The sequence below is a fragment of the Juglans microcarpa x Juglans regia genome, chromosome 5D (assembly GCF_004785595.1).
Source record: "Juglans microcarpa x Juglans regia isolate MS1-56 chromosome 5D, Jm3101_v1.0, whole genome shotgun sequence".
Classification (NCBI taxonomy): domain Eukaryota; kingdom Viridiplantae; phylum Streptophyta; class Magnoliopsida; order Fagales; family Juglandaceae; genus Juglans; species Juglans microcarpa x Juglans regia.
In genome coordinates this window covers 8,533,311-8,603,522 of record NC_054602.1, presented here as the reverse complement: position 1 = coordinate 8,603,522, position 70,212 = coordinate 8,533,311, and the positions used below count along the sequence as shown (strand labels likewise).

Genomic DNA, 70,212 nt, shown 5'->3' with positions numbered 1-70,212 from the left:
AGCTGATCAATCCAACTTAACTATATAACAACTTAATCAGCAGGTTATTTCAATAAAAGGTAAATCTTAACATGAATGCTACTTTACATCTCTAAACGAGACGCCGACTAGATCGGATTCGGCAAATTCCAACAATGTGATGAGCTTCTCGAGACCGAGAACGAAAATAACAAAGGAAAACCCAAAAGAAAATCAACAGGGAAAAAAACGAAGTAGAAAAGGTAAATTCAACAACTAATTTGAGTGCATTGTCTTCAAGTCTCAGGAACCCTAGAGCCCAAAACATAAAGAACAACGTGCCGAACCAAAAAACATCGGGAAACCATTCTGATAATAATATGGTGGTAACTCTATGGATGGCATCGAAGCCAAAAAACAAAAATATAAGTTGTTGATGGACGATTACGTACCAGCGGAACGGTTGTGAGAAGACGGAATTGGGCGCTCCGGGACCGTCAACTCTGTCGTACTAGGAAGGGAATGAGAATGGAAGTTATGAAACAGAACCAGGCGACGTCGTTTCTATCTGTTTTGAATGCAACACGCACCGTTTTGAGTGCAGGGCTTCTTCCCACCGGTTTCTTTGCGGGGCTGATTGAAACGGAGGGCAGGCCGATGGACTTATGAAAGACTATAAATTAAGAGTTACAATATGTTACACGATTTGTTAATTTAATATGAATATAACATAATAATAATGAGTTTGGGTTTAGTTTTAACGAGTTTGAGTCAAAACGGATTAACCCGTTAAGACACAATTGCTTAACAGGTTAATAACGAGTCAATTCGTTAAGAAAGTTAAAGTTATAATTACATCCTTATACTTAAAAATAAAATTGTTAAGATTTTAATTTCGATATTTTTATTGTTTAAATTGTAATTTTGGACTTGTAGTTAGTTTTATATTTTTTTTATAAATATTATAATTTTAACATTTATATAAAATTATGTTAAACTTAATTAAGTCAAACGGGTTACTTTCGGGTCTGTTCAGCCCTTTACGTAAACAGGTTGAAATGAGTCGTGTTATATCAACTTATTATGTTAACGTGTCGTGTTAGAGTTTGAAATTTTTACACGATAAGCTTAACGGGTCGTGTTCGAGTTGACCCATATAATATAATATACATGCCTTGACATGACACAAATACCATCCGTTAACACGACTTGACACCCCTACTATAAACGGTTTCTACTTGGACCAATCATAATAATTCCTTTTTTGACCAATTTATTTGTTGAGAAAATATCAATCTCTATTTTGTCGAGATAAAAAAAAATGAAAAATTATATTCAGTAGTTCTACACCACACAACTGTTTTTATTTATTTTTTCCTTTTTGTCTCAATAGGTATGTGGTGTAAGGCTGCTGAGTAGAATAACTCAAAAAAGAAATATGTTTTGTCGCCATATTTTGACAATAAATAAAAAACATTGGTTTTATAAATTATCAAGTGTATCTATTAGAGCACTCTCATTAGATTAGCTAAAAACTAAATCTATTGAGTATTTAACTATTAGAGAGCAAAATATGCTCATAATGGATTAGCTAAATAGTGATTTTCAAAATTTTTTTCAAATTTGAAGGTTATTGTACATACATCAAATATATATTTTATTAATTATTTCTCTCTCCCTTTCTTTCTATCACATATTTTTATCACAATTAGTATATTAATTTGAGTTAATGATATATTAATTTAATAAGAATATGATTATTAATTAATATATAATAGGTAGAATAGTAAAATATGATAAAATAAAATAAATTAATAATTAAAAAATTAAATATTTTTAAAATTATTAGTTATTCATTATTATATAATGATTAAATGTATAATCTAATGTGGAGATTTGATGTGAATAACTAAAATCAAATTTATCTTATATTATTTTATTGTTATATAATGTAAAAATAGCTATTCCAATGTGAAAATTTATGTAAATGGAATAGCCAAAAGTCAAATTTTTCTTACATTTATAAAAAATATCTTTTAACTTTGGTTAATCTAATGAGAGTACTTTTAGCTGGTTGTTAAATGAATCTTTATTCCATTTATTTTTCAAACAGGATATCTCCAATTAAATCTTAATAGGATGTAAGCTAAATTCTAGATGAGTAATTCTACTTATAAGCTAGTGTAGAAAATACATTACTTACACTATTGAGATGATGGGATTTAATTTGTAAGAGATTTGAATTCTAAATGTTTCTGTTGAGATATGTACATATGAATTAGCAAGTTGGTTAGGAACTTATTTATTATGTAACACGTGTAATTAGTTTTGTATATATAGGACAGAAGTTAGTCTTGTAATTTCCTAATTCATTTTTAATCGAAGCTCAGAGAACTTTCTTGTCAGTAGAACGTGAAAAAACACTCAGGGTTGGCAATGGTTCCCTTCTTCTTTTCTTCTAATGGAGCCATATGAGGATTTGGAAGCTGCTATGGACAAAGAAACTTCCAATTGATCTGATCTGTTTGTTTTTTGTTATTGTTTGTTTTTTAATAATTACACGTGACTGCCAAGTTGCATGCCGTCAGTCGGCAGAAGCAGTCGGGAGAAACCATCGGTGACTGTAGCAATTTTCATGTCTTTCAAATTAGTTTAACAAAATCCCCATTTTCCAGCCTATTTCCCACTAAAATTAATATACGTAAATTTTTTAAGCACCATGCAACATCATAAAGCACAAGTCTCAACTTCTTCCATCTATCTGAGAATTAACCCCCAATATTTGATACAAAGCGTTCCACATGCAGAACAATCCATATAGAGAACTACTACAGACATAAAAAGATTATATAAAATAAATTTACAAACTGATATAGTTTCATAAAATCTGTTAGATCTACTTTATAATAAAAGTAAATTTATAAACTAACGTATCACATCAACCCACATCAGTTTGTGAGTTTACTTTTATGTAATCATTTTTGTGGCTAGCTAAAGTATTTTCCATACATAAATCAAAATTTATATGGGGCTTTTGGATTAGCTGAAAATGAACATTCTGTTAAATTAATATCATCGGGTCTCTCTGCATGAAACGTCTGCAACAAGATGGCGGATGTGCGGGGCATACCACTTTACTCTTTCCACATGTTCTATTGAAACTTGCCAGCAGTAACCTGCAAACAACAAAAGAGTGCAATTTTAGACTTCCTCAATGCTTCTTCCTTGGCGTTATCTGCTATCATTACCCAAGAAAAGAATACCTTCCGATCTAGCAATTTCCAATATTGACTTTGAAACATGTTCCTTCCACAATTCCTCCTCTGAGTCCTTCACATTCCCATGTACGTGTAACATCCCGCCCTCAATCCTGCATATCATCAGTACTACCATTAAGGAGAGAAGGCAGTAAAAAGAAAGATCAATTGAATGCACGAAAAAAGTTTTTTTAAGTGCTAAAAGATTTGTAAAATTAATACTGAACTAATAACCATCTCATCGCTTCACACTCTCATGAAGGGAACCATATATCTACCTTAATGCCCTAACAGCAGTGACCCAGCTACCCTCACTTGTTGGAAGGAGACCAAGACAGACACGATCAGCAACATCCTGTCAGCAAACAAAAAAAAGAATCAATTGCAGCAGCGCATCCTGCCTACATGGATGCATTTCATGGTAAAATTTTCATTTTCCAGACCAATGTAAAATATCAATACAAATTAAATCATTTCACCAGTATTCTATAAAGAGATATCAACAAAGGACAGTTTCACAAAATGTAGCCAACCAGGCATAAAAGGTTGCGATGGGGATTGGGAGGTTAAGAGGAAGGAGAAGCAGCAGCTAAGTACAATCATTTATCTCCCAAACTAAGTTCAATTTCAAGCATTGAAAAAGGCATGGCCACTACATCCAGCTCTCATCAGACACCGATGGGAAAGCTGGCAGGACATCATCTATCACTCATTCATGACCCTACACATATAAATTATGCATAAATAATCTGCTTTGTGCTAATGTGCTGTCAGTTAAAAATTTCCAAGAAAAAAATTGTTTATATTTAAATAACCTAATACGAATTCAGTTGTGAAGATTCAGGTTCCGATAATTTGGAAAAACAAATACAACATGACTTATTATTAACGAACATAAAAAACCAGCATCTGATCTCAGAACATACTTTAGGTGCTGTGATCCGGTTATCTCCTTCAAGTATGATACAGCGATCACTCACAGAATTTGCTTGTAGATTATGTTGGAGTGCTCCGATGGCATTGGGATTCCACTCACAAGCATAAACTAATTTTGCATTGGCCCTGTCAAGTGACATGACAATAAGTAAACCGTTAGTGTACAAAAGCAGTTGAATTGCTTGTCAGAGTAGACAACTAGAAAGCCCCACTCAAAATCATTCTATCAATTCAACGCTGGAGATCTTCCGAGCCAGATTTCCAGCTACTAATGTGCATTCCAGTAAGCCTAAATTGATTTATTCTGTTTGCATAAGACTAATCTATACATTAATTATTTTTTAGGACATACTTTAAGTTGGACATAGAAGTTGAAATTTGACACGGGTAGATACTAGTTGTCCTAACTTCAGTTGCATGCTGCCTAATCTTTGTTTTGGTTGGATAAACTCATTTCATGGATAGATAAGAGGATTCTTGACTAATAAACTACGCCTACGGAGAAACCTTGAGATGATAAAAAAACATACCTGACAAGAAATGGCAGCACAAAATATCCAATTCCAGCAAATAAATCTACAATTACTTCATCTCTACAATCCAGACGGGCCATACGAAGTTTCTCAGAAAGATTGCCCCAGGAGAACATACACTTTGTAGCATCAAAAGAATAGAGAATTCCATTTTCCCGATGATCAACCCAACCATTATCCCCAACTAGAATCTCCAAAGAACTGTCCCTTGTACCAGTTTGTGCAACTTGACCCTTGAAAACACCAGCAAATTCATGTAATCATTGTATAGGCAATGACAAGCATAGCTAAGCTTCTGGCAAGTGCAATTTAGAGGAGACTTTCTGGGACTCTGACTGAACATTGTACAAAGTTTTACAGCTCACAGTTGAACTATTCTTTATGCTATAAGACATCATCTACCCAGATGTATCCACTTTTCTAGAAGAGGGAATTAGGGGAGGTTGAAAAGTATTGGCCCATGGATTGGGATCTATAACATAACTACTTGTATCCTATATGTAATGAGCTAGGATTCCCCCGGACAGAAACCAAAAAAAGAAACAAGAAACGAGAATAAAATTGTCTTGGCTGTCTAGCAGGTACATAGTCCATGTTTCTTGGAAGTTGTTGCCTTTGTCATAGATAATTTTGTCTTTGAAAGATGATGGTTCCTTCTAATTCAGCATACAAGTTTAACACAACATCAGATACTAAAATACAATTTGGAGAATAATCTAGAACTTAAACAATCTGGATGGATAATAATTATAATATGAAGAAAAAAAAGATCCAAGTCGTGACAATGTCCATGTTGAAAGGATCTTTACAAACAATCAGGATGCATGATGGCATGTCTGACCTCTGGGACAGAATATTTCTATTCTGAGAATCTTTTTTCTGCTATTTGCTTTAAGCCTTTAAAAAATCTTTTGACATACTAATTACATGTAAACCGATATAATTGATGCACAGATCCTGAACATTAAATTTGAACTTGAACTATTTATGTATGTCCATGGAGATTCAAGGAACCAAAATATCTGTTACACTGAATTCACACAAAATGATAGATTTTGAAACAGAATGAAGAAAAGCAGGCATCAACAAGAAATATACAACTTCATATGTAATTCAAGCACATAGCTTACCTGACGGGCAAGGCGATGAGTATTAAGTGATTTGGCAACAATAGGCCAAAGCTCAGGCCCAATTGAGTCCCATACTGGATCCTTGAAGGATATGATAGGAAGCACAACAATATCACCAAGTCGCTCCCATCTGAAAATGCCAAAGAATTAGATATGAGTCACATATACCAAGTACATTGCATTTACTTACAAGCAACAAAAGCATCAGAATGTGCAAGCACAGCTTTCATCTAGAAAGGATTCTAACTGAAGAAAAAATGGCATGTAATGAACTCCCAGTTCATATTACCAAAGCTCACGTACAACATAAAGGAAACAGAGCAATGAAGCACAAACCTTGTGGGTAGCTCCTCTAAAAGTTGTTCTGAAAGGCCTTTGTGCTTTATCAAAGAGGCCACAGCTTCACTCATTACTTTTAATGGAGATTTTGCAGTTCTTTTGACTTCAACTACCTCATCTACCGACTTTCTGGCACCGAACTCCTCCAAAAGATTCAAGGCTTCCAAACATGAGATCTCATCTAACACGACCACTTTTCTGGTATATGGCTTTAATACATGAAGGTCATTATGTCCATCAGATTCATCTAACGAATGATTCAGCCTTTCATGATATGCACCATTAAATGTTTTAGTCACAGGAAAATATATATGCATTCCATCTTCCCTAGAATAAACCTTCCTCCCAAGATCTAACCATCCAAATTTTTTCAATATATCCTTTCCTAATTTTGCATATTTTCTTTCAAGTTGTAAAACCCAATGCGAAGCAATCATATGACTTCCATTCATTCCAGCTGATTCAACCCCCAAATTCAAGCTAGAAGCTTTCGATAAAGTTCGTCCATTCTCACATCGTGGATGTTGAAAACTGGCATTCTTTTCTCCCATCACTACATCATTTCGATGGGTACCGTGCACTTCTCTAATTTTAGAAGGCATAGGATTGTCATTTAAAGATATCAAGGGAAGCAGGTTGATTTTCATTGGCTCGCTAAACTTCGTTCCAAATGCATAACAAGAGGCCCCACCACCAATCATAACAAGATAGTCACCAAAAATGTTGGCAGTACTTCGTACAAACAAATCATTTCCAACAGAATCTAGTGTCACATGCTTCCATACGAGGATCCTCAAATCAAGTAATGCCAACTCTTGACAATGTTGTCGAACCGGGCAACCACCAATAAGCCCAAGATAATTATTGTACACAAACATAGAGTGGGAAAACCTAGCTTGTGGACTTCTTCCTGAAGTCTTTTCCTTCTTCCATTGACATGTTTTAACATCAAAACTATACAAGTCACCAAGTGCTTTCTCACCATTGTACCCTCCAAACATAAATATCTGAGACCTATATGCCACCATCGAGTGAGAGTGACGGGCACACGGCCATTCCCCGGCAACTGGTAACTCTTTCCACTGCAGTTTCACTGTGTCAAGGACATGAAATGATGAAGAAATTGAATCATTATTAAGTCCGCCAAATACATATATCTTTGAGCTTACGACGGCTGCTGCATGCCTATGCCTGTGAAGCAAACATATGCATTTAGAAGAGAGAGATCAACCCTTGAAAAAAAAGGTTATGTAAAGACACAGTTACGACAGAATGAACAAGTGAACAACACAAAGATAGGAAGATAAATTCACCTGGGAGGAAAAACACTTCCAGTACATTCTGCTAATCTCCATTCATTCTTTGCTGCATTAAGGACCCATACATCACATAGAATGTTCACAGGATCAGCCCTGCCCCCAATAACAAAGACGAAATCTCCAACCAAAGAACAAGTGTGACCTAAACGTGGAGTTGGACTGCCCTCTACATTCATCGTTTCTAATGTGCCCACAAATGGATTAAGCAGTAAAGACTCGTTCCTTCTTGCATGCCTTCCCATGCCTCCGAAACCACCAAATATCATAGCTTTGTTCTCGTTCAATATACAAGCCGAGTGACCCCAGAGAAAAAGCTTCTCCACGGGTTCACCAACTATCACCATTGGAACAACAGACAGACAACAACTGGAAATTCCCACCGTCCCTGCCAATGATTCAAAGTCTCAGACTGTTCTTTCACATTAAAAGGAAAGGTTTCCTGCATTCAAACATATATTAGTATGTAATAGCACCACTGAACTCCATGCATATTCACTGCGATGCACTTATATAAAGAAAACCAATATGTAGTCCTCATCGAATCTAACTTTGAAATACACAAAGCATAGCGAATCCGCTTTGCCTTATTGGTTCCAAATGCATTCTGTTTCTTTGTCTCAATCTAACTCCTAGAATTAATCACTGTGATCCATAAATTAACACTAAACTACTTCGAAAATCCAGGAAGCATTTCATCACCTTTTTCATTGCCTCTAATTCATTTCCATTGCCATCATAAACAAACCACCAAATATCACTTTGAAAAATTTACACAATAAGAAGTTCACAAGCAGAAATATGTCATCAACCAATTACAACAAACCTCCGTTGTCAATCAAATTTCCCGAATGCGCATCACCATCTCTTTCTTCCAAGTCAGCGTCCTCATTACACACGGAGTCGATACTACCAACGAATGCTGCACTCACGTCAGGCCCCGCAAAGCCATCACTCTGCCGCAAAGCACGAAAAAACCCTTCGGTTCTCTTCCTATTAGCTTCCATTTTCTCGTTAGCCACGTCGACGAGGTACCGGACGAACTCGGGCGAAACCAGAAGCTTCTCGGTGGTCCCCAACGGCACCTCCATCCGAATCGAGCACCGGATTGCTACGATTACGCGCTTGCCCGCGCTGGTGATGCCGGATTCTCTGAACCCGGACGATATGGCCGTGGAGACCAAAGACTGAGCAGAAGCGAGGTCTTTGCACTCGACTGCGACGATGAGTGGCTCGAACCTGAGGACAAGTTCGGAGTGGGGTTGGTGGTGAGTCGACTCTGGGGGGAAGAGGAGGGAGATGACCGAGTCGGTATCGGCTGGGTCGTGGGAGACGAAGAGCCACGTGCCGCCTCTGGCTTTTTTCTTCGTATTATTATCATTATTTGTGTGCTTTGGTTGGGATAGGATAGAGATACGGCCGGAGCAGGAGCTGGTGGTGAAGTAGGAGGGATGGTGGTTGAGGGTGTTGAGGAGAGGGATGATGGGCGCGTCTAACGTGCCCTTGGGTGATTTGTCGGTCTCGGTTGAGCCCAGCGACGCTAGCGTCGCCGCTTTTCTCTTCTCGAACTCCATTTCGTGATTTGTGCGTTTTCGCCTCGACCAAAAAAACCCTCCAAAACCCTATTCGTGAGAGTCTTCACGACGAATAACGGAAGAAGGGGACGAACCGAAAAACGAGTGGCCGCAGAGTGGGCTGGGCCTAATAGGTTTTAGAAAATTTCTATTTATAAGTTGTCATGATACCACACTTAACAGTGTGTAATAAAACTCCTCCGGTCACTCATTTGTTATTTGCAGATGCTGGTCTGATTTCTTGCCAAGCAACACATCTTGCAAATGAATGTCTTATGCGCCTACTTCAGATTTATGAGCGAGCCTCACCCAAAGCTGTCTCTTCTAACCGGTCGACTTTCTCTTCCGTGATTGCTTTCCAAAATTGATAAAGTTTTAAAAATTACATGATTAAGTTGTTAAAATGAATGATTTGTTTAACCAAAAAAATGAATTAAGCACTTAATTATATAGTAAAGTTTAATGCTTGACTCAATGTTAAATTCTGATATTTTTGTTAATGTTGCAGGGCATTGTGGGAAAGATATTAAAATTATATGGGTAATATTGGAAGTACCCAACTAGCATGGCAGCAACAAAAGATATGCACAGCAGCTAGAGATTGGAAACAAAATAAAGAAAAGAAATGAAAGAGGGCAGGGGAGGCACGATCATGGCTTCACAGTGTGGCCTCACAGCAAATCCACTCACGCGGACAGAAACGCACGAAGTGGATCGAGCAACTCACAGCAGGCTGGCTCAAAACGCACGAACGGCAAACGTGAAACGCAGAGAAGACGCGAAGCTGGGCTGAGGATGAAAGGCGGATCTGTGCTTGGCTGAGACGTGCGCACTGCAGAGACGAAATGCACAGCAGCAGGGACGCACTCACGCGGACAGAAACGCACGAAGAGGAGCTCAAAACGCAAATGCAAACCTGTGCTGAGCTGAGGTGAAACGGGCAGCTGGAAGACACGAAACGCAGGTGGCTGAGGCAAAACGCAGAGAGTATAAAAAGAAATGAATTTTTCGTGCGCCGTCTCTCGTTCATTTTATTTTATTAGTTTTCATCTGTGTTTTTCTTCCGCACAATTTTTTATTTCGGATCTTTTCTTTCGGTTTCATTTCATTCAGTTCTTCTTCTTCATTTTATTTTTCAGTTCTTTTCATTGTTTCATTATTTTTATTTCCGTCTGTTTTTGTTCTTCTTTAGTTTCGGATTTCAGCATCTTTAAGGGATACAGTATATTTTCATTCAGTCATTTTCCTTAAAAACAGTAATTAGTGATGTTGGATTTTAATCTTCTTGAACATTTTGTTAATCTAGAGATGATAGGCTAGATTTTTAGCTTGGGGATTCAATGAGTAACCCATGACTATTTGAGATTGGATTCTCTTCAACATTTAGTGCTTTTGATGATTAACTTGATGGATTATATTTCAATGTGCATCTAGAAAAGATTAGAGTTCTTTGTTCTTGGTTTAGATCAATTGTAGACGTAAGGCACAATTGATACTTGAACAAGTAACATGACTTTGATGTTTTTCTTTCATTTTTCTATGATTGTCATATAATTTGTCAAGTAGTTTTATTAAAATAAAAATTGTGGTTTATTGCTATATTATCCGACCATGATCTCTAGGAATGAGAGAAAGGTTGAGAGAAAATGAAAAGAGAAGTAAATCCATCACCAAATTAGTGGGTGAAAATTGCATCCCAATTGTTTGTTTAATTGCTTCTTACAAGTTTAAGTCAACTTCCGCACATTTTCTTTAAATCTCGATTCTTAGCAATTTTAGAAAAAGAAAAATAGATTCACTTTTATTTTCAGCTTTACTTATGTTTGATCATCCCGACAATTTCACTCATAATCCATTCCACACTCTCTTAGTAAATAGCCCCATTTAGATGTTAATATTGTTAGCGGTTAATTTCTAAAATTTATTTTTCTTTTCTTATTATTATTTTTTGTTCATTGCTAGCTCATTTAGTTTAATCTTTTCTTATCATTTTAAACTTTCGTGTCGCTCCAAACGGTAATATGTTGTCTTGCGAAAATGAAATATTTGCTAAATTTTTATTATCCTTGTAAATTCGATCTTGAAATTTACTCTTGTATTATTTTGACAGCTTCTACGCTTGGAAGTCAAAATTAAAAGCTGATCAAAAATCAGTCAGTCGACTTTCTCTTCCAAACCCTCGCCCAGATTTATTTCCAAATTTATCTCTAAGCAGTTTCTTCTAACCGATTGATTGTTTTCTCTTGTATTCGGTCGACTTTCTCTTCCGTGACCCCCGAAGCCGACGATGGGATTTGGGTAACGTGAACCCCTTCCATGGGATCCCACAGAGCCATTGTCGTGACCCTCGAATAAAGAACGTAGAGCCGTCGCCTTTGCCGTGACCCATTGCTTGCAAATTGCAATGACGAAGCCATGACTCTGGAAACCGACGAGATCTTTATCGATCTTCTTCGTTCTTAAATTACAACATTTTCTATCTTTTTTTTCTATTCTTTGCTTTGAATCTTTGTGATGTTGAAAATAAGATCTGGGTGTTTGAGTATTTGGGTGTTGGATCACTTGGGTGTTGTTTCTCCATTCCAGAATTTGGGTGATGACTGTATGATACCCCAATTGATTTACTGAGAAAATTTTCAATGTTACCCCAAAGTGAGCACTCTGAGTGTTGACGCCCAAACAATTCCGACCAATTCTTAGTAGCCCCAAACAATTCTCAGTGCTTATGGTACCCTCAAACAATTATATAGTTTCTACCCAACTGATCAAGAATATCAGCACAACTGCAATAATTAGTGTACTCTACCGAGAATGTCCAGTTGTCAAAAAAATTGGTGGGTGGCAACGGAACTTGTTTATAATGTCGTTGTCCAGTTGTGGCGGCGACAGAATTCGGTGTCCGGCGACGGTCTGGATTCTTGCTCCGAGACCCACGGGTTCACAGTCATAGATACAAAACATATCATATGAGTTTTTTAGCTATATTTTCCCTTGTGGGCTTCTTACGTTCACTGGGTGAGTTGGCAAAAATTACGTACTTTGAAGCTTCATGGTGGAATGAGTTTCAAGGACTTAGAATTGTTTAATCTGTCTTTACTTGCTTGCTAAACAGGGTTGTAGGCTTTACATGACTCACATTCTTTATTATCTAGAGTTTTTAAGGCCAAGTATTTTCTCAATTTTGATTTTTTGAGATCAACACTTGGAAATCACCCTTCTTATGTGTGGCGAAATATATTTGCAGCTAAACATGTTTTGGTTAATGGGTGTAGATGGTGCATAGGTCGGGGTGATAAAATATGCATTTGGCAAGACAATTGGATGCCATCTTCTCCGCTGAAACATACTCTACCTTGTCACCGGCTTTTACTTCCAGTTAGTTTGTTGATACATCAGCAATCAAAAACCTAGAATCAAGCCTTAGTGTATGAAATTTTTCCACCATGCGAAACTGATTAGATTCTTCATATTCCTTTATTTCCACAGGTTAATGAGGATCACTTGATTTGGGGATATAATAAAAATGGCAACTATTATGTTAGATCTGCATATCACTTATTATTAAACTTGGAAGCTGTAGTTGATGGTGCTGTAAGTTCATATCATTTTGGGGAGGCCCTTTTTTGGAGAAATTTTGGAATTTGAATTTACCTAATAACTGTAATAAGGTAAAGAACTTTACTTAGAGGGCTTCTTATGATAATCTGCCTACCAAGGTGAATTTAATGAAAACAGGCATTCTCCATTAAAATGTATGTGACTAGTGTAAAATGGCTCTTGAGGATAATATTCATGCTTTATATAGATGTCGAGCATTACGTTTAGTTTGGGTTGATACCTCTCCTAAGGTTCTGGTTTTGTTGGATGTACGTAAGTTTTGCTAATCTGGTTTGGGATTTAATGGTAACTGGTTTGGCTTGTGTCTCATTCTTTCTCACAATTTCATGGGGGGATATGAAAGTATAGAAATCACTGTTTATTTCAACAAAATGATTGTGTGGTTAAGGAATTTGTTGATAATTGTATTGCATATGTTGGTAGTTATTTAACTGTTAAGTCCCATCACTTGATTGTAAGTAATGAGCATTTACTCTCATGGACTCCACCATCCTAGGGTAAGGTTAAACTTAACTTTGATGGTGCTTTGTTCAAATATTCTGATACTGCAGGCCTTGGGGTTATTGTACGTGATGACAGAGGAGATGTATTATTGGCTTTTTGTCGAAAGTAAGTTGGTGTATTTGAAGTAGATGAAGTTGAGGCACTGGCAACATTACGAGGGTTACAGATGGTCTTCAATTTGGGTATTTTTTATCCGATTTTGGAAGGGGATTCATTGTGCTTATTGAAGCCATTGATTGCAGAAATCTAGCTTCTTCTTATTCGACGGTTTACAGATTTTGAAGTGATTCATGTTGGATGACAAGGAAATGAGGCAGCCCATTTGCTTGCAAGATAGGCTAGAATGATAGATGATAGTGTACAGTTGTAAGTGAGTCTTGTGACACCAATGTCCAAATTTTCTTCTTTCTAAAATCTTGTCAGATGTTGTTATGTAATTGGATCTATTTATATGCATACTCTTTATTATGAATGAAGTATTTGCTGTTATTAAAAAAATACACAAACACATGAACACACAATAAAATATTTATATGGCATAATTTGATTTGGAATAGAAATTTTAAAATTTGAATCTTACAAATCAAATTTTATCATTTAAGTAATGTGAAATATTTACAACATTGGCTTGAGAATATAACTTTTCTTTTCCAAGATATTAAGATGTTGGAGCTTAAATTTTTTGGTAAAATAGAGTGACATTTTCAACCCATGGAATATGAGTTATTTTATTTTCAAGCTAGTGTGTAGAACACATCTAATAAAATACTTACATGATATAATTTGATTTGAAAAATAAATCTTTAATCTTTAATTTTATAAATTAAATCTTACAATTTAAGTGATATGGATAATGTACTCTACACACTGGCTTAATAATAGAATAATTATTTTAATAATGGGTTTAATTTTGTTTAAGGAGAGTATGTGAGGTTTGTACACCTCAAAATTGTATTTAGCATTATTCAAACATCTTTATCATGCTTAGTGTTAGGTAATCTCGATATTTAAGGAGATGTTATTGTTGCCTAGATGACTAACGCAAGAGGGGGTGAATTGGATTGTATTTAAAAATTGATAATTATAAACTAAATACACAATATAAAATATGAATAAAATATGAAACAACAGTAAATATAAAGAGTAAGGGTAAGAGAAAAGTAAATTCAGTATTTTAATGACGTTTAGCCTCATGGCCTATGTCCTCGCCTCAAGCTACCTCTTGAGGATTCTCAAATTCATTATTCAACCTTCTTCGAGTGGAGATAGAAACCTATTGCACCTTTAAGCAATGCTGCTACAAAGAGTCCGTGTAGAGCACCATCTACACTTACAATCACTTTATATGTGGTGATTCAACTATTCTCTGTGTAGAACACTTTCTACACACACAAGAGTTATACACATTTTTACTGATACAAGAGCTGATAGTGGGTACTCTATTAGAGAATACTCTTCAATAAGTGAAATGAAAACAATACAACGCAAAACTATATATCTCTCAAAATGAATAAGTTTTAAGACTCAGTGCTTAGAGAAGAGAGATTGAAGGTTTTGAATGAATACTGTAAAACCTGCAATTGATGTGTGTATGCTCTCCATGTAAATTTGAATATCTCAATTAAGTTATTTATAGACATATGAATTTCATTTTCAAATTTAAAATATTCATATGTCAAAAAGGAGCATTATTCACTTTTCAAAATTATCAAATAAAAGTTTATCCTTTTTGTAATTGTCAAAAACAACATCATTCACTTTTCAAATTTTTCAAATCAAATCTTCTACTTTTCTCATATGACAAAATGAGCATTATTTACTTTTCAAAATTTTCAAGCAAAATCATTTACCTTTTGCATATGTTAAAAAGAGCTAGCATCAATCACTTTTCAATATTTTCAAACCTAATTGTTTACTCTTCACATATGATAAAATTAAGGAGTATTATTTACTTTTCAGATTTTTCAAACAAAATTATCTACCTTTTTGTATATGTCAAAAAGAGCATCGATCCCTTTTCAAAATTTTCAAACAAAATATGTACATGTGAAATATGACAATCAATCATCTTTTAAATTTTTAAATTCAAACTTTTAATCATGTTATGCACATGTAAAAGATGACAATCAATCGTCTTTAAAAAATTCAAAATTCAAAATTTTAATTTTCAAACATGTCATGCACATGTGGAAAATGTAATCTAATACTTTATGAGAAAATATTTTTTTTAGCCTTAATCCCATTTCGAATTTTTTAAGAGATATACAAAAATGCTCTAAGAGCTTTATTTGTGAGCTTGTTTCTTTTTTTGCTCATACTTGCTTCGTTGATGTGCTTGACTCCATTGTGTAGACAATTTGAATTTGAGACTCCTTTATACTTGTATTTATTTATTATCATCAAAATCTATATGTATATATATAATTATATGAAACTTGAAACTTTAAGTTTAACATTTATTCAGTTTCTAAAATAAAATCTATAGAAATCAAATTCCTTGTATAAACACTATTTTTCAACAAAAAATATATAAAAAATGCTTTGGAACGGTCCATCCGTTACTAAGGCTTTAACAACCACCAATAAAAGCTCGCCACATCAATAATTCTACAGAAAAATCATAAGAGTCATCTCACCAGAAAAAATCATGAGTCATGCAGTCTATCTTTGTTCCTTGCCTGATCAGTATCTGTGAAATTTGGAGCCCCTCGCAAATTCCAAACCCGTAAATTCCATTGCCACCACAAGGATTTTTCGTCTTTTTTAAGGTAATTTACCATTTGGTCCCGGTCGAAGGACCAGGATTTTCCGGTGAGGGGTATTGTAACTTTGTTGTCCTCAAGGTCATCTTCAGAACTGATTGTTATCCTGTGTTGGTTGGTGGTGGACCTGACACTTTTTACAGTGAAAACCAAAGTTCAAACGTAAAACCTTGTCTGACTAGTCCCAAGACTTTGGTGTCATAATCTTTCATTCATCAAAGTACTTTATTTATTTTTTTAGGTGGTAGGCAAGGTAATTTTGGTTTGGTCCATTTTGATATTTTTGGAGATTGGCTGGTCCAGTGCTTCATTTTCATGGGGCTTTCCATTTATAGAATGTTTTTGCTGAGTTGATTGGAGGAATTAGGAAGGTTCATGATCTAGGCTAAATTCAGTGAACTGGATTTCTTTTTGTTTTTGTGTTTTTCATATGAATCTAGGTTAAATTCAGTGGGCTGGGTTTTAACGGGAGAGGGGGAGGCTCAACAGGAGAGGGGCTTCGAGGTACTGGAAGAGGGGAAGGAGAAGGGGAAAGGTTACGTGAGAGGGGGGTGCAGAGATCAAGGAGTGGAAGTTTTTTTTTTTTGTCCGTGCATTATGATCAGATGTTGTGCAGTTATATAAGATTTAAAATGGGAGAGTACCTATGTGACAAACATATATTGGAGGACTATTATTTGAGGGAGAACACAGACCGATCGGTTTGAAGATTTTCTCAAAATATATAGATATATAAAAACATCCATTTTGAGAATGATATATTTTCATATTTTAAAAATTCTTAATAATTACTCATTTATCACAATAAAATATAAATTTCAATATCAATTAAGGAAATATAATCATTTTTACATTAATATATATGCACAAGGCATCGTGTAATTAAAAATTAGCTTTGATATATATACCCATTGTTAGAACTAATAGAACAATAAAAAATAATAATTTGTGCTATCTTTTGATGGATGATGTATGCAGTATTCGTTTGGGAAAATAAAAGTTCCACTCCTTATTAATTAACAGGAAATCATAAAATAACAAAACTGCACGCATACATCCCGTGAATATTAAAAACTAAATAAATAATACCCTTGTCTAAATCAGATTACTGAAAATGGATAGCAAAAATTATTATAAATAAATAATGTGTCACAATATATATTTGATCACTAATATCCAATATTAACAGTAGGAGATCAATAAATTAGTGACGTTCATTAATTAACGAGAGGAAAGTGTTAATTATTTTTCTTATTAATCGATTGACTTTAAGAGATTATTAATCGAATAGCAAGTACTCCAACTTGCAGAAATGGGTCACAATATTGAACGAGCTTATAATTTCTAGAACAAAAAATAAAATTTGCACAAGAATTTTTAACACCACCATGCATGCATGCATGCATGCTTCATCACTCGTTGCGTTACAGCATTTTATTTAGTCTCGGTACGTACGCAATTCACGTCTAATTAAATATATTCTAGCGGCCAGCTCATGCATGCATGCAAGTTACAACAACTAATTGGCAAGATCTACATGAGCAAACCATATAAACTAATTGTAGGTCTTGGCGTACGTTTGGATCCGAGTCATTGGATCTTCTGCGCGCTCGAGCTAGGTTGAAGATCATCATCATGACGTGTGTCTTGATGTGCTCCAGTACTTCTCAATCTCTTCCGCAGTTCTTCCAGGAATCCTCCCAGCAATTACAGACCACCTATATATATACTGTAAGTGTTTGAAAACCACCACTCATTTCAGTAGTGAGTCCATTTCATATATAGATGTAATTACATATTTGTATATGGAAAGTATATGTATGAAAAGATTACAATTGAATGGAAATATTAAAGAGTTGCTATATTTACGGGTCAATGAATATACAAATGGAAAGCCTTAGATTAAGGCAAAGGATCCTCAGCATGATCCTCAACACCCCCCGCAAGCTGAGCGTCGGATTGGAACGGACATGAAGTTTGGAGCGAAAGAACTCAAAAAGAGGTCGTGACACACTTTTAGTGAAAATGTCGGCAACCTGCAAATGAGAGGCACATATTGAGTGCGAAGCTTGCTAGCAAAAACAAGTTCACGGAGAAAGTGGTAGTCGAGCTCAACATGCTTGGCCCGTTTGTGAGAAACGGGATTAGAGTTCAAGAAGATTGCACTCTTGCTGTCACATAGTAGAAGAGGTTGGTGTGCATGAGAGACTTTGAGGTCACGAAGAAGATACGTGAGCCAAAGAAGTTTGGCAGCAGTGAGAGCCAAGGCACGATACTCAGATTCACAACTGGAGCGAGAAACAGTAGGTTGTTTCTTGGCACTCCAAGAAACCAAATTGTCACCAAGATAAATAGAATATCCAGATGTAGAACGATGAGTATCAGGGCAACCTGCCCAATCTGCATCCGAGTAAGCAACTAAAGCACCAGGAGCAACAGATGGATGAAAAGTGAGACCAAAATGCAGTGTGCCCTTAACATAACGAACAATGCGTTTGACAGCAAGAAAATGATCTTCAATCGGGACATGAAGGAACTGACTAACAGAGTTAACGGCATGAGCAATATCAGGACGTGTGATGGTCAAATACTGGAGAGCACCAACAAGAGATCTGTAAAGTGTGAGATCCAAAAACAGTGTGAGATCCAAAAACAGAGGACCATCAACAAACAGATGTTGGGAAACAACCATGGGAGTGTGGACTGGTTTGCTATCAAGTAACTGAGCTCGTGTGAGAATGTCCCGTGCATACTTCAGCTGACTGATAAAGAGACCATCAGTGGTAGGTGTAGCTTCAAGACCGATAAAGTAACTGAGTGAACCCAAATCTTTAGTGGTGAACTCGGAATTGAGCTTGGAGGTAAAGGTGTCAAGAAGAGAGGAGTTGTTGTTTGTAATAATGATGTCATCAACATAGAAAAGCAAATAGATCATGTCAGACTGCTTATGAAAAATAAAAAGGGATGTGTCGGCACGACTGCAATAAAAGCCAAGTTGAACAAGAAAAGTGCTGAAACGCTGAAACCAGGCAAGAGGAGCTTGCTTTAGGCTGTAAAGAGCTTTCTTCAACTGATAAACATGATTGGGGAAGCGAGGGTCAATATACCCAGGGGCTGTTCCATATAGACATGTTCAGTGAGATGCCCATTAAGGAACACATTTTTGACATTAAGTTGGCGAAAAGGCCATTTATTGGTCACAGTAAGTGGGAGGACAACACAAACAGTGGTAGCCTTGATGACAGTACTAAAAGTGTCAGTGTAGTCAAGAACAGGTACCTGTGTGTAGCCCTTGGCAACAAGACGGGTTTTGAGACGTTCGATAGAGCCATCGGGCAAGTATTTGGTCTGAAACACCCATTTGGAACCCACGATGTTGGTATTGGCAGGAAGCAGAACCAAAATCCAAGTATGATTACTCTACAGAGCTTGAACTTCTTCATCCATGGCAGCAAGCCAGACAGGATTATTGACAGCGGATTTGAATCCTTTAGGCTCAGTGGATGCAATAAGAGCAGAGAGAAGGCCAGAGGATTACACAAGGCTGAGATGTGCCGGGTGGTGAGTTTTGAAAATACCGGCTTTGGCTCGTGTGAGCATAGGATGGGAGCCCAACGGAACAGGAGTGCGAGCAATAGGCAACTCAGTGATAGGCTCAGGAGAGGCCAGGGTGAAATCCTCAGTGATAGGCTCAGGAGAAGCCAAGCTGGAGTCCGAGGGCGGCTGAGAAAAACCTGCAGGAGAAGTAGCTGCCTGCAAAGACTCATCCACTGGATCAATACAAATAATACACGGGTTGGATCAGGATTGGGGAATGTCGGGGATGTGGTGCAGGAGAGGGTAGGGGCATGTTTGTATGGAAAAGGCTGGGTTCCAAAAATTTAGAGATATGAAGGGAGGATATGGGTTAAGCCTGGGAAGTATGGTGGAAAGGAAAGTGGTTCTCATCAAACTGTGCATGGCGGGTGATATAAATTCTAGAAGTGGTGAGGTCAAGACAACGGAAGCCTTTATAAGAGGAACTGTAACCTATAAAAATGCAAGGGAGATTACAAGGGGAAAATTTGTTGGTCATGTAATCACGCAAACAAGGATAAACACGACAACCAAATGGATGAAAGTTTTCATAATTGGGAGAGGAACCATACAAAAGCTCAAAAGGAGACTTACCTCGGAGAAGCGGCATGGGCAAACGGTTGATGATGTAAGCTGCTGTGCTAAAAGCGTCAACCCATAAATAAGTGGGAAGATGAGAATGAAAAAGAAGAGTCAGACCTGTTTCAGTGACATGACGATGTTTCCTTTCAGCGCGACCGTTTTGGACAGGTGTATAAGGGCAAGATAGTTGATGACGGATGCCAGAGGTGCGAAGATGTGCTTTAAAGTAGTTACTAGTGAATTCTGCACCACCGTCACTTTAAAAAATTTTTATTCGAGCAGAATATTGAGTTTCTACGAATTTTTGAAATTGAATAAAAGTATTATAAAATTCAGATTTCAATTTCAATGGGTAAAGCCATGTGAAGCGGGAATAATCGTCGACAAATAAAACATAGTAAACAAAGCCCAAGTTAGACTTGACAGGTGAAGGGTCCCATATATCGCAATGAATAAGATCTAACACATGTGACGATTGATGTTCATTACGAGTATAAGGCAAACGATGATTCTTGGCCATTTGACAAGTACTACATAACACATGAGATGGCAATAAAGAGGTAAGATGAAGTTGTCCTTGTTTATTCAAAAAAGAAATAATAGAATGATTCACATGTCCAAGGCGAGCATGCCATAGATCATACGAAGCATGAAGAGATTTATTTTTTAGGACAAACAAAAGCAGAATTTCCACGTTCTAGCACATATAAGCCGCCATCACGTCTACCGGTTGCCACCACCCTTCTCGTTTGGCAATTCTGAATAGTGAAAAAATTATTAGTAAAAGTAACAGAGACCGGAAAATCATTCGTTAATTTACTAATAGACAAAAGATTTTTAGTGATGTGAGGGACAACCAAAACATCTAACAATTTAAAATCAGGGGAAGGTGAAATTGTACCAGTGTGAGTAATGGGTAGGGACGCACTATTCCCGACAATAACACAATCCTTACTCGTATAGGAAGTAAACGGATCCAAGTTGGATTGGGCCGAAGTCATGTGGGCCGAGGCCCCTGTGTCTAAGTACCAGTCCGAAGCCTCATTTCCAGAAAGAGAACAAGAGGAGGTAAGGGCTTCGGCAAGCTGAGCTTCAGGGACATGAGGATGGCAATCGTAACGCTGCCTACACCGATCCGCATAGTGACCTTCCACACGGCATATCTGGCAACGTGGAGGATGCCTTCCAGAGGAGCGGCCCTGTCCTCTGCCGTGGCCACCAGCACGTCCTTGAGAATGACGAGAGAAGGAGTTCCTCTGGTTCGGTTTTGCAGAGTTGCGGTTCATAGCAACAAACGCCTTAGTGGACGGCACAACAGGCTCCAAGGATTTTTGGAAGAGCTCAAAACTCTCTGCTTTGGGCACCAGATCTGCAAAACAAGGTAAAGGGGTGAGGGCCATTTGGGCCGTGGAAAAGCTCGAGAATTCCGAGCCAAGACCTCTGAGAAACCAATGGACTTTGTCGGTGCCATCAACAGGGCGTCCAATGGCGTGGAGTTGGTCGCAGAGGGCTTTGAAGGCACGGGCATACTCCGAAACAATCTTGGTGCCGCATTTCATCAGTTGCAAGTCATCTTTAAGACGGATTTCACGAGCCTTGGAGCGGTGGCCGAAGGTGTTCTTTAAGGCAACCCAAACCTCGCGTGAGGTGGAGAGACCCACGACTTCAGCCATGGCCTCTTCAGTGAGGGAGGACAGCAAGAGGCTAAGAAGACGTTGATTTGTGTTTTTCCATGCCATGTGTTTGATGTTTGGTGTCTGAGAATCAGCAGGGGCAAACCGGGGTGGAGGCTTAAGGGTTCCATCCACATGACCGAGTAGTTCTTGGCTCTCTAAGAGAGAAGCAATTGGCTTTTCCATAGGAGATAGTTGAAGGAGGAGAGTTTGATTGTAACCATATGAATGAGAGTGTTGAAGGGGAGAAGAGTGGAGGAGGATTCGGCAACCATGGGTGGGATCGTGGGAGGTTAATCCGCAAGGGCTCTTGATACCATGTAAGTGTTTGAACACCACCACTCATTTCAGTAGTTAGTCCATTTCATATATAGACCTTGCATGCAGTACATGTTACCAATCCCAAACATGATATATATATTCATGATATATATAGGACTTAATTTTGCTGCGAGAAAATAAGCCAATTAAGTCATGAGGGTTAGAATCAAGGAATTAATTACCTTTCTCCGACTAATCTCATGAACATCATAGCTAGTAATGAGTGCCACCTCGTCTTCCGAGAATTCCAGCTTGGGGGAATCCGGACTTTTCGCCTCTGAAATGAAATTAATAACATATATATATATATATATATATATATTTTAACGTACGTTGCCTTGACGTAGTATATAATTCGATCCCGACTGAAATAAAACTAGAAGTAATCTGCAGGTTTGAAATGGGTTACCTTTAGAGTTTTCTTCATTATTGTAATCGTGAGTAGTAATACTGGTATGATCTACCTCTCTCATCGTTCTCCGGACTCCAGGAGAAGTCTGCACATGAAGTGATATATGGAGATGGGTCGATAAGATAGTACTCCCAGCAGAATGATCAAATTCAATGCTACATGGGAACTAATAGAATTATATCGTTCATTAGTGGTTGAGAAAGCGTATGACTGGTAGTTTTTAAACTTTGATGGTGTATTGATCTTGTGTTGGGCGTTGGCCTTTTTTCGTGTTTATATGAACAACCACTAATCGTTCCAGCTAGTGGCTCTCAGCAAAATCTGAATTGATATCTAAAAGCTTCTATCCCTTGTCGTTCTCTACTACTACGTAATAATTATCGACTACAGTTTACTAATTTCTCCGCGGCTTATAAATTCTTGTTGGGAATGTGGCCTCGTAACGCTCACAATTAAAGACCCAACAGCCCAATCCTATAAATATTACTAGGGTCTCGTTTGAATGTTAAAATAAGATAAGATAAAATAAAAAATTTAAAATAATAATAAAATATAATTTATGAACAATAGTAAAATATATAATTTGTGAATAGTAATAAAATAATTTGACTTAATATGCTTTGTAGAATTTTGAAAAATGATAGAGAAAAAATTAAATAAAAATATTATAAAGTTGAAATATTATTAGAATATAATTTTTTAATATTTTTTTGTTTTGAAATTTGAAAAAATTGAATTATCTTTTGTGCTATGTTTGAAAGTTCCAGAAAGTTATAATGATTAGATAAAAAAATTAAAATATTTAAAATTAAAAAATATTTATATTTATAATGTTTCGATATTAAGATGAGATAAGACCATCTTAAGATCCAAACGTACAAGGCCTTAAACATTGAAACTCACAAAGCCAAACCATTCTGGCCCAATAGTGTTTTATTTTTCATCGATCAACACGTTTTGGAGTTGGGGATAGTTTTAGAATTAAATTTTAAAATGACTTATGGTATGGAGATTGAACCTCCAAAGAAGCCTATCCAATACTATACAACATTGCACAAAGTAAAGCGGCCTCAGTAGCAGCAGAGCTAATGGATCTCTCTAGTGACTCACTCCAATGGAACATCGTTTTCTTTAGATCTGCCCAATATTGAAAAATGGACACATTTATAGATTTCTTCAACCTTTTACACAATTGTAGAGTGTCTGGAGGAGTGAATAAGATGATATGGTTACCATCCAAGAAATGAGAGATTTACTGTACAATCGTACTATTAGCCTTTTATGACACACTCTACAAGAACATTCTCATAGAAGAACATATGGAAGACTAAGACCCCCTTAAAAGCTTCTTATTTTGTATGGATAGTTTTATTAGGGAAGATTATCACTTTAGATAATCTAAGAAAACAAAGTTTCATTATATTGAATTGGTGTTACATGTGTAAGAAAAGTTATGAGTCTATGGATCGTCTATTATTGCATTGTGATGTAGCCATGAGTTTTTGGAAAGATATATTTGCGAGAGTGGGACTTATTTGGGTAATGCCAAGAAGGGTTGTTGACATTTGGGCTAGTTGGCAAGGCATCCGGGTTAACTCTCAAATTGCAGCAATGTGGAAGATGATACCAACCTGTCTATGAACGGAGAGGAATGGTCGGAGTTTTGAGGATCGTGAACTGACAACAGATAACGGACGAGCTTAAGACTTTTCTTCTGCATATTTTATTTTATTGGTCGATTGTAATAGACTTTAATGGCATGAACACATATGATTTTCTTGTATCTTTAGACAATCATGCCTAGGTGTGACTCTTGTATATGTTTCGTATACTTGGCTTTGCCTATTATCAATAAAATCCTTATTTACTAATAAAAAAAATGTTTTTTTATTTCTTTTTATTTTTCAGGAAATACAATAGCAAATACTTGGTTCTTGCGTTTAAGAATGAAGGCTTATTTGGATACTAAAATATCTAAAATAATATATGAATAGTAGTAAAATAATTTATGAATAGTAGTAAAGTAATTTGAGAGGAGTTTAGGCCAATATTTTGAATACCGTACTGGATGCCGTATCGGTCAAGGCACTGGAACGAAATATTTCGATACCGGTACTATTTTGGGATAGTAGATATATGAATAAATTATATATATAAATTATATTCCAAAATAATAGTCTATATATGAATAAATTATTTATAAATACATATATATAAATTATAAATAGCCTAATCTAAATTGGGAGTAAAAAAATAAGCTTGTAGTTTGAAAAAATGAAAAAAAAAATTAAAGGCCGAAATATAGGTCGGTACAGATTGAAATATAGGCCGATACGACCGGTATTTGGACCGGTACGAAACATATATGGTACCTGTACCGGCCCAGGTATGGCTGGGTACGAATTTAAAAACACTGGTTTAGGCCATTTCCTCACTCATTTCATCCCTTTCATTTTCATTCTTATATAGAATACTTAGAGTTTTCTCTTGAGCAGTTTTCTGAGCTATGTATGTGTAGCATGATAATAATGAACCACTTTACATTAAGAGCATTCTCATCCGCTTCCTCATAATTGGTCCTTAGTTAAATTATAGGAAAATATATGAAAATAGAAGAAAATATCTGAAAACATTTGTATTTCCAAACCGACCCTAAGAATTGTATTAATAATTATCCATGCCTAAAATGTCTAGAATCAACCTAAGACCATGCGGGAACAATTATATATCATTGTCAGCAAACTATATTTAGGCCCAGTTTGATTAGTCAATATAGATGAAAACATCTCATCTAGAGTGGTACCATACAGTAAGTTTGGATATCCAAACACAATATTTCATCTCTTAACTTTTGAAAACATCTACTTAAATAAACAATAAATAAACAGTAAATACTGAAATGAATAGTGCGTGAACAGTGCCAAAACTAATGTAACAGTGTGTGAACAGTATATAAATAGTGAAAACTAGTGTAAACAGTACATAATTCGGATACTCTATAAAACAAGGGGACCCACACATTATTCAAATATCAAAAATTTAAAACTATTCAATCTCATCTCACTATCTAAATACATTTTTTTTTTACAAACTATTTCATCTTATCTTAACTAAAAAATTTTACTACTATTTAAAATATCTCATATTATCTTAACTGTGTATCCAAATGAAGCCTTACTTTGGAGGGATTCCTGCATGTATGAATAAAATTTCAAAAATATCACTGAATAGATCAAAGAAAGCCATGCTTAAGCTAAAATCTTAGAAGGACCTTTTTCTTTTTCTTTTTATTTATTTATTTATTTATTTTTTCTAAACTTAGAAAGACTAGTTAAGATTACAATCGATACATTTGGAGATCATTATATTTTTTTTATGTGTCAAACAATGTGAAAGATCTACCGTACTTATTTGTGATCTATTAATTTTATGATAATTTTATGTACCTTCTCCCGTCCTCCTCAATCCTCAACCCTCAACCTCCACCCAAGGCTAACCCCTTCCAAAAAGAGAAAAAGCGAGAGAACAATATCCTTACAGTTCAAGCAAAGTATTAGATGGTTTTCCATTTAGGGATAAACTCTATAACATCCTATTCATTGGATAAACTTTTATTTAAAGAGAAAAAAAAATCTAAAACATCATAATCTGTGATTTTAGCTTCGTGTTGAGGAGGTGATATATTTAGAATGAAAAATTATATTTGTAAGTCAATGTGTAAAGCACGCTTTCAATACCATTGACATGACAAAACTTTATTTATAAGAAACTGTAGAAAGATGATAGTTCCAAACTATCAAGTAGAAAACCTAAAGAAAGCAAAAGATGAAAGTTCTCTGAGCTTCGATTAAAAATGAATTAGGAAATTACAAGACTAACTTTTGTCCTATATATACAAAACTAATTACATGTGTTACCTAATAAATGAGTTCCTCACTAATTTGCTAATTCATATGTGCATATCTCAACACTCCCTCTTAAGATGGAGTATGTATATTTATCACTCCCATCTTAGAAAAAAAAAATGTAAACTGAGGTGAGACCAAAGCTTTTGTAAAGAAGTCTGCTAATTGATGCTTTGAATTCACATGAAGAGTATGCAATATTCCAGCTTGGATTTTTTTTTCTAACCGAATGACAATCAATCTCAATGTGTTTCGTTCTCTTGTGAAACATTAGATTGGCTGCTATATGTAGAGCAACTTTGCTATCACAGCAAAGCAATGCTGGTGAGTTGTGATTAATACCAAAGTCTTTAAGCAAGACAATTAACCAAGTCAATTCACATGCTATGGAACCGAGAGTCCTGTATTCAGTTTCTGCTGATGATCTTGATACAGTGTTTTATTTCTTGGATTTCCAAGAAATAAGAGAGTCACCCAAGAAAACACAAAGCCTTGTAATTGACTCCCTTGTTTTAGGACATGTTGCCCAGTCTAAATCCGTGAATGCCATCAATTGTAAGGATGAAGGTGCATGCAAGAATATACCTTGCCTTGGAGTTCCTTTTAAGTATCTCAACACCTAATATGTAGCATTCAGATGAAGTTGTGCTGGTTTATCCGAAAACTGAGCTGGAATATAAACAAAAAATACCAAGTCTGGCCTTGTAATAATCAGGAAAGGCAGCCTTCCTATTAACCTTCGATAGACAATGGGATCTTCTAATAAACCATTATCTATATTGGTGAGGCGCAAGTTAGGATCCATGGGTATTTTAGTTGGTTTACAGCTAATAAAACTTGAATCTGTTAACACTTCAAGAGCATAATGTCTTTGGCAAACATAAATGCCTTTAGATGTTCGAATCACTTCCAATCCTAGGAAGTATTTTAATTCTCCAAGATCTTTAATCTTGAACTCAACATGAAGAACATTCTTGATGTCTTGCACAACTTGAATATCATTGCTTGCTATTATCACATCATCCACATAGACAAGCAAAACAAGAAATGTATTTGTAGTGACTTTAGTAAACAGAGAGTAGTCACACTTAGATTGTGAAAAACCATGACTTAAAAGACAGTTTGATAGCTTGTGAAATCATTGGCGAGAAGCCTGTTTGAGTCCATATAAGGACTTAGTCAACTTACATACTTGTGTCTCCCCCTCACTTCATAACTTTGAGGAAGTGTCATGTATACTTATTCATCTAAATCTTCATGAAGAAAAACATTATTTATATCTAACTGATGTAAATACCATCATTTAGCAGCAGCAATGGCAAGCAAACCTCGAACACTACATTTGGCTGCATTTGGCTCTTTCATGTACGTTTCTCCATCTCTGACTTATTTAATTGAGCAGAACTACACTTATCGAAAATATATTCCGAATATGTGTTCTGAAAAGTACATTTCACTTTTTTATTTTTCTTTTCTTTTACATGTATTTTTTTAATCATCATAAGCATTTTTAAAAAAATAAAAAAAATTCACAATATCATTAAAAATACTTTTTTAATCACTAAGTACAAAAAAAAAATGTAATTCGGGAGACTTTTTAGGTCCCAAAGCATTTCTCTATTTAATTTAGAATAGAATCAGATCTATGAGACTATAATTTACATTTTTTTTTTTTTGTTGAAAGGACTATAATTTACATTTGGTTATATGAACCTGGTTTGTGGGCAGGAATGGTTTTTAATGATATGAAAGCGATGGCAGTGTTCCCTGCATCATTGCGTCTCACATTGATAATTTTATTCTACGTTGAATTGTCGGCGAGCACAGATACTTTTACCTACATAAAAGTTATAAAAAATATATTTAAAAACTATAAATTATGTAATATTGTATAATTATTTTTTAAAAAATGATAAAATATAAGATTTATATAAAAAAATTAATTTTTTAAAAAATGATAAAATATAAGATTTATATAAAAAAATTAATTTTTTATTAATAAATTTAATTTTTTTTAAAATAATTATACGACATTTACGTACTTTACTATTGAATATAAAATTATTCATAAAATTAATAAAATGATTAGTTAAAAACAAAGTTGATGGCTACCGTCACAGTCGTTTTCCTGAAGCAAAGATAGGATGATCTTCTCTTCGAAGTTTCTCTAGGAGTTTGCTTCTCAAGTGAACTCCTTTTAGAAGAGTTAAAACTCGTTTATTTTTGTAAAGATTAAAATTAAAAATTGAATAAAATATTATTATAATATAATTTTTAAATAATATTTTTATTTTAAAATTTGAAAAAAATTAAATTGAATATTTTATTTTATATATAAATTTGAGAAAATTATAATAATAAAATAAAATAATTTAAAAGAAATTATGAAAACAAACAATCCTTAGAGGTGTGGATCCAGCAGGAAGGACCGTAGGATCAACTAGGCAACCGGCCCTGATTGAATATGTTAGATTTTTAACCCCACTCAATTACAGCACAAAATTATAATTTCACGAATCATATTTGCTTGCAGTATCTTCTGCATAGCTCGAGCCAAGGGACAAGTTTGTCCAACTTCAACAAAAGATAAGGTCAAAAAATCTGTTTTTTTTTTTTTTTTTTAAATAAAGGTCAAAAATCTGTTGAGCAGTAAATGCTGCAGGCCCTACGAGTATTAAAAAAGGTAGTGTCGTGAAGTGTCTCTAATGCCTTACTTTTTATGGCAAAAAAATCTATCCATCCAAGGCCTTATTTCAAAAGTACCTGTTAGAACCAAAGCAGAGTCTGTCAGTGAAAATTGAGAGATGGGTTCCAAAGCTTCCTTCTTCTTTGCTTTGTTGTTCTTCTCAGCTGTGTCCCTTAGGCCTGCTTTTGCAAAGAATGAGGAGGACCCAGGTCTTGTAATGAACTTTTACAAGGATTCATGTCCTCAGGCTGAAGACGTTATCCAAGAACAAGTCAAGCTCCTCTACAAGCGCCACAAGAACACTGCCGCTGAGGAACATCTTTCATGACTGTGCTGTTCAGGTAACCTATTTACGGTCTTTTTTCTTCTTTTTGTCATTTGTGTGGATCAAAGATTTACTTGTTCTATATGAAAGCATTTCTATGGTTTGTAAACTAGTCATGTGATGCTTCACTACTGCTGGACTCAACAAGAAGGACCTTGTCTGAGAAGGAAATAGACAGGAGCTTTGGGCTGAGGAACTTCAGGTACCTCGACACCATCAAAGAAGCCGTGGAGAGGGAGTGCCCCGGAGTGGTTTCCTGTTCAGACATCCTTGTGTTGTCTGCCAGAGATGGCATTGTTGCTGTAAGTTCCTTGGCCACTCAGTTCTCCCTTTCCTTGTCAATTTCACCTTCAGTCATCTGGTTTTCCATATCCACTTTGTTCCACTCACTCTCTTCTTTCCGATGAGTCCAGAGATGAATGTATGTTCTTTACAACTGTTCATTTCACATATATACTGGATCATTGCATCCACACCAACAGTGCACAAATCGAACTTCCTTTCACCAAGGCTAAATAGAACATCGTCTGTATTACAGATGCTCTCCGTTTTAAAAAGGTTCTGATCCACAGAACCACTAAAGAAAAATAGTTTCCGATCCACAGAACTGCACTGCATGCAATTCTAAAGTTTCTCGCTGATTTTCTAGTTTTGTTGTACTTTTTTTCATTTTATAGCTAAAGAATCACGGTGGTTATTCCAGATTTCCTTCTTTTGCACCATCAAACAAGTACTATTCTAGCATGTGAATGTTAAACTGCATGAAACTTTGGTACAGCTGGGAGGCCCTTACATCCCTCTCAGGACTGGAAGAAGAGATGGTAGGAAGAGCAGGGCAGAAGTGGTAGAGCAGTACCTCCCAGACCACAATGAGAGCATCTCTGTTGTCCTTGAAAGGTTTGCTGACATGGGTATTGACACCCCGGGAGTGGTTGCTTTGCTAGGTATGTATAGGGCCCCGTCATCCATCACGCCCATATACATTGTATTGTCCATATACACAGGATACACATGTGACATATATAGATAAGAAAATATATGTTTTTATTCATGCCAGATGAATATAGATCCGTATCCAAAAGACTTCAATTGTTTATCTTCTTGTATCCAACAGGAGCTCACAGTGTTGGTCGAACCCACTGTGTGAAGCTAGTGCACCGTTTATACCCAGAAGTTGACCCTGTGCTCAACCCTAACCATGTTGAGCACATGCTGTACAAGTGCCCTGACCCTATCCCAGACCCCAAGGCTGTTCAGTATGTGAGAAATGACCGTGGTACTCCAATGAAGCTAGACAACAATTATTACAGGAACATATTGGATAACAAAGGTTTGTTGATAGTGGACCACCAACTTGCCACCGACAAGAGGACAAAACCTTACGTGAAGAAAATGGCAAAGATCCAGGACTACTTCTTCAAGCAGTTTGCTAAAGCCATCACCCTTCTCTCTGAGAACAACCCTCTTACTGGTACAAAGGGTGAGATCAGGACGCAGTGCAATGTTGCCAACAGGCTTCATTAAAAGCTCTACTGTTACTTAAGATCTTCTTTCCTTGCGGTCCGAGGGGAAGAATGGGAATTGCAGAATAATATGGGGCATTGGGGCTTTCTCGATGCTTTTGTTTCTTAATTGTGCCTTGGTGTTAAAACTACCGTAACACTGCTTTTTGTAGGTTTCTTCTTTCTTCTTATGATGTTGTGATGGGCATGCATGGTGGATGTTGGATATATGATATGTCATATATGTATGTATATGTATGATGGGTGGTGATGGTGTATGCATGAGGCATGGATTGCGATGATGCTAGTTATATAATGATGATTCATGCCAAATGATCTCTCGCAATGTCATGATGATGGCAGCATGTATGGAAAGGAATGCAATGAAAAAGGCCATTCCGAAGCGCCAAAGATGGTAACAAATGCACATATAGGGTCCACAAGAGTCAGCAGTATCAGCATAGTGAGACTGAAGAAAAAAGAAATAATTAAAGTAAATTGGATAGGGATGCTAGAACGAAAAAATAAATGTTCAGAAACTGTCTAGGCGTATACACTTTAGACTGTATCTCGTTTACTCTATATAATCAAATCATGCAATACTCGTCATCCATCCCGCTTGTAACTTTGTTTTTGTGCGATTAAGGACACGTATCCCTAGAGTAGGCATGGTAGACACATGTCTGCATCCAACTGCAACCTGTTCGCACTTGACCAAGACAAGCAGTAACCTATCCATCCAACAATCTATTATTCTGTGGTCGGTAGGGTTTGATAATCATCAATATTGTGGTCTCTCCACAAAGAGAAGCGTGGAACAGGGGTGTGGGTATCCCTCACCAGCGGAAAAGAATTATCCATTTGTCAGTAACCTGGGATTAAAAAGCTTGTGCTAACATAAAACATGGCCATAAGAACTCAATGAACAGGTCAAATTAATTAGTCGTTACTCATTTAGAATTGCTTTCTATTGCCTCGGTGGATAAGAACTACATAAACCCATTTTAAAGGACGGTTATGAGAAGCTCAAGCCCAGTGAGCTTGAGCCCTCTGGCTGGCATAGAACCAAATTGAATCTTGAGAATGCCAAGCAGGAGATACTAAGTGGGATTGGGTTTCAGTGTGGTAATTCTGGTATGCATGTTCAAGTTTGAACTACTTTTATACAACTACCACCAGCAAATCTTTAGGGATTGATTCTTAAAGTAAATTTTGAGATTGTAGTAACGCAATAGCCAAGGCAAGACTCATGCTTATTATTGCTACTGTGATTCAATGGTAAGATTGTAAACCATGAAGCTCATATGGTAACCACGAGAGCAAATCAATGACTTCTCGAGGTGGTTTGCTGCCTCTTTCAACAGTAGTATGGATTTATTACTGGTTTGAGAAATAAAGAAACACTACCGATCGAATATTTCTTTAAGCCACTCACCCACCCATAAAATTTTAGAAAAGAAACGCCATCTCATTTTTCTAAGAAAAGAGCAGAAGTTTCATACAAAATTTTGCATATGCAATAACTAATCTGCTACAACCCTCGAATAAATTCACTTTAAACCGACAAATGCAAACTTACATCGAATAAAGACTTGTTAGTTACATACCCGCTGCAAAGAAGAGCCCCAAAAATGCATTTCACCACATCTTCCAAAAATATTCCCCAGTGATGGACATTTACATGGAACTCATGTCCCATAGACGGTTCACTACTATTCTTTTGTTTCAGTACTGCTTGAACTGCTGTCAGAGTCAGTACCAGCTTCCTCTAATGCCACGTTATTGATCTCCTGTGTGCCTCCTACCGTTTTGGGTATGAAAGGAGTGCTGGAGGGATTGCTGTAATAAGGTTGTTGATGGATAGAGATGTAATTTGCAGTAGATGGAAAAGAGTGGAAACCATATGTAGATGAATAAGGTCCAGGAAGAAAAGAGTTTGGGGGAGGCCAGTATATCATAGGTAGAAAAGAATTCGCTGGTTGATGTGGGAACACATGGTATGGGGTTTGATTGCGGTAGGAGACATTAGTAGCAGTACTGGGAATCATCGGATTTGAAATTTGAGGGGCATCTACTGAAGTCTGAGATGGGATGGCCTGTAATGCTGCCATTGCTTGAGTGTGAATAGAGGTGTAGCCCATTAACCCAAATTGAGTAGGAGCTGCAGAGCTTGAAGGTTTTGACTTCTGAACGGAGGATCTTTTCAGATTATTAGGCTTACTATTTGAGATGGTTTGTTTCCTTCTTGATTTAGTTGAAATCGTCTTCCCAGTTAACTGCTGAGAACCAGGACTACCCTGATGAAAGAAAAACAATGTCAAACTGAGGAACTATCTTCAAAATTCAACCATTTCATTTTGAAGATACGAGAACTGCACAGGGTGGTTGGTTTTGCATTAGCCATCTTTACCATAAAAAATGTAGCTAAACATGTACAAGCACTAGTAGACTAGTCTTTCTGAACAAATTTTCCTCCCAACAATCAAAGCTAAAACAAATATGGACAGAACGACAATAATCAATCCTCTGCAATCTCTTTGGCACTCCAAGTGACTCACAGTAGAATTATATCTAATAATGGTTTAGAAGGTGTCTGACACCAGCTTCCCTTAGCCCTGTATATATTGACGACCAATATGTATCCTCTTCAGTTGTGCTATTCACATTGATCTTTGAGCTTTATGCACACAGATAGTAACTTTTAAAACAACTGACCGACAACTCAGGAATACTAACAGGATTTATGATCTGGGGTTGTGATCTTACATTATCGCAAGTCTCTGGATGCTGAAGAAATAATTCCTCCCCTTCAGCTTCTTCAACTGTCCTGCAATATGAATATGTGCAGAAAGTGAAATAGCTCTAGATGATTGAGCATGAAGAGTGAGTAGCATTTTTAGTGCAGACCATGACAAACAGTTATAGGGATATTAATCTCCACAGCTTTCAACCAGATATAACTGAGGAGTCCGCATAGTATTTCATTTGGTAATAAGAATGGCCTCATTGCCTTGTGCCATCCATCATGAACAGACATGATGGTAATACATATGCAGGTATGCTATGTGGCTGATCGTGTCCAAGACATCAAAGTTCAATTATCATGCCTATTCTTCTATTCCATTGCACAAATATAATTTCTACGAGTATGCAGTAATGCATACCTGTAATATTTTTGGAGTAAGTCCAAGTTCTGGTATTTTGTTTCCCTTTGAACTAGGTCGTCGGGAAAACCAGCCATGAACAGAAGTGTGATGCCTAAGGCCTTGAAGAAGCAGCTCCCAGTGCGAATATGAACTAGCATTGCTATTCGACACATCAGTGGCCCAAAAGACTTCAACTTGTTTCTTCCTATCCGCTGCCTAACATATCTGGAACAATTCAACTCAAAACTGCTTTTAGATTAGACTGCAAGAGGATACTTTCAGATATTTTCAGAGAAGAAAAGGCTTCATGGCATTGATTGCCAATGCTTCCGAGGTTGAGTATGTAAGAATAAATTCCCTTTACAGAAAAAATCTCTATTGTTTAGGTAGATAGTTTATATTGAGATGGTATAGGGGAAATAGGAAAATGATATTTCTGTGCATTCAATTTGAAGAAATTGAAAATAAATATAAATCAATTAGTGATTATGCAAATCAAGTATAGGAACCATAAGCGGAAAATCAATTGTTGAAGTTTTGGAACAGTACTTACTCATTTTGGGGAAGATTTCTTGTTCTTCCACCATACTTGATACAAAGAAATAGGCAGGATGGGCAACTAACATCAGACGGTCGCATAGCCTTCTCCTCCTCAAGTACTTGAACAGGACATAATGTTGGATTCTGTTGCTTGGGATAAAAGACCTTTCTCCGAATACCAGGATTCTCATATAAAACGTGCTCCTGATGATAAGATAAGTTAGCGGTTTCCTTGATTGAAAGAGGATTATTAAGGAAAGAACTTAAGATTCCTAGAAGCCATCCAACCATGGGCATCCTCTGAAAGTTGAAACAAGCATTTGAGACAGCTTTGTAGCAGGCAAGTTGGTATTGCAATATGATGAGATCACCAGTATTTCCTATTAAATTGGAAATTAAGTTATTTATTTATATATTTATTTTTTCTTTCTTTGGCAGCCCAAGACGGTTCGATTTGGCCTTTTATATTCACCAAAAGAACTAGACTCCCATCAACGCAACTAAATTCACAATGGCACCAATCCAAATCCTATCAATTTCCCGTAATAATCTGATGTCACTGAGTAAAGCAGAAAGCGAGGCAATTTGTCCAAGCTTTCAAGCAATTTGTTCTACCATGTGGCAACCCCTCACAAAATTACCCGAGTTCAGATGAGATATTGCCTGGTGAAAACACCATCCTCTTTCTATCAACAAGTTAACCAGAAGAGCTGACTAATTCACTTGATAGACAGAACAAGGGGAAAATAAGTTAAGCAAATGTTCAGGGAAGCACTGTGCTACTGATGATAAGACAACATGGCATCAAAATATGGCCGAAGAGCTTTGAGACTGTTTACATATAAGAAAGTCAGTACTGATAATAGTGGATGCATGGAGAGGCAACATTCAGATATATCAGGACAAGAATTTCAGTTATATCAGGACTAGAATTGACCCAAAAATATCTTCACACTGAGAAAAACTTAATCTCTTGGCTATCAAACAAAATGATGAAAAGGTAACGCATACTTCACGTCAAATAAAAAGAAGGCCCCTGGCGAAACAGCAGCAAAGACAAGGAACCCAAAAAATACTCCTATCCATAAAATCCTCACTATCTTTAAGCAATTATACTAAAACCATTTATTCTGTCTCATGAAACTAACAAAGTTTGCAAAATCAGAATGTTTACCCCAGGATTCGTGGGAGATACATATGGCTCTCCCTTCCTCAAAATGCTAAAATGATTGAAGTCCAACTCATACATATCTTCACATCCATGCCTTGTACCGGGAGATGCAAAAACTATAATTTTTCTTATGGTGTGAGACTGAGCATTTTTCTGCAACAGGATATTTGAATCAATAATTTTCTTCCCTTCTTTTGGATAGAAAGCCACCTTTGGAGGTTTTTTTTTTGTAATGATTGGCTATGACAAACCTCTTTATCAAAACTAAGGAACTCAGATAGTTCTTTATGTCCTCCAGTATTTTTGGTCTCTTTCCTGTCAAGTCTTTTGAGTTCCCTCTTATCATAACCTGGCTGTGTATCAGCTGCCATACCATTTTCATTTTGGTTTTCATTCGTTTTTTGGCTCACAATTGAAAATGTTGGCTCAAGCTCAACACCAGAGGAACTTTCCAAACATGGTATAAGTAATCCCTCATCACCACCTTCATGAGGATATTCTTTCCGTTCAATAGCAGTTATTGAAGTCTCATCGATATTCCCAACTTTATGGCCACTGTTAATATCATCCTCTTCATGATAATCATCATCTTCATCATCACTATCATCTGTATCATCACAGTCTGCTGTTGAATCACCATCTTTAAATTTTTCGTAATGAAAAAAATGGTTCTCATCCTTTCTCATCCAACTAACCAAGCAGTCTTCTAGGCTTGCCTCTCCCGGGGGTGAACACTGCGAGTCATGCGTCTGCTGTGTTGCCATTTCACTTTTGCTAATGTTTCCATTCTCAGTTCCAGCACTCCGTTCTGTTTTCTGTCTTTTTAACTTCTTGAAGCTTCTTTCCATTGCATTGGGACAACTGCCCTGAAATTTAAGGTAAGAAAGGCCTTTGATAATATGATCAAGATAAAGAAATTTGATTTAGTTATTATTCTTATCAGATATTAAGAGATTTGATTTTGTAACTATACTCATCACCATGTAATTTACAATTGCTAAACCATCTGTCTGTAAGTGACAACTTCCCTCGTCTATCTGTAAGTTTCATTAGTGAGTTTGTCATAAACAATATAAAAAGCATTTCATTACATCTTACATGCTGTTTTCCTTGTATTGTAATAGTAGTTTCAGTATCTTCTACTTTAAAACGGAATTAACATTCATCTTATTTCAAATGCAAAATTCCTCTGGCCAATCGAATCAACACATACTTCGCAGGAATTTTGGAACATAACAGAATAGCTAGATTGAACAGATGATTTCTTATCTACTCGTAAAAGAGACATGCAAACATCACAATAAAGTATAAACTAGCAAGATTCTTCTGATAAAAAAATGACTTTAATGAGCAATTAAAGTTAGAATAAAATAAAACAAAACAAAACAAAAGAGAAGCAAATAAGATAAACCAAGAGGGCACATTCGATGGTTTATCTCATTTTTATTTATGTAATTAGAATTTGAAGAAAATAAAGTATTCGTGGGATAATAGAAGACAAAACCAATGAACTAAGCAAAAACGCAAGTGTGAACTAGGCTATCATACTTGTCCATCTGTAGGAAGAGATTGTTTTTTTCTTTCCTGTATTTGAGCTTCAAGAATTGATATTCTCTCCAAAAGCTCAGCATTCTTCCGTCTTTCCCTTTGTAACTCGGCAGTAATCTCAGCAATAACACTGATACCCTCCCCTTTCACTTCTTGCTCTATAGCACACAATGCAAAAGCATTGACCAAGCCAGCACAGGATTGAAGCTCCACCATTGAAATATACCAATAATCACAAAAATTGCATACACCCACGAATGAAAACCTCGTAGAAATGCTTCCCAGATGAAAATCTTCAAAATTAATGAAGATATATATGAGAGCAGTGATCGGACGTTAACCATGTAGCAAAACCGCAAAAGTCAAAGAAGGTACCATTTGAATGCAAAACCTTTGTCATAAAAATATGGTTTTCATTTGTTCTCTAGCTTTTTAGTGGAGATGCATGAAGATAATCAAGGACTATCCGAATGTGATCAGACGAGAGCATGAAAGGGGTACAGAGAAGGAATTAGGAGAGCTTGAAGAACAGTATAGTTTGATCAGTGCAAGTGAAACTATGCTAATGTTGAAGCTACATGGTCATTGACAGGAAGAGTTCAAAAGAGAACATGAAGAAGTAAAAGACGTCTCTGAATAATCAATGATCACATTCAGGTGAGGCAGATGGACGTGATTGGAAGTTGAGGAGACTTTTGGGTTTGATTATCGTTTCAGTTTGGCGTCGCCGAGGGTTAAGGCATGCATCACCACGTGCGCCTCTCTCTCTCTCTCTCTCTCTCTCTCCCTCCTTGGATTCTCGGGGCTCCAAATACCCCTCGTCAAACCCAAATAGCAAACTCAAAACTAGGATGAAGTTTCCAAATTTGGGTATACACTTCTACCACCTCTACATTTATCAGAAGATTAAGAAAAAGATTGAATAATTCAAAAAAGAAAAGATTTTGAGAAAGATGACAAACCTTAAAATAAAAAAAAATAAAAATCTACCTTTTTTCTGTTAATTCAATTAAATCAACTGTTAATAAATGTCCCTAGCTAGTTGAATGGTACCTTCCTCTCTTCAGGTGTCAAATGTTGGCATACCTACTCGTTCGAACAAAATCTTAACAAGGCTAAGTATCCGTTTAGATTGAGAGATGATATGAGATGAGATAGTTTTAAATAAGTTAAATAAAATATTATTAGAATAATATTTTTTAATATTATTATTTTGAGATTTGAAAAAGTTAAATTGTTTATTATATTTTGTGTGAAAATTTGAAAAAATTATAATGATGAGATTAGATGAGTTGAGATCACTTTTCAATCCAAACAGGACAAGTAATCTCAACGATCCATTTACCTAGAAAAATCTCATCTCATAACATGATCTAAATGTAACTTCTTTTTACATGAAAAATCTTGTACTTGCAATTGATTTTTCCAATCAAATTATGATCGAGCAATTAATCAGAAGTCGTAGTTGGATACCATCAGCTATATGTATAAAATATAAAGCACTTAGATTAAGAAATGATGCCATAATTGCTTACAGCCACATAAATAACATAATTAATCACTTAATTTTCTACTGGTTCCAACAACTCACAATTCCGGTTAAGTGACAATGGCAATTTGTCTACTAATATTGTAAGAGGTGAGGCTGGTGCCCCGTGTAGGAGCATCCGAGGCTGTGATCGTGTAATAATTTTTTTTCTTTTCTTTTTTTATAGATGCTCAACAGGTTAAAATATCTTTGAGCTTTTACCTACATTCCAACATTTGACACAAATAGAAGGGATGCGTAGCAGTACAGTAGTGGTAGAATTCCAATGTTCATCATCCATACTTGCCCCCATTAGTTCTTATATATATATATATATATATATATATATATATATATCCTACGCAATCGAGCTGGTCACACAGTTTGTATTGTAGTAAGTTTCTTCCAAAAAAAAGTTTCTATTGTAGTATATGTGGTGATTGTATCTGCTTGTAAATATGTTTTGGTATCTAGGCAGTTTGTGCAATCTCTGACTTCTTTCTTTCCTCTTTTTCTTTTTCTAAAAAAAAAAAAAAATTTCAGTGACTTCAAATTTACCTGATTTTGACTTCAAATTTTGTGACCCCAAGATTAAAGAATGAAAACAAAGGTTATAGATTGAAAGTTTATTCAGTGAAGTAAAGGTCTCAATTAATTAAGAGAAATGCCCATTTACCAATTGATTAATGCAAAAATCAAGGAGCAAAGGTTGTAATTAGTGGAATGAAAAGATAGGAATTGGGTGTATGTCTTGACTTGCGAGTCTGATGACCCATTTCCCAGATTATTCATTAAGAAAATATGAGCACACGTACATCTAATATGTTTTTATGCTTAGTGGGTTACAATATAGAAAACAAGCTCACGTGCAATGGTAACCCAAATGGTTGTCTCTTGATGCAGTTTGTGTCAGGGGAATATGAACCTAAACCTTGGATACCACCATCCTTCTACTTTTTAAATTAATCCATATGAGCATACCCTTTGTTTGTCAAAAAAATACAACTTAATTTAATCAGTGGGTAGCGCCTAAATCAGAGCTTTTCAATTTAACAACTAAGACAAATTGCCTAAGAAAGCACCAAATCACAGGGTAAAAAAAAGTCAATGAAAAATGTGCTGGTAAGGTAATGGAGTCCTGTAATGAGTACACACACGCTCACACCCCTTGATTCACGGTCCTTCTAGTTTTTAAGATTTAAAAAATATTAAAAAATTGGACCTTGGAACTTAAGGATTGCAAGTGGGAAGAGGTAATATAATAAATATTATTCTGTTTGCCTTGTGGAATGTGTTTAATAAGATTAAGCTTTATGATATTTAGGTTATTATATACATTGATTAGCTTCACATGATATGTTGTTTATGTTTTTATGTAGCTTTGAAAGGTGAAATATGCGACAATGAAAAGTGGATATATTTTATGGAGGTGAAACAACCATAAATGGAGGTGTTGCCTTCCATATGCGACATTGGTGGCTCCTTCACCTCACTCGTTTATTAATAAATGGAGGTGCCCTCCTTTTTCTTAAAAAAAAAAAAAAAAAAAAAAAAAATGACAATGAGAAGTGGATATATTTTATTTAGAGTATATCAGGTCAATGCAAATAGTATAATTCTCGGTCAACAATGCAAAACAAGTTTGCCACTGATGGCTGGCTTTGCACGGACTTGGACCTTGGTTTTAAGCCGAACCAGACCCAAGAAACAAGGCTAGGGCCCTGTGCACGTAGTTAGAAGATATTTTCCCAGACCTTTCGCGGCTTCGCTTTCAACGTCGGGAACATAGGCCCATTTACCCGCTTGCCTATCACCTGTTCTGAATGACATATCTTTTCCTAAAGATCCCTCTATCAGCCGTTCATCAGAGAAAGATCCCCATAATCAGGCTCACCAAGTGAACTTTCCTACATATGTTGGGCAATTCCAGTATTGGAACGTCCATTGCCATCTCCGTTCAACTCCAAAGAAATTGAAGTCAAGGGTAATTGTAACAAGTTTCATCCTACCTGACGCTCTATATGGTGGAATAATTGGGAGAATTCAAAAGTTCCGAGTGTGTCTTGAAATTTTCCAATTACTCCCAATTATGCACATTAATGGTAAACAAAAGTTATTAGCACGAATTAGTAACTAATATAAAATATTAAGAGCATTCACACAATAATTTGATTACGAAATGAAACATTTTGAAGAACTCCTCAAAGGTAAAACCCTACAGAGCAACCAAAGTCAGAAAAACCAATTTTAACGATTGAGAGTATTACAAGTAAAATGTTTACAAAATCTTTGTAACTAGACACGTTTACCCAAGATACGCGACCCGCTTGCCTTCTATCACAGTAGGTAGTCAAAACCTTTGACACTATCCAATCTTTGTCTTTCCTACTAGAACCTCCAGTGGTTGAACTTGAACACTACAATTCCCCCTTGGAGTATGCTCTCACTCAATCCCACAGATTGAGCTTTTAAGAAAATCTTTCTCTCAAGAATTTTCTCTTACGCGATCTCTTGAAGTTTACCCAAATCTTCAAGCTCTCAATTCTTGTGCATATGTGCTGCTCAAGTGTTTTTAAAACCCTCAGCCGACTCCTCTATAAATAGGCAATGTTGTCATTGATTTGGAGAATGACTCTGTTGACAGGTTTATCCAGGATCTCAATCAGATACGTTGCTAACTATTTGCGAACATCTCAGACTGGATCACTTCTTCTAGGTTACATCGAGTTCAAATAAGCTTTAGTTTCTTCAATAAAGCTTACATATTTATTTCTTCAACTAACTCTTAGACTCAACACATACATAGGACTCTTGTAGACTCTTATCTTATAATATAAACAAGTTTTGATAACAGTTACAATTCAAACACTTACCTTAATCGGATGCACTCCTAGAGTCCTATTTAAACTTACATTCATCCATAATTCTAATTTAAATATAGCCTCATCTAATCCTAGTCAAACATAAATTACATATACTATCTCCCCCTTTGACTGATTGATGACAAAAACATATATTAGATAAATGTAATTTAATCCTGTACAACAACTAATCAAACTACCAACAAATATCTCATATAGGAAGTTCTACATATACTTTTTCATTGAGTTTGCCATTTAAAAAAGCACTTTTAATATTCATTTGATATAACTTAAAATTTAAATGGCTTGCAATTGCTAGTAATATGCGAACAGATTCCAAACGAGCTACTGGTGCAAAGGTTTTGTCAAAATCAATTCCTTCAACTGGAGTGTATCCTTGTGCTACCAATCTAGCCTTGTTTCTAACAATTATTCCATGTTCGTCTAACTTGTTTTTAAATATCCACTTTGTTCCAATGATGTTGTGATCTTTAGGTCTTGGAACTAGCTTTCATACTTGATTTCGAGTGAACTGGTGCAATTCCTCGTGCATGGCATTGACCCAGCTTTCATCTTGTAAGGCTTCTTCCGCCTTTTTAGATTCAACCTGAGACAAATAGCAAATATATGAGACTTGATTTAAAACACGTTTTCTTAATCTCATACCTTCATTCAATTCTCTAAGCATGTTCTCATTTGGATGATTGTGGTTGATCCTTGTAGAGGGTTCTTTTTCATGTGGTGAAGTTGAGCTTGGTGTAGTAGGTTCTGCTGGATCTGTGTCTTCTTGATCGATTAAGTCTTCTTCAGCTTTCCCAGTAAGGTTGTCAAGTTCCTTCTTGGTCATCTCCTTAGAGTTGTCATCCACAACTACGTAAATTGACTCTATCACTGTTTTAGTTTGTATATTGTATACTCTGTAGGCTTTGTTATTTTATGAATACCCAAGAAATATTCATCTATCACTCTTGCTATCGAATTTGTAGGCATTTTCTCTATCTCTTAAAATGTAGCAAGTACTCCCGAACATTTTAAAGTACTTTATTGTGGGTTTATTTCCATTCCATAACTCATAGGGAGTGAGTTTGGTGCCTGGACGAAAGACTACATGGTTCAAGATATGTCCAGCAGTGTTGACAACTTCTCCCCATAAGTATAACACCAATTTTTTGTTACTTAGCATGGTGCGGGTCATTTCTTGTATTGCTTTATTTTTTCTCTCCACAATTCTGTTCTGTTGTGAGGTGATTGGGGCTCAGAACTCTTGATGTATCATCTATTCATCATAAAAAGAAAAGAAATTAGTATTTTCAAATTATTTACCATGATCACTGCGAATACGAGAGTTAGAGGAATTCTTCTCTGTTTGTAGCCATCTGAACAGTTTTTTTACAAGGTCGAATGTTTCTATTTTGTCTCTCAACAGAATGATTCATGTATATCTTGAATAGTCATCCACAATGACCATTATATACTTCTTTCCACTGAGACTCTCAGTCTGAGTAGGACTTATCAAATCCATGTGTAACAGCTCAAGTGGTCTTAAAGTCAGAATATCAATTATCTTATTGTGCTGTGCACACCATTTTCTTGTTTTTCAAAATTTTTGGCAGTCCACGTACAAATTCCTTTTTAGATATTTTTTGCATGTCCCTCTAGTTGTGAGCACTTTCATTGGGTTAACTAAAAATTAAATCCAATGAGTATTTAGCTATTAGAGAGCAAAATACGCTTACATTGAATTAGCCAAATTCCAAATATTTAGAATTTGGCTACAGTGACTTTCAAAAGTGTTTCCAAATTTGAAGGTTACTGTTCATACATCAAATATATATTTTATTAATTATTTCTCTCTCCCTTTCTTTCCATCACATATTTGATCACAATTTATATATTAATTTGAGTTAGTGATATATTAATTTAATAAGAATGTGATTATTAATTAATATATAATAGGTAGAATAGTAAAATATGATAAAATAAAATTAATTAATAATTAAAAAAATTAAATATTTTTGAAATTATTAGTTATTCATTACTATATAATGAATAAATGTATAATCTAATGTGGAGATTTAATGTGAATAACTAAAATCAAATTCATCTTATATTATTTTATTATTATATAATGAAAAAAATAGATTTTCCAATGTGAAAATTTATGTGAATGGAATAGCTAAAAGTCAAATTTCTCTTACATTCCTAAAAAATGTCTTTTAACTTTGGCTAATCCAATGAGAGTGCTCTAAGACCTAGACGGTAGTGCCACAACTCAGTTTCATCCAGCTCTACTTTGTGACAATGTATTGTATTCATAGGAGAAAGTCCATAGTAGTTGTCAGTAGTCCTAGTGCCCTTTAAGATCCATCACTATTGTAGACTTTGCATTCATACTTTGAGAACTGCACAAAAAGATGATCATCACAAAACTGACTAATACTTAACAGATTGGCCTTGAGGCCATTAACAAAAAGAACATTATGAAGAGTAGGTAGATCAGGAATATCTACACTTCTCTTTCATTCCACTATTGCTGTACTTCCATCTCCGAAAGTTACGGATCTTCCATTGATGGACTCAATCTTTTTAAACAACTTTTTATCTCCTGACATATGTCTAAAACAAGCACTGTCCAGATACCACATGCCAGTGTCCATGACTTTGAGTGCTGTGTGTGCTGCTAGGCATACAACTTTTTCTTTCACTACTCACTTGGTAGTTCACCAAGTTTCTTTCCTAGAGTGGTTATTTGATTACTCAATTTGTCCACTTTAATTTCTAAGTCCGTATCCTTGCTTGAAAACTTATTTCTATTTCCTTTCTCTTTCTCTTTTCTAAGTCTAAAGCAATTTGCTCTCGTGTGTCTAATTATTCCACAATAATGACAAGTTGGGACAAACATACCTTTGGACTTACCTGGAGAATTCATTATTGACTTGCCTTTGTTCACGGGTTTCTTTGAGACCTTTTCTATATTACTTTCTTTTACAAAGGTGATACATTTGGATGTAGAGGCAGCGAATGCTTTATGATGTGAATCTTTGGAAGTATTATATCACAACCATGTGCGATCAGAACTATCTCTTTGTACATTCAATAGTTCATTGATTTTTGAGTGGGAGTCTTTTCTTTGGCAAGCTGCCAACTTCTTTTTCAGCACCTCTTTTTTGTGCACGCAGCTTTGTCACTTCTAGTTCCGTTACTTTTAGTGCCTCCACTAAATTGTTCTTCTCATTCTCTATGGAGGTTAGGTTTTTATACAGCTTTTTATTTACCTTTTGGATTTTCACAAACTCTTCACATAAGTCCTCATATGCTTCATGCACACTTTATTTATGATCAACGACTTCTGTGGCAACATCAGAATCAGTATCGCAAACAACCATGCTATCGTTAGCATATTGTTTGCTCGTATCAGCACAATTAGTAATAGAGGCAGAGAAAGCAATAAAATCAATTTCATTATCAGAGGATGTATCTGAACTTTCAGAGTTAGAATCAATCATCACTCAGAGTAGTATTCAAAGCTTTTGTATTTCTTTTAAAATTTGGACATTCCATTCTTATGTGGCCAAAGCCAGAGCATTCATGATATTGGACTTTATCTTTGAAATCGGTTTTGTCTTTATTCCACTTTTCAGATTCATTCTTTTTAGTGAAATTCTTACATTTTTCATCTTACCAGAATTCTTTTTATTAAACATGAATTTTTTTAATTTTCTAGCCACAAGAGCTAAGCATCATTACACAGATCTTTATTATCAGACTGATTTTTTTCCCTAGCAGTATTGAGTGCGATGGACTTACCTTTCTTTTGTTGTGGAAGAATCGATTCATAAGTTTGCAAAGAACCTACCAGTTCTTCTACTAGAATTGTGTCTAAATCCTTACTTTCGTATATAGCTGTCACCTTTGGTCCAAACTTTTCAGGTATGGATCTCAAGATTTTTCTTACAACTCGTGCCAACTCCACCTTCTCATTGAGATTGTACCTAAAATTAACAATGTCGTTTAGTTTAACATAAAATTCATTAAAAATCTCATCTTCTAGCATTTTTATCTCCTCAAACTTTGAGATCAACATTTGAAATTTGAAATTTTTCACCCTTTTTATCCTTTCATATGTGAGTTTCAAAATATCCCAAGTATCATTGGATGTCTCACACATGGAAATTCTCTTGAATTCATTAAGAGAAACTGCCATGAAAATGGCATTTAGACATTTGTTATTCGAATTACAGCTGCTTGATTATTCTTTGGTCCACTCTTCTATAGGTGTTGTGGGCCTTGTCCATCCTAACTCTACGGTTAGTCAAACTTTCTCATCAAGCGACTTTAGAAACGCTCTCATTCTTACCTTCCAGTAGGCATAGTTATCACCATCGAACTGTGGTGGTGGTGATGATAGTGTCGCCATGATCTTCTAAGGGAACGGATCGCACTCAGATTGAGTGAATCACACTCTGTTACCAATTGAAATTTCTCAAGTACTTATAATTATGCACGTTAATGGTAAACAAAAGCTATTAGCACGGATTAGTAACTAATATAAAATATTAAGAGTATTAACACAATAATTTAATTACGAAAGGAAACCCTTTGAAGAACTTTTCAAAGGTAAAATACTACGGAGCAACCAAACCCAAGAAAGTTAATTTTAACGATTGAGAATATTACAAGTAAAATGTTTATAAAACTTTTGTAACTAGACACGTTTATCCAAGACACGCGACCCGCTTGTCTTCTACAGCAGTAGGTAGTCAGAACCTCTGACACTCTCCGATCTTTGTCTTTCCTACTGGAACCTCCAGTGGTTGAACTCGAACATGGCAACTCCCCCTTGGAGTATGCTCTCACTCAATCCCACGGACTGAGCTTTTTGGAAAATCTCTCTCAAGAATCTTCTCTTATACGATCTCTTGAAATTTTACCCAAATCTTCAAGCTCTTAATTCTTGTAAATATGTGTTGTTCAAGTGTTTTTAAAACCCACAATCGACTCCTCTATAAATAGACAATGTTGTCATTGATCTGAGGAAGAATTCTGCTGACAGATATCCAGAATCTCGGTCAGATACGTTGCTAACTATTTGCGAACATTTCTGACCGGATCACTTCTTCTGGATTACATCGAGTTCAAGTCAACTTTAGTTTCTTCAATAAATCTTACATCTTCATCTCTTCAACTGACTCTTAGACTCGACACATACATAAGATTCTTGTAGACTCTTGTCTTATAATATAAACAAGCTTTGATAAGAGTTATAATTCAAACACTTATCTCAATCGGATGTACTCCTAGAGTCCTATTTAAACTTACATTCATCCATAGTTCTAATTTAAATACAGCCTCATCTAATCATAGCCATACATAAATTACATTTTCACGTCCGATGCCTATATAATAGGGTGGCTCAGATCAGCGTTGTCTACTATGATTCTAGGACGCGAAAGTCAGCTTTTTTCGTACAAAAAAATCTCCGGACCCTCTGAAGGAAAGTTCTCCTACCTAACACTCTATGATCATCCTCAAATGATCGCATTTCGGTTTCCATGCTTCCATGTTTGTCAGTGCCGTCGAGCATGGTAACAACTGAAGCCATGGTTGGTCTATCAGCTTCATTTGCTTCAGCACAGAGTAAGGCAATGCGGATCATGCAGTTTATTATTTCAGTTGTTGAGCCATCTGGCATCAATATTGTGGGATCTATAATATTTGAAGCAGTTCCTTGGCTGAAGTTTCTCCGAGCCTGCAGGATAGAAATATATATATCATTTTAATTACTTAATGGGCAGAGGCAGCTACTAAGAGCATTTATTTCCATTATGATTATGTTGATTTCCTGTGCAAGAAGTGCTGACTAGTGCTGGACTAAATGGAGAAAGAAATTGTATCCGATTGAGTATGATTGAACTTACATAGCTCAAAAGAGTGTCCGCATTCTCCTCATCTCGAAAGCTATTATTCTTCTGTCCTCTCACTATCTCCAACACTAATACACCGAAGTTAAAGACATCAGACTTCATTGCGAACAGCAGGTGCATTACATCCGGAGCTTCTCTGTACATTGTAAATAACGTCCATCAGTTTAATTCAAATATTGGTACTAACACTAATTTCATGTCCTTCGATACAAATTATATCTATTAAGTATTAATCTCTCTTTCCATGATACTTACTCGATCCTCTCAATTCTACTTGTATTCTCGGGAATTTCATCCAATGAAAGCAAGCTTTTCAAGCCAAATTCTGAAATCTTTGGATTCATTTCTTCGTCCACAAAGATGTTACTAGCTTCAAGACCATGATTAAAACATAGTTTAGATTTTTCATGAAGGTAAAGAACCCCTTGTGCAATGCCTCTTATGATTTTGTAGCGCATTTCCCAATCCAAAGTTGCAAGCTTGCGCGGATCTACATTTCCAAGCAAGTATATGGGTCATTTAACTAAAATTAAAGGAAGCATATATATATATATATGTATGTATGTATATATATATATATATTCTAACAAGACATGCAAGGCAAAACAAATGTTCTGTATATATAAACCAGAGAAAAAGTAGGTAAGTACGAAATATACCAGACAGGTAGTGATCAAGGCTTGTATTTGGAACAAAATCATATATTAGAAGTCTTTCATTTCCTTCAACGGAACAGCCTAGGAGCTCAACAATATTACAGTGTTGAAGTTTAGTCAGCGAAAGGACCTTATCCTCAAATGTTAAACCTTCTTGTCCAAAACCCGTTGAAAGCCTTTTTACAGTAATGACTTTATTAGAGAACGTACCCTGATCAGAATAAAAATGGAGTGTGTGTAATCATCCAGGAATTTGAAATTTACTATCTTTTGAGAATTATAGTTGTTACAATTCAAAAGGATAACTTCTACTTACCTTGTAAACAGTACCAAATTCACTTTCTCGGAGTTTATTTTCTTCGGAAAAGTTGTTCGTCGCAACTTTAATAGTGTCAAAGTCGAATAGTATGGATCCAATTATCGCATCTACACTTTTAAAAAGAACTAATCAACACACATAAGGGATCAATTAAGTTAATTCTAAAATGAGAAGTAAAACAACCTAAAATATGTCCATACAGCAAATCGGAAGCTGAATCTTATCCCCAACATCATGTATTGTTTGAATTTGTTATTTCCTTTAGCGATATGCAAAAACAGTCTTTAGTCATAGAATAACAATTAATTAACAAGAAGAATGTATCAATTACTTTCAACTTTCTTCCTTCCCCGCTTCGCCCTTATATAGATGCCCGCGATGGACGAGATTAGTCCCAGAAAAGTAATAGATGCCAAAACTACAATAAAGTTCCGGTTCCCTGCAAAAATCATAAATCTGTTCTTATTGGAACATCCTGATTGTGTTGATCGAGTTTTGGAAGTCGTATTTCGTCTGGATATGGAGAACTAATCTTTAAAGCAGAAATAACAACAAACACATACCAAGCATTACATTTAGAGATTCTTATAAGCGTACCTTTTCTAATAGGCGGCCTGTGACGATCAGTTGGGATTGGCGAATGAGTAGTGGGTGGCCAGTTAGTTGTAGAGTAATATAAGGGGTAAACCTCAAACCTGATATCACAGCTGGGTCTAGCGATTCTCCCACCTTCCTTCCCATCACAACATCGTGGAATACCTTCAGATGCCCCAAGCAAGCAATCGTTGCATTCTTGTTTAGATAAATCAGGCGTGCATTGCACGAGTGCATATATTGTTTTGAAGTTTGATACGGCTGCATTCCCTGCTGCGAACTTACGAAGAGAATAGCTTGCGGCAGCTTGACTTCTTAGCCTTTCCAGCAAGTTCCTAGCAACGTCAAAGAACTGATCCGCATAGTTAGCCGACACGTTATTGATGCCCCACATGGTGGAATTGGGGCTGGTTTCTATGACGCCCAAAATGGAGTGATTTGAGTAGCGTAGCATACAGTGGTCGTACCACCCAATTGCCTCCTTATGATCGGGACAGAGCTCTGGGAGAAGGTAACTAGCATTGTAGAGGCAACCGCAGCAAACATCCAGTTGAACATCTCCTCTACAGAGTCCAGTTGCGTATACTTCGTTGATGTTCTGGCCATAAGAAGAGTTGTAGAATCCGTTGTTGATAATTACGGTACTGTTAGAAATGGAGTGGAGGAGGCGATTGAGATTTGCCTTATATGTACTGTTAGAACTGAAGTTATCTCTGTCGTCGTCTAAACAGGAATGGTATAGGAAGGCTGGCTGTGCAACGGCTTGAGAAATTATCCTGAAAATGGCAGCGACGAACAAAAGAACTAATGTTGACGAAACCATTATTGCCAATGTCTTCAATCAAGAGAGGTTAATGGTATTTTCAAAAAAAAAAAAAGAGAGGTTAATGGTGGAGCAATTAAAGATGCTTTTTTTCTTTTCTTTTCTTTTCTTTTTTATAGGCGACAGGCGTACTTCACTTATTGTTGAGGAAGGTAGTGGGAAGGTTCGCGTCAACGGTAGTGGGTGACTCGAAAAAGGAAAAGTTTACAAGGATACAGGGTCACTGCCGCATCTTTACTACTCTAAATTTTTATTTTTTTAAAATATTTTTATAACATCATTAATCATTAATCACTAAAAAAAATTTAAAAAAATATATAATTTTATTAATAATCACTCCTTTAATTATTAAATAATAATAATAATAAAAATAATAAAAGAGTGGTAGAAAGTATTAAATATACCATTATCTATTTTATAAACTACGATTTCGTCTTTCTTCTTATTAAAATTTTTATTTTAAAAATCAGACGGTGATATTAGAATGACGTATAAACGGTATAGTTTGTAAAATTATTCGTCAAAAAATTATAAAGATTTATAGGATTCTCTACCAAAAATTATAACTATAATGGTGTATGACTTACTTTTTATTTCTTTTCTATTCGAACTCCAAGCGCTCAAGTTTGAGGTATGAATTCGAAGGGACCTTACTCCTATTTTATGTTTCTATTTTTTTCACTTTAAATATTTCAGTCGGAACAAAAATTCGAGAATCTTGATTCACATACTCAAAACTTTGAAAAAATTAGAATAAAAATTAGAAAAATATTTTTATACTTATAGTTTTTACTTGCATAACAATATATACTGAAGTATAAGATATTGATATACTAAAGATTGTAAAACTTTGAAATTTAAATTTTTGAATTAAAAAAACTAATAAAATGAATTTTATACATAAAATTATAAGTACGCATGTCACTACTCTTTAAAAAAAAGCTCTTAAAAAGGTCTCTAATAAATCACCATCCTCAAAACCCAAAGGAAGTAAGGCCTAATTTGATTATATAAATGAAAGAGATGAGATAAATAAAAGTTGAATAAAATATTATTAAAATATAATTTTTTAATACAATTTTTAGTTTGAGATTTGAAAAAATTAGATTATTTATTGTATTTTATATATGAGTTTAAAAAAATTATAATAATTAAACAAGATAAGATAAGATAAAATGTGATGATCCATATAACAAAAAAGGCTTAGGTTATCAAAGATGTGTTCACAACTTCACCTCTCTTTGCCAGAAGCATCAGCATCATGGATCGTCACCAAAATCTGACTCAAAACTGTAAATTCCTTCGTAAATCAGAGTGAACCTTATCTGTTTGTCCTGTAACTATTACTTGTTCTGAAAGAAAAAAGAGGAAAAGCTACTTGTGTTAGAGTATTGGCAAATTGACAATGTTCTTGTTATTTCCAATCTAAAATTTAGTTAAAAGTTGAAGTTTTGTTTAAAATCAAAGTCATTGAAGAAATTAGAATATATTGAAGTATTGAACTATCTATTTTAAAGTTAAGGATGGTCAACTGTCTAATTCATGGGATGTAAACTTCTTGATTAGTTTGGTGGGCCATGATCATGTGAATGATATTCTAGAATATTTAGCAGTTTGCAAGGGAGGATCAGATGTTTTGGTATGGACAAAGCAAGATAGTGGTTGTTTTTCTACAAAATCAGCATGTGATTGTATCCGTATTAGGGGTTCTACTATAAATGAGCATCAATGGATGTGGCATAATTTGCTCCCTTTGAAGGTTTCTGTTTCTATATGGAAGGCTTGGCATAATGTTTTCAATGTGGATGACCGTCTTCGTCATGTAGGGGTGCCGATTGTTTCTAAGTGTGATTGTTGTGATGTTGGTAATTATGAGGATCAAAATCATGTGTTGTTTGGAGGGGATTTTGCTACGCGGATTTGGCACTATTGTGGAGCTATCTTTGGGTTACTGCTTCGTGGCAATTGGAAGGAGACAGTGTCCCTTTGGTTTCATTGAGCATCTTCCTCTTCTCAGGTTGGTATTATTGTGGGCCTACTTCCTTCTCTTCTTTCTTGGCGTATTTGGCGTTGTAGATATGTTGCTCGCATGAAAGGTCGACTTAAGCCTTTTAATTTGGTTTGGCACTCGATTGTTCATGAGATTCGCACAATCTGTCAGGGCATTCACAAAGTTTCAAAATGCTCTAGGCATGATTCTCAGATTTTACAATCCCTGTTGATCTCGCCTCTTGTTCCTCCAAGGCGATGCTCGAGGTTGGTGGCCTAGCGCAAACCCTCACAGGGTCATTTTAAGTTAAACACTGACGGTAGTAGCTTTAGAAATCCTGGGTCGTCTGGGTTGGGTGGTATTTTATTAGAAATGATCATGGTAATTTACTTCATGCTTTTGTCTTTCCTCTTGGGGTTCGTTCGAATAATAGAGCAGAATTATTAACTCTGCTGTATGGCCTTAAAGCTTTGCAAAGTTTTGAGAATTGGCTACGTGGAAGTTGAACTTGACTCAGTAGTGGTAGTTTCGTGGTGGAAACAACGGCGAAGTGGGGTTTGGTATCTTGAGGATTTTTTGGAGGAGATTCTTGGTCTTTTAGATTCGATGGTCTGCTCTGTTTTTCATGTATTCAGATAAGGTAATAAAGCTGCTGATTGGCTTGCTAAATATGGTTCGCTTGGTCATCACATGGAGCAGCAAGTGATTGGGGAAGTACTGAGGTTGCTGAGAGGTCTAATCCGCTTGGACAAGCTGGGTATTCCCTCGTTACGCTGTCACTAATCTTTTTCTTGCTTTTGTTGTTGCTTTCTTCAGGCTTGTTTAGTTTTTCGAGTTTTGTTAGTTGTTTGGCTTAGACTTGTTAGATTTTGTTTTGGTTTTTTGGTTTATTTTGTCACTTGGTTTTTATAGCGCTTATCTTGTAAGCCTCCAAGTGTAATGATGTTACCACGGTATTCCTCCGCTATAAGTGAGAGCTGATTAATAAACTTGAGACGGGGCTGCTATGTGTGTGGTACCGACTCTTTATAAAAAAATATATATCTATTTTAAAGTCAAAATAATAAAATAATAATAGATATTTCAATAATTTTTTTTAATTTTTACAAATACACTACATATATTAATTAATAATTTAATTTTTACTTAAAATTATTATTTTCTAACTATTTTGTTCCTCAACTTAATTATTCAATAATAGTCATTGGAAATATTTTTAAAGTAAAATATTATTTTGGAGATAAATATAGCTCAAAAGTTGTAATTCAAAAGTAGAATTTTAGAATTTTAACTATGCTACATATTACTTTTAAACTACTTAGCTAAAATTTAACTAGACATTGACGTTTGACACAACTCACCATTTTAAAAAAATTAATCAAAATTTAACTAGGCACTGCATTGACGTGTCCGAAGGGGTAGAAAAAGGCTATAATCGACAAGGGATAAAGACTTTTGACTCGTATTCTGGTTACTCTCATAAATAAATTGCTCACACCACATGGAACAAAAAGTCCTGCAAATTGCTTGGGAATACGCGGGGACTTTAACCCAGACACGCGACCCTTCAGCTACGTTGCAACGCTTTCCAAAAGATAAAAGAATAATACTACTCTTACCGCTTTATTCCACTGTTTTATTCTACCGTTTTTATTTTATATTTTTTTTAATTTTCTTTTTACTTAATGATTAAAAATTTATTTTTTTACTTTTTTAATTATATTATGATTTTTTTATTTTTTTAAAGTGTTAAAAAATACATGTATGAAAAAATAAAAAATAAAAATTTATATCAACAGTAGCTTCCAGTAATAGCTGGGAGCGGTGACGGTAGCATGGTTCAACTGATGATTAGATTTTAAAATTTTAAAAAAGAGAAATGTTAGTTATCATCTCTACATCTTATACTAGTGTGATTTGTCATTTTTTATTTTTTATTTTTTAATTTTTATTTAAATAAAATGATGAAAATAGTACACCATATGTTAAAAATGGAAGAGAGAAAAGAAAGGATAAGGATTTTGCAATAAATATGCTCACCTAGGAAGACGAAAAAACAAAAATATAAAGAGTCGAGTTGACCGACTTTGTTTTTTTTTTTTTTTACATTTTTTAATATATTTAAATATTTTAAAAAAATCAATATATTTAAAATTATTTATTTAATTATTAAATAAAAAAATAAAAAATAAAAAATAAAATTTCTGTCAAGCGGTCAAATAGAGAGGTATAATAGGGAGGCAATTTTTTCCATATATAAACTTGAACAGGGGAATCTACAAATTTTCGGCTTTTGCTTTTCACATCCAAATTTTCTATTGTTAGCTTTATTGAAAAGAGAGTTATCCCACGTATCAAATACTGGGTATAACAACCTAACCATATAATTTTCTTGAAAAATGCTTTATTCACAATAAAATTTTATAAAAATAAATTTATAAATTGACGTAATTTGATATGATACATCATATTATAAAATTATTTTTATTACAAAGCATATCTAATATATCATATGAAATCATGTCAGTTTATAAATTTATTTTTATAAAAAAAATCATCTATTGCACTTTTCAAATTTCTTTGTGATTTTTTATAATTATTTTAATTCTTATCACATGATTCACATTGGTTTTTCTCTCATAAAGTAGATAAGAGCAGGGCTGTAAACGAGTTGAACTCAAGTGAGCATGGGGTGTGCTAGCTCGGCTCGTTCACTATTCGAGTTGAGTTTGGGCTCAGCTCGTTTGTCAGCTGGGCCTACGAGGATGTTTGAGCTCGGCTCGTGTAAAAGGGAAATGAGATTGAGCTTGGTTCGCTTATGGCAAAATTTTATTGACTAAAATTAAAAATATAAAATTAAAATAAATGCATAAGTAAAATAACAAATTAAAGACAAATTTACATCATGAAGCCTTCAAGAATATTATGGCTATGGACCTATGGTACATTAAATGACATTTTACATCCTAATAGAACAAGTGAATCAAAAAAATTAATTACAGCAATAAATTATTAAATAAGATACATTAAATTTCAAAACAAAAAATAGGCTGTAAAATGATTGAGGTCCTCAGTCTTCATGAATGGAGCTAGAAATCTTGACATTATTCCCCTGCATACACTAATACACTAAAAAATTAAGCTTAATTTGTCTTGCTCATTTTTAAGCTTATTTTTAATCATTTGCTCAAGTACTGCTAAATTAGTAATATTGTAAAGAGATGTTTGACAGAAAATGCAAAACTTAATTTGCCTAAAAAATCAATGTCATATCTCTAACAACTTACACAATACAATTATACAAGTAATATCATGCCTATTCTTCTATTCCATTGCACAAATATAATTTCTACGAGTATGCAGTAATGCATACCTGTAATATTTTTGGAGTAAGTCCAAGTTCCGGTATTTTGTTTCCCTTTGAACCAGGTCATTAGGAAAACCAGCCATGAATAGAAGTGTGATGCCTAAGGCCTTGAAGAAGAAGCTTCTAGTGCGAATATGAACTAGCATTGCTATTCGACACATCAGTGGCCCAAAAGACTTCAGCTTGTTTCTTCCCATCCGCTGCCTAACATATCTGGAACAATTCAACTCAAAACTGTTTTTAGATTAGACTGCAAGAGGATACTTTCAGATATTTTCAGAGAAGAAAAGGCTTCATGGCATTGATTGCCAATGCTTCCGAGGTTGAGTATGTAAGAATAAATTCCCTTTACAGAAAAAATCTCTATTGTTTAGGTAAATAGTTTATATTGAGATAGTATAGGGGAAATAAGAAAATAATATTTATGTGCATTCAATTTGAAGAAATTGAAAATAAATATAAATCAATTAGTGATTATGCAAATCAAGTATAGGAACCATAAGTGGAAAATCAATTGTTGAAGTTTTGGAACAGTACTAACTCATTTTGGGAAGATTTTCTTGTTGGGGAAATCAACACAACGGAAGGAATAAAAGAGTACACCTACGCATTCATTGACATCAAGAATTTAACGTGGTTCGGCAACTACCTACATCCACCAAAAAGAGCTTCACTAATAAATAATAGAACACAAGAAAATATTACAGAGGAGGAAGATCACACTCTACTCAACTCAACTCTCTTCTTTTTTCTCAGAGCTCTCCAGACTATCTCTCTTTTCTTTTCTCCTTAGGTGTGTTTGAAGCTCTCGCAGAGAGTTTTAATTTATAGGCAATTATCAGTATTGCCTCACGTATGAATGCATTTATTTGCATTCAATAGGTAACTGTTGGGCGTTGGGCGTTGAGAGCTGAGCAGTCAATAATGACTGCTCAGGGCATGGACTTCAACAATTCTCATCTTCCATGCCCATTTACCTAGATTATATCCATCCCAGCTATGTCTCTACATAGCTCAAGCTTCTCACTTGTAACCACCTTCGTCAGCATGTCCGCTGTATTCTCTTTCGTATGGATCTTCACAAGCTTCAACAGTTGATGTTCCCTCACTTCGCGTATCCAATGATAGCGGATATCAATATGCTTGGTGCAGGAATTGTACATTAAGTTCTTGCTCAAGTCTAGAGCACTTTGACTATCACAATGTACCTTGTAGTCTTATTGACTAACCCCTAGTTCTTGGAGAAAACTCTTCATCCACAACATCTTTCCCAATGATATGTTCCTAGATTTGAAAGGAATCTGCTCACCATGCCTACAGCATGAGCAATATCTAGTCTGGTACAAACCATTGCATATATCAGGCTTTCTTTGAAGAAGGATACGAGCTCTTGCTCAATTTGAAGTGGTTAGCAAGTAGAGTATTGACTAGCTTAGCATCTTCCATGTTGAAACGTCTAATAACCCGTTCAACATATTTTTATTGTGATAGTCACACCCTTTTACCTTTCCTATTACGAACAATCTTCATGCCTAAAATTTGCTGTGTTAGGCCTAAGTCCATGTCAAAGGACTTGGATAGTTCCTTCTTTAGTTTGTTAATCATGGACCTATCCTCACCAATGTTTAACATATCATCAACATAAAGAAGGAGTATGACAAACTTGCCATCCTGGAGTTTTTGAATATAGACACACTGATCTGCAACAAGTCTCTTATAACCATGACTCATCATGAAAGAGTCGAACTTCTTGTACCATTGCCTCAGCGCTTACTTGAGGCCATGAAGACTTTTCTTTAGCTTGCAGACTAAGTGATCTTTTCCTGGAGCTTCAAACCCTTCTGGTTGCTCCATACAAATTTCCTCCTCCAAATCTCCATGGAGAAAAGCTGTCTTCACATCCATCTGTTTGAGTTTCAAATTCAAGCTGGCTACCAATCCGAGTATGATTGACATCATTTTCACCACTGAAGAAAATATCTCGTCAAAGTCGATTCCCTCCTTCTGCTGGAATCCTTTGACAACCAATCTAGTCTTGTGCTTTATCAGCTTTCCTTGATCATCTTTCTTCAACTTGAACACCCATTTATTCTTTAGAGCTTTATTTAATTCAAGAAGTTTCACCAACTCATAGGTCTGATTTTTCTACAAAGAATTCATCTCTTCTTGCATTGCCTGCACCCCATAGGCTTATATCAGCATGAGTTTGAACTTCCTAGAAGTTCTCTGGCTCCCCCTAATCAAAAAACAGAATATAGTCTGATTCCGGATATCTCATCGACGGAATCAGTAGGCGGCCTCTTGCTTCTCTTCTTGGTTGAGTTTCATAAACCAAATGAGGTTCATCACCATTTAACCATTGTGGTGGTACACCAGCTGCTAGTGGAGAGGGTTCTTACTCCCCCAGCTCGACACACTGAGCTTCTTCTTCTGCTTCTGGATCTCGATCCTACATATCTTCATTATTTGTGGCAAACTGTAATGGTGTAAGATGTGGAGTATAGGAACTAAGCTATATTGACATCGAAGAAGCTTTAGTTCCTATATGCTGGTTTTCATGGAATACAACATCCCTACTTCTGACAATTCTCTTTGTCACTAGATTCCATAACTTGTATTCGAATTCTTTATCTCCATATCAAACAAAGATACATGGAGTTGACTTGGCATCGAGCTTCTGTCCCAGCTTCTTGGATACGTATGAAAAGGTTTTGAACCCAAACACTCTCAAGTGAGAGTAAGAGACATCTTTTTCAGACCAAACCTTCTCAGGAACTTCAAGTTTCAGTAGTGCAGAAGGTGATCTGTTGATCAGGTAACAGGCAGCACAAACAACTTCACCCCAGAATGACTTTGGTAACTTGGTCATACTGAGCATGCATCTTGTTCTTTCAATGATGGTCTGATTCATTCTTTCGGCTACACCATTGTGCTGAGGGGTATATATGACCATCTTCTTATGTCATATACTGCGATCAAAGCAGTATGCAGCGAACCTTTTGGAAATATATTCTCCTCCATTATCCGTTCGCAGACACTTCAATTTCTTTCCTGTCTCTCTTTCCACTAGAGTGTGAAAACTCTTAAAGTGCTCGAAGACCTGATTTCAAAATATATACCCAGACCTTTCGTGAAGCATCATCAATGAATACCTTTCGTGAAGCATCATCAATGAATGTCAAGAAATATATGTTACCTCCCAATGGCTCTTCTTCCATAGGACCATATATATCAGAGTGTATCAGACTCAACAACTATGATCTTTTCTTCGTAGAAGAATTAAACGAGACTCTGCGTTGTTTGCCAAACAAACAGTACTCACAAGGGTTTAACGCTGTTCCTTTGGAAACTTTGATGAGTGCCTTCTTCACAAGCGTATCCATTTCTTTCTCACCCATGTGTCCGAGTCTCTTGTGCCACAAATTCGGTAATCCCTCGTCTTCCACTGCATTGAGGCTATCGGAACCAATCTTCACATGGGTCTTGTACAACGTACCGCAAATATGTCATCAGGCAACAACTATGGCACCTTGTGACAGCTTCCAAGTGTCATTGCTGAAGTAGCTGTCATAACCCTGTCAATCAAAGATTGTTCCTGAAATTAGGTTGACTTGAAGGTCACGAATGTGTCGAACATCTTTTAACACCATGGTGCAACCAATGTTGGTTTTTATCTACACTTGGTCAACTCCTACGATCTTCGAATAACTGGAATTCCCCATCCTTACCGTACCAAAGTCCCATACTTTGTACGTAGTGAAAAATTCACTATGGGAAATGGTGTTGTATGATGCTGTTGTGTCTACCATCCACTAAACATCATGGCTTGCAATGTACAGATATGTCTCGTCACTAGTGGAAAGTATTGCCACATCTCCCAAAAGAGTGACAAGGGTTTCACCATCTTCTTTCTTCAGCTTATTGCTTTGACCTTGCTCCCTTAAAAACTTGCGGCAGTTTTTCCTCATGTGACCTTCTTTACCACAATAGTAACACTTCATGTTACTCGTATGCTGGTTCCTACTACTGCTGGACCTTCCACGTGGTTAAGACTTTCATCTATTTCTGCCTCCACTTCTCCCTCTATCATTAGCTTGAGGCATTTCTCTACTCTAGGTGACAAGCGCATGAGATTGATTCATGCTTGTCTCCTTTCGTCTGGCCTCCTCATTGAACAAGACATCCTTAACCATCATCATGGTAAGTTTACCATCTGGAGTAGAGTTACTTAGGGAGACCATCAACGTCTCCCAACTGTCTGGTAATGAACTGAGAAGTAGCAGGGCTTGTTCTTCATTGCCAAGATTTAGCTTGACGGACCCGAACTGGTTAACTAGGTTTTAAAACTCGCTAGTGTGCTCGGTAACAGAGGTGTCTCTCTTCAAATTCAAATTAACAAGTTGTCTTATCAAAAGAGTCTTGTTTTGAGTAGTCTTAGTTTGATATATATCCTCCAACATTTTTCAGAGATTATATGCATTTGTCTCTTGGGCCATGTGGTGAAAGACACTATGGTCAATCAATTGCCTGATCTGACCGATAGTCTTCTTGTGCATCTTTTTCCACACTTGATCTGTAACTTCATCTGGCTTCTTCCCTTCATCTTCCAAGGGATCAGACAGATATTTACAGTTCAAGAGATCCTCCATCCGAGGTTTCCAAAAACTGTAGTTTGAGGTAGTCAGCTTTATCATGGCGTCTGATGCTGAATCCTCCATGGATTCAGACTGATTCTAAATACAAAATGCAAGCACAGGATTTTTGAGGTGGAATATCACAAAACAGATAGCACCGTTGTGTCTGAAACGCCTGATTTTGTTGGAAAAGAGTCTTGTTTTGTCAAAATCAGACTCAGATAGCACAAAGAATGAGCAAAAGAACCAAAATAGGAACTCTGTCGCGCATGCGACACGAAAAATGCGTAGGCGCGTATACGTCACGCGCTGGAACCTCTGCGGCACATGGGTGTGCATGGTTTTCACGCGCTAGGCACCTCTGGAGCATGTGTGGTGCGTGGGGGAGCATGGGTTTCACGCGCTCGACCTTCCCTTGGGCACGTGTAACGCGTGTCGAGAGTGGGCTCACTCTCCGATCTTCAGATAGCGCGTGCAGCCTCTATTCGGCCTCTAGTTTTCACCGCTTTCCTTATCTCGATGAGACGAACACAGTGGTATGCCCAAATTTTCAAATTGAGCAACACTTTAAAAAGAGTTTTCTATGAAAAAAAACTCCTTCCAATACCTGTTCTGATACCATTTGTTGGGGAAATCAATACAGCGGAATGAATAAAAATGGAAATAAAAGAGTACACCCATGCACTCAGTGACACCAAGAGTTTAACGTGGTTCGGCAACTGCCTATATCTACAAAAAAGAGATTCACTAATAAATAGTGGAACACAAGAAAATATTATAGAGAAGGAGGATCACACTCTACTGAACTCAATTCTCTTCTTTTCTCTCAGAGCTCTCTTAGCTCTCTCTCTCATTTCTTTTCTCCTTGGGTGCGCTTGATACTCTCGCAAGGAGCTTCAATTTATAGGTGAATATCAGTATCGCTTCACGAATAAATGTATTTATTTGCATTCAATAGGTAACTATTGAGCATTGGGCACTTAGAGCTGAGCACTGGGCAGTCAACAATGACTGCTCAAGGCATGGACTTCAACATTCTTGTTCTTCCACCATACTTGATACAAAAAAATAGGCAGGATGGGCAACTAGCATCAGACGGTCGCATAGCGTTCTCTTCCTCAAGTACTTGAACAGGGCATAACGTTGGATTCAGTGGATTGGGATAAAAGACCTTTCTCCGAATACCAGGATTCTCATATAAAACGTGCTCCTGATGATAAGATAAGTTAGTGGTTTCCTTGATTGACAGTGGATTATTTAGGAAAGAACTTAAGAAACCTAGAAGCCATCCAACCATGGGCATCCCCTGAAAGTTGAAACAAGCATTTAAGACAGCTTTGTTGCAGGCAAGTTGGTATTGCAATATGATGAGATCACCAGTATTTCCTATTAAATTGGAAATTAAGTTATTTATATATTTATTTTCACTATCTCTGGCAGCCCAAGACGCTTCGATTTGGCCTTTTATATTCACCAAAAGAACTAGACTCCCCTCAACGCAACTAAATTCACAATGGCACCAATCCAAATCCTATCAAATTCCCGTAATAATCTGATGTCACTGAGTAAAGCAAAAAGCGAGGCAATTTGTCCAAGCTTCCAAGCAATTTGTTCTACCATGTGGCAACCCCTCACAAAATTACCCGAGTTCAAATGAGATATTGCCTGGTGAAAACACCATCCTCTTTCTATCAACAAGTTAACCAGAAGAGCTGACTAATTCACTTGATAGACAGAACAAGGGGAAAATAAGTTAAGCAAATGTTCAGGGAAGCACTGTGCTACTGATGATAAGACAACATGGCATCAAAATATGGCCGAAGAGCTTTGAGACTGTTTACATTTAAGAAAGCCAGTACTGATAATAGTGGATGCATGGAGAGGCAACATTCAGATATATCAGGACAAGAATTTCAGCTATATCAGGACTAGAATCGACCCAAAAATATCTTCACACTGAGAAAAACTTAATTTGTTGGCTCTCAAACAAAATAATGAAAAGGTAACGCATACTTCACATCAAATAAAAAGAAGGCCCCTGGCGAAACAGCAGCAAAGACAAGGAACCCCAACAAATACTCCTATCCATAAAATCCTCAGTATCTTTAAGCAATTATACTAAAACCAATTATTCGGTCTCATGAAACTAACAAAGTTTGCAAAATCAGAATGTTTACCCCAGGATTCGTGGGAGATACATATGGCTCTCCCTTCCTCAGAATGCTAAAATGATTGAAGTCCAACTCATACATATCTTCACATCCATGCCTTGTACCGAGAGATGCAAAAACTATAATTTTTCTTATGGTGTGAGACTGAGCATTTTTCTGCAACAGGATATTTGAATCAATAATTTTCTTCCCTTCTTTTGGACAGAAAGCCACCTTTGGAGGTTTTTTTTTTGTAATGATTTGCTATGACAAACCTCTTTATCAAAACTAAGGATCTCATACAGTTCTTTATGTCCTCCAGTATTTTTGGTCTCTTTCCTTTCAAGTCTTTTAAGTTCCCACTTATCATAACCTGGCTGTGTATCAGCTGCCATACCATTCTCATTTTGGTTTTCATTCGTTTTTTGGCTCACAATTGAAAATGTTGGCTCAAGCTGAACACCAGAGGAACTTTCCAAACATGGTATAAGTAATCCCTCATCACCACCTTCATGAGGATATTCTTTCCGTTCAATAGCAGTTATTGAAGTCTCATCGATATTCCCAACTTTATGGCCACTGTTAATATCATCCTCTTCATGATAATCATCATCTTCATCATCACTATCATCTGTATCATCACAGTCTGCTGTTGAATCACCATCTTTAAATTTTTCGTAATGAAAAAAATGGTTCTCATCCTTTCTTTCCAACTAACCAAGCAGTCTTTTAGGCTTGCCTCTCCCGGGGGTGAACACTGCGAGTCATGTGTCTGCTGTGTTGCCATTTCACTTTTGCTAATGTTTCCATTCTCAGTTCCAGCACTCCGTTCTATTTTCGGTCTTTTTAACTTCTTGAAGCTTCTTTCCATTGCATTGGGACAACCGCCCTGAAATTTAAGGTAAGAAAGGCCTTTGATAATATGATCAAGATAAAGAAATTTGATTTAGTTATTATTCTTATCAGATATTAAGAGATTTGATTTTGTAACTATACTCATCACCATGTAATTTACATTTGCTAAACCATCTGTCTGTAAGTGACAACTTCCCTCGTCTGTCTGTAAGTTTCATTAGTGAGTTTGTCATAAACAATATAAAAAGCATTTCATTACATCTTACATGCTGTTTTCCTTGTATTGTAATAGTAGTTTCTGTATCTTCTACTTTAAAACGGAATTAACATTCATCTTATTTCAAATGCAAAATTCCTCTGGCCAATCGAATCAACACATACTTCGCAGGAATTTTGGAACATAACAGAATAGCGAGATTGAACAGATGATTTCTTATCTACTCGTAAAAGAGACATGCAAACATCACAATAAAGTATAAACTAGCAAGATTCTTCTGATAAAAAATGACTTTAATGAGCAATTAAAGTTAGAATAAAATAAAACAAAACAAAACAAAAGAGAAGCAAATAAGATAAACCAAGAGGGCACATTCGATGGTTTATCTCATTTTTATTTATGTAATTGAATTCGAAAAAAATAAAGTATTCGTGGGATAATAGAAGACAAAACCAATGAACTAAGCAAAAACGCAAGCGTGAACTAGGCTATCATACTTGTCCATCTGTAGGAAGAGATTGTTTTTTTCTTTCCTGTATTTGAGCTTCAAGAATTGATATTCTCTCCAAAAGCTCAGCATTCTTCCGTCTTTCCCTTTGTAACTCGGCTGTAATCTCAGCAATAACACTGATGCCCTCCCCTTTCACTTCTTGCTCTATAGCACACAATGCAGAAGCATTGAGCAAGCCAGCACAGGATTGAAGCTCCAACATTGAAATATACCAATAATCACAAAAATTGCATACACCCACCAATGAAAACCTCGTAGAAATGCTTCCCAGATGCAAATCTTCAAAATAAATGAAGATATATATGAGAGCAGTGATCGGACGTTAACCATGTAGCGAAACCGCAAAAGTCAAAGAAGGTACCATTTGAATGCAAAACCTTTGTCATAAAAATATGGTTTTCATTTGTTCTCTAGCTTTTTAGTGGAGATGCATCAAGATAATCAAGGACTATCCGAATGTGATCAGACGAGGGCATGAAAGGGGTACAGAGAAGGAATTAGGAGAGCTTGAAGAATAGTATAGTTTGATCAGTGCAAGTGAAACTATGCTAATGTTGAAGCTACATGGTCATTGACAGGAAGAGTTCACAAGAGAACATGAAGAAGTAGAAGACGTCTCTGAATAATCAATGATCACATTCTGGTGAGGCAGATGGACGTGATTGGAAGTTGAGGAGACTCTTGGGTTTGATTATCGTTTTAGTTTGGCGTCACCGCGGGTTAAGGCATGCATCACCACGTGCGCCTCTCTCTCTCTCTCTCTCTCTCTCTCCCCCTCCCTCCTTGGATTCTCGGGGCTCCAAATACCCCTCGTCAAACCCAAATAGCAAACTCAAAACTAGGATGAAGTTTCCAAATTTGGGTATACACTTCTACCACCTCTACATTTATCAGAAGATTAAGAAAAAGATTGAATACTTCAAAAAAGAAAAGATTTTGAGAAAGATGACAAACCTTAAAATAAAAAAAATAAAAATCTATCTTTTTTCTGTTAATTCAATTAAATCACCTGTTAATAAATGTCCCTAGCTAGTTGAGTGGTACCTTCCTCTCTTCAGGTGTCAAATGTTGGCATACCTGATCGTTCAAACAAAATCTTAACAAGGCTAAGTATTCGTTTAGATTGAGAGATAATATGAGATGAGATAGTTTTAAATAAGTTGAATAAAATATTATTAGAATAATATTTTTTAATATTATTATTTTGAGATTTAAAAAAGTTAAATTATTTATTATATTTTGTGTAAAAACTTAAAAAAATTATAATGATGAGATTAGATGAGTTGAGATCACTTTTCAATCCAAACGAGACAAGTAATCTCAACTATCCATTTACCTAGAAAAATCTCATCTCATAACATGATCTAAATGTAACTTCTTTTTACATGAAAAATCTCGTACTTGCAATTGATTTTTCCAATCAAATTATGATCGAGCAATTAATCAGAAGTCGTAGTTGGATACCATCAGCTATATGTATAAAATATAAAGCACTTAGATTAAGAAATGATGCCATAATTGCCTACAGCCACATAAATAACATAATTAATCACTTAATTTTCTACTGGTTCCAACAACTCACAATTCCGGTTAAGTGACAATGGCAATTTGTCTACTAATATTGTAAGAGGTGAGGCTGGTGCCCCGTGTAGGAGCATCCGAGACTGTGATCGTGTAATAATTTTTTTTCTTTTCTTTTTTTATAGATGCTCAACAGGTTAAAATATCTTTGAGCTTTTACCTACATTCCAACATTTGACACAAATAGAAGGGATGTGTAGCAGTACAGTACAGTGGTAGAATTCCAATGTTCATCATCCATACTGCCCCCATTAGTTCTTATATATATATATATATATATATATATATATATATCCTACGCAATCGAGCTGGTCACACAGTTTGTATTGTAGTAAGTTTCTTCCAAAAAAAAGTTTCTATTGTATATATGTGGTGATTGTATCTGCTTGTAAATATGCTTTGGTATCTAGGCAGTTTGTGCAATCTCTGACTTCTTTCTTTCCTCTTTTTTTTTTTTTAAAAAAAAAAAAATTCTTAGGAATAATTACCTGATTTTGACTTCAAATTTGTGACCCCAAGATTAAAGAATGAAAACAAAGGTTATAGATTGAAAGTTTATTCAGTGAAGTAAAGGTCTCAATTAATTAAGAGAAATGCCCATTTACCAATTGATTAATGCAAAAATCAAGGAGCAAAGGTTGTAATTAGTGGAATGAAAAGATAGGAATTGGGTGTATGTCTTGACTTGCAAGTCTGATGACCCCTTTTCCCAGATTATACATTAAAAAAATATGAGCACACGTGCATCTATTATGCTTTTATGCTTAGTGGGGTACAATATAGAAAACAAGCTCACGTGCAATGGTAACCCAAATGGTTGTCTCTTGATGCAGTTTGTGTCAGGGGAATATGAAGCTAAACCTTGGATACCACCACCCTTCTACATTTTAAATTAATCCGGCCACCCACATGAGCAAACCCTTTGTTTGTCCAAAAAATACATCTTAATTTAATCAGTGGGTAGCGCCTAAATCAGAGCTTTTCAATTTAATAACTAAGAAAAAATTGCCTAAGAAAGCACCAAAAGTTCAGAATGCGTCCGATGCCTATATATATGGTGGCTCAGATCAGCGTTGTCTACTATGATTCTAGGACGCGAAAGCCGCCTTTTTTGGTCCAAAACAAACTGCGGACCCTCCGAAGGAAAGTTCTCCTACCTAACACTCTATGATCATCCTCAAATGATGGCATTTCGGTTTCCATGCTTCCATGTTTGTCAGTACCGTCGAGCATGGTAACAACTGAAGCCATGGTTGGTCTATCAGCTTCATTTGCTTCAGCACAGAGTAAGGCAGTGAGGATGCAGTTTATTATTTCAGATGTTGAGCCATCTGGCATCAATATTGTGGGATCTATAATATTTGAAGCAGTTCCTTGGCTGAAGTTCCTCCGAGCCTGCAGGATAGAAATATATATATCATTTTAATTACTTAATGGGCAGAGGCAGCTACTAAGAGCATTTATTTCCATTATGATTATGTTGATTTCCTGTGCATGAAGTGCTGACTAGTGCTGGACTAAATGGAGAAAGAAATTGTATCCGATTGAGTATGATTGAACTTACATAGCTCAAAAGAGTGTCCGCATTCTCCTCATCTCGAAAGCAATTATTCTTCTGTCCGCTCACTATCTCCAACACTAATACACCAAAGTTAAAGACATCAGACATCATTGCGAACAGCAGGTGCATTACATCCGGAGCTTCTCTGTACATTGTAAATAACGTCCATCAGTTTAATTCAAATATTGGTACTAAAACTAATTTCATGTCCTTCGATACAAGTTATATCTATTAAGTATTAATCTCTCTTTCCATGATACTTACTCGATCCTCTCAATTCTACTTGTATTCTCGGGAATTTGATCCAATGAAAGCAAGCTTTTCAAGCCAAATTCTGAAATCTTTGGATTCATTTCTTCGTCCACAAATATGTTACTAGCTTCAAGACCATGATTAAAACATAGTTCAGATTTTTCATGAAGGTAAAGAACCCCTTGTGCAATGCCTCTTATGATTTTGTAGCGCATTTCCCAATCCAAAGTTGCAAGCTTGAGCGGATCTACATTTCCAAGCAAGTATATGGGTCATTTAACTAAAATTAAAGGAAGCATATATATATATATATATATATGTATGTATGTATGTATATATTCTAACAAGACATGCAAGGCAAAACAAATGTTCTGTATATATAAACCAGAGAAAAAGTAGGTAAGTACGAAATATACCAGACAGGTAGTGATCAAGGCTTGTATTTGGAACAAAATCATATATTAGAAGTCTTTCATTTCCTTCAACGGAACAGCCTAGGAGCTCAACAATATTACCGTGTCGAAGTTTAGTCAGCGAAAGGACCTTATCCTCAAATTCTACACCTTCGTGTCCAAAACCCGTTGACAGCCTTTTTACAGTAATGACTTTATTAGAGAACGTACCCTGATCAGAATAAAAATGGAGTGTATGTAATCATCCAGGAATTTGAAATTTACTATCTTTTGAGAATTATAGTTGTTACAATTCAAAAGGATAACGTCTACTTACCTTGTAAACAGTACCAAATTCACTTTCTCGAAGTTTATTTGCTTCGGAAAAGTTGTTTGTCGCAACTTTAATATTGTCAAAGTCGAATAGTATGGATCCAATTATCTCATCTACACTTTTAAAAAGAACTAATCAACACACATAAGGGATCAATTAAGTTAATTCTAAAATGAGAAGTAAAACAACCTAAAATATGTCCATACAGCTAATCGGAAGCTGAATCTTATCCCCAACATCATGCCTATTGTTTGAATTTGTTATTTCCTTTAGCGGTATGCAAAAACAGTCTTTACTCATAGAATAACAATTAATTAACATGAAGAATGTATCACTTACTTTCAATTTTCTTCCTTCCCCGCTTCGCCCTTATATAGATGCCCGCGATGGACGAGATTAGTCCAAGAAAAGTAATAGATGCCAAAATTGGAATAAAGTACAGGGTCCCTGCAAAAATTATAAATCTGTTCTTATTGGAACATCCTGATTGTGTTGATCGAGTTTTGGAATTCATATTTCATCTGGATATTGAGAACTAATCTTTCAAGCAGAAATAACAACAGACACATATCAAGCATTACATTAAATGTCAATCATGAGATTCTTATAAGCGTAACGGCGCGGGTACCTTTGTTAGTAGGCGACTTTTGAGGATGATCAGTTGGGATTGGCGAATGAGCAGGGGGTGGCGAGTTAGTTGTAGAGTAATAGAAGGGGTAGACCTCAAACCTGATATCACAGCTGGGTCTAGCGATTCTCCCACCTTCCTTCCCATCACAACATCGTGGAATACCTTCAGATGCCCCAAGCAAGCAATCGTTGCATTCTTGTTCAGATAAGTCAGGCGTGCATTGCACGAGTGCATATATTGTTTTGAAGTTTGATACGGCTGCATTCCCTGCTGCGAACTTACGAAGAGAATAGCTTGCGGCAGCTCGACTTCTTAGCCTTTCCAGCAAGCTCCTAGCAACGTCAAAGAACTGATCCGCATAGTTAGCCGATACGTTATTGATGCCCCAAATGGTGAAATTGGGGCTGGTTTCTATGACGCCCAAAATGGAGCGATTTGAGTAGCGTAGCATACAGTGGTCGTACCACCCAATTGCCTCCTTATGATCGGGACAGAGCTCAGGGAGAAGGTAACTAGCATTGTAGAGGCAACCGCGGCAAACATCCAGTTGAACATCTCCTCTACAGAGTCCAATCGCGTGTACTTCGTTGATGTTCGAGCCATAAGAAGAGTTGTAGAATCCGTTGTTAATAATTTCGGTACTGTTAGAAATGGAGTGGAGGAGGTGATTGAGATTTGCCTTATATGTACTGTCAGAAATGAAGTTATCCCTGTCGTCGTCTAAACAGGAATGGTATAGGAAGGCTGGCTGTGCAACGGCTTGAGAAATTATCCTGAAAATGGCAGCGACGAACAAAAGAACTAATGTTGACGAAACCATTATTGCCATGTCTTCAATCAAGAGAGGTTAATGGTGGAGCAATTAAAGATGCTTTTTTTATTTTCTTTTTATAGGCGACAGGCGTACTTCACTTATTGTCGAGGAAGGTAGTGGGAAGTTTCGCGTGACCGCGTCAACGGTAGTGGACGAGTCAAAGAAGGAAATTTTTATAAGGATACAGGATTACTTCAGATCTTTACTATTCTACATGCATTTGAAATTTTTATTTATTTTTATTTTTTTAATATTTTTATAACATCATTAATTATTAAAAAATAAATTAAAAAAAATATACAATTTTACTAATAATCACTTCCTTAATTATTAAATAAAAAATAATTAAAAAAATAATAAAAAAATGGTAAAAAGTATTAAGCCTACCATTACCTATTTTCTAAATTGCGAGTTCGTCTTACTTCTTTTTAACATTTTTATTTTAAAAATCAGATGGTGATATTAGATTGAATGTATAAACAGTATAGTTTGTAAAATTATTCGTCAAAAAATTATAAAGATTCATACGATTTTCTACCAAAAATTATAAATATAATGGTGTATGACTTACTTTTTATTTCTTTTATTTATTTTTTTTTTTTTGAAACCACTTTTTATTTCTTTTCTATTCGGACTCCAAGCGCTCAAGTTTGAGTATGAATTCGAAGGGACCTTACTCCTATTTTATGTTTCTATTTTTTTTCACTTTAAATATTTCAGTCGGAACAAAAATTCGAGAATATTGATTCACATACTCAAAACTTTGAAAAAGTTAGAATAAAAAATAGAAAAATATTTTTATACTTATAATTTTTATTTACATAACAATACGTACTGATGTATTAGTTATTGATATCTTAAAGATTGTAAAACTTGAAATTCAAATTTCTGAATTAAAAATACT

General features: G+C 35.8%; 9 protein-coding genes across 12 annotated transcripts in view; 1 reads left to right on the top strand and 8 right to left on the bottom strand.

The window, feature by feature from the left end:
- The window catches only part of LOC121264204, a 12,183-nt gene extending 11,629 nt beyond the window's left edge, over positions 1-554 (bottom strand). The window contains exon 1 of one of the 2 annotated variants that reach the window (XM_041167284.1): positions 410-554. The gene's annotated coding sequence lies outside the window, so the exon portion shown is untranslated. Of the gene's footprint in view, positions 351-409 lie in introns of those variants that run through there. The other variant, XM_041167285.1, reaches the window with a different exon arrangement.
- A 2,134-nt stretch (positions 555-2,688) lies between these two features.
- On the bottom strand, positions 2,689-9,164 carry LOC121264203 (tRNA wybutosine-synthesizing protein 2/3/4). Its single transcript, XM_041167283.1, has 10 exons — positions 8,296-9,164; positions 7,467-7,857; positions 6,151-7,344; positions 5,815-5,944; positions 4,682-4,917; positions 4,142-4,277; positions 3,494-3,570; positions 3,222-3,328; positions 3,013-3,134; positions 2,689-2,841 (listed from the first exon to the last, which is right to left on the bottom strand). The coding sequence occupies exons 1-9, from the start codon at positions 9,041-9,043 to the stop codon at positions 3,031-3,033; spliced, it is 3,123 nt and encodes a 1,040-aa protein (XP_041023217.1). The 5' UTR covers positions 9,044-9,164; the 3' UTR covers positions 2,689-2,841; positions 3,013-3,030.
- An 8,693-nt stretch (positions 9,165-17,857) lies between these two features.
- On the bottom strand, positions 17,858-18,862 carry LOC121265637 (uncharacterized mitochondrial protein AtMg00810-like). Its single transcript, XM_041169328.1, has one exon. The coding sequence runs from the start codon at positions 18,860-18,862 to the stop codon at positions 17,858-17,860; it is 1,005 nt and encodes a 334-aa protein (XP_041025262.1).
- A 10,227-nt stretch (positions 18,863-29,089) lies between these two features.
- On the top strand, positions 29,090-31,240 carry LOC121264202 (peroxidase 42-like). Its single transcript, XM_041167282.1, is given in 5 exon segments — positions 29,090-29,388; positions 29,390-29,423; positions 29,521-29,709; positions 30,186-30,351; positions 30,522-31,240. Coding segments are annotated over 5 exon segments (987 nt in total). The 5' UTR covers positions 29,090-29,200; the 3' UTR covers positions 30,932-31,240.
- A 1,185-nt stretch (positions 31,241-32,425) lies between these two features.
- Positions 32,426-35,046, bottom strand: LOC121264201. The gene is made up of 4 exons (XM_041167281.1): positions 34,609-35,046; positions 34,074-34,280; positions 33,676-33,736; positions 32,426-33,206 (listed from the first exon to the last, which is right to left on the bottom strand). Exons 1-4 carry the CDS (start codon positions 34,890-34,892, stop codon positions 32,622-32,624), a joined length of 1,137 nt encoding a protein of 378 aa, XP_041023215.1. The 5' UTR covers positions 34,893-35,046; the 3' UTR covers positions 32,426-32,621.
- Positions 35,047-35,883: 837 nt separating this feature from the next.
- Positions 35,884-38,068, bottom strand: LOC121264200 (probable serine/threonine-protein kinase fhkB). The gene is made up of 2 exons (XM_041167280.1): positions 37,315-38,068; positions 35,884-36,632 (listed from the first exon to the last, which is right to left on the bottom strand). The coding sequence occupies exons 1-2, from the start codon at positions 37,528-37,530 to the stop codon at positions 35,895-35,897; spliced, it is 954 nt and encodes a 317-aa protein (XP_041023214.1). The 5' UTR covers positions 37,531-38,068; the 3' UTR covers positions 35,884-35,894.
- Positions 38,069-40,435: 2,367 nt separating this feature from the next.
- Positions 40,436-69,394, bottom strand: LOC121264198 (cysteine-rich receptor-like protein kinase 26). 3 transcript variants are annotated; one of them, XR_005940474.1, is made up of 9 exons: positions 68,492-69,394; positions 68,203-68,310; positions 67,867-67,976; positions 67,554-67,761; positions 67,150-67,384; positions 66,889-67,030; positions 66,367-66,719; positions 40,856-40,898; positions 40,436-40,812 (listed from the first exon to the last, which is right to left on the bottom strand). XR_005940474.1 is itself a non-coding variant. In XM_041167277.1 (8 exons), exons 1-7 carry the CDS (start codon positions 69,321-69,323, stop codon positions 66,405-66,407), a joined length of 1,950 nt encoding a protein of 649 aa, XP_041023211.1. In that variant the 5' UTR covers positions 69,324-69,394; the 3' UTR covers positions 46,910-47,060; positions 66,377-66,404. The 3 variants fall into 3 exon arrangements, 2 of the variants coding, with proteins under 2 accessions (XP_041023211.1, XP_041023210.1); XM_041167277.1 differs by lacking the exons at positions 40,436-40,812; positions 40,856-40,898 and adding an exon at positions 46,910-47,060 and having other exon boundaries at positions 66,377-66,719; XM_041167276.1 differs by lacking the exons at positions 40,436-40,812; positions 40,856-40,898 and having other exon boundaries at positions 65,969-66,719.
- Positions 46,910-50,055, bottom strand: LOC121264197 (cysteine-rich receptor-like protein kinase 26). The gene is made up of 8 exons (XM_041167275.1): positions 49,200-50,055; positions 48,934-49,041; positions 48,600-48,727; positions 48,287-48,494; positions 47,883-48,117; positions 47,622-47,763; positions 47,109-47,452; positions 46,910-47,062 (listed from the first exon to the last, which is right to left on the bottom strand). Exons 1-7 carry the CDS (start codon positions 50,017-50,019, stop codon positions 47,135-47,137), a joined length of 1,959 nt encoding a protein of 652 aa, XP_041023209.1. The 5' UTR covers positions 50,020-50,055; the 3' UTR covers positions 46,910-47,062; positions 47,109-47,134.
- LOC121264199 lies at positions 54,888-62,473 on the bottom strand. Its single transcript, XM_041167279.1, has 3 exons — positions 62,188-62,473; positions 55,383-55,589; positions 54,888-55,121 (listed from the first exon to the last, which is right to left on the bottom strand). The coding sequence occupies exons 1-3, from the start codon at positions 62,208-62,210 to the stop codon at positions 55,043-55,045; spliced, it is 309 nt and encodes a 102-aa protein (XP_041023213.1). The 5' UTR covers positions 62,211-62,473; the 3' UTR covers positions 54,888-55,042.
- Positions 69,395-70,212: the final 818 nt, after the last annotated feature.

Coding starts and splice junctions, on each gene's coding strand:
- LOC121264203 (XM_041167283.1), bottom strand. CDS start 9,043: ATGGAGTTCGAGAAGAGAAAAGCGGCGACGCTAGCGTCGCTGGGCTCA. Junction 4,918..5,814: donor CTCATCGCCTTGCCCGTCAG/GTAAGCTATGTG, acceptor GGTGTTTTCAAG/GGTCAAGTTGCACAAACTGG. Junction 3,329..3,493: donor ACTGCTGTTAGGGCATTAAG/GTAGATATATGG, acceptor GATGATATGCAG/GATTGAGGGCGGGATGTTAC.
- LOC121265637 (XM_041169328.1), bottom strand. CDS start 18,862: ATGATCTATTTGCTTTTCTATGTTGATGACATCATTATTACAAACAAC.
- LOC121264201 (XM_041167281.1), bottom strand. CDS start 34,892: ATGCCCATGGTTGGATGGCTTCTAGGAATCTTAAGTTCTTTCCTTAAT. Junction 33,737..34,073: donor TTACTCCAAAAATATTACAG/GTATGCATTACT, acceptor TTCATATTGCAG/GACAGTTGAAGAAGCTGAAG. Junction 33,207..33,675: donor ATCCAGAGACTTGCGATAAT/GTAAGATCACAA, acceptor TTCTTTCATCAG/GGTAGTCCTGGTTCTCAGCA.
- LOC121264200 (XM_041167280.1), bottom strand. CDS start 37,530: ATGGTGGAGCTTCAATCCTGTGCTGGCTTGGTCAATGCTTTTGCATTG. Junction 36,633..37,314: donor CTCTTCCTACAGATGGACAA/GTATGATAGCCT, acceptor CTTAAATTTCAG/GGCAGTTGTCCCAATGCAAT.
- LOC121264197 (XM_041167275.1), bottom strand. CDS start 50,019: ATGGTTTCGTCAACATTAGTTCTTTTGTTCGTCGCTGCCATTTTCAGG. Junction 48,728..48,933: donor GGGAAGGAAGAAAGTTGAAA/GTAATTGATACA, acceptor TGTGTTGATTAG/TTCTTTTTAAAAGTGTAGAT. Junction 48,118..48,286: donor CCTTGATCACTACCTGTCTG/GTATATTTCGTA, acceptor TTGGAAATGTAG/ATCCGCGCAAGCTTGCAACT.
- LOC121264199 (XM_041167279.1), bottom strand. CDS start 62,210: ATGTATCTCCCACGAATCCTGGG. Junction 55,590..62,187: donor TATCTCCCACGAATCCTGGG/GTAAACATTCTG, acceptor GAATTGTTCCAG/ATATGTTAGGCAGCGGATGG. Junction 55,122..55,382: donor TTACTCCAAAAATATTACAG/GTATGCATTACT, acceptor TAGTGTATGCAG/GGGAATAATGTCAAGATTTC.
- LOC121264198 (XM_041167277.1), bottom strand. CDS start 69,323: ATGGCAATAATGGTTTCGTCAACATTAGTTCTTTTGTTCGTCGCTGCC. Junction 68,311..68,491: donor AAAGTCGCCTACTAACAAAG/GTACCCGCGCCG, acceptor TAATTTTTGCAG/GGACCCTGTACTTTATTCCA. Junction 66,720..66,888: donor CGGACACTCTTTTGAGCTAT/GTAAGTTCAATC, acceptor TCTATCCTGCAG/GCTCGGAGGAACTTCAGCCA.